Here is a 72,089-nt window from a genome sequence, read left to right as displayed (position 1 = left end):
ATTCATGATACTAATGCAACAATTATGATACAAAAAGAAGTGGATGAACTCATGCACATAGAAGAGGACATTTTCGAGACTTCTTCCCTCCTTACTGTTTCCCTTCCTGATGCTGAAGACATGGAGTGCTCCTAAAAAAGTTCATTTATGAATTTTCACGTTATAAGTATTCTGCAATTATACAAACATTATTAGCTCATGCTAAAAGGAGGGTCTGTTAGAATAGAAAAATATGCTTTAGCATTGTTTATGTAAAGTTAGCATTCGCTGCACCATTTTGTGTACGACCGCCATTTTGAATCGTAATTGAAACTAATCCTTTGCCATTTATGAGAAACGGCCTTCTCTTCATTATGTTTCTTCGGAGCTGATCTTCGTTACACTAATGAGTGCACTGTTCTTATTACCGCCTACCTTTCTTGTTAGATGTAGGCCTTCTCCCACTTGTCTAGCGGTGGGCACAGGCAGAATGACCTTGAATAGCAGATAATGTGTGCCCGGCCTCAGAATTGAAACTTACTCCTTTGTAATTTACTGTCCAGCTGCATCTGCTTGGAAAATTCCATGGTGGGTGTGTTTTCATTGGTTTCGAAGTGTACATAATGTATCGTTAAGCTTGCTGATGTCAGTCCATCTGCAGCACTCATAAGCAACTGGGCAGATTGGGCTCCACTCTGAGTGTATCTGAATAAGCAAGTATTGGTTTGTATTCTGTGCTGTCTGACCGACATTTAGTACGAAAGGCTGAGAGGTGGTCGTGAGTGACCAGAATGACCCTATTTGGGCCATTTCCTTCACTTGGCGCTCAAACAGGTACTCCTTCGGGTGAGTGACCCATCACCTTCCGCGGACGGGGGAAGGCACTTGGTGGTGTGAAGGATGAGGACATGTGAGCTACTGAACCATGTTTTATAGGTTTTTGGAACGATGGCTGTTCTGGTTAGCTCAGCTAGTCCCGTTATATTGCATGGATTTTTTTTTAATGTTCTTAAACTTTTGTTTTATGCGGTCTCCGTGTCTCTGGCAGGATTAAAATGTTTATTCTACTCACTAAGCAGCATAAGGTATGTAGCCTAGTAATTGGGACTTGGCAGTTTCTGTCAGAAGATGATCCAGGCTAATTTGCATTTGGTTGGTCCTTGTCAGTAGTAGCACAGCTAACAAAAACAGCACACTTGAACGCAGCCCACAGGATTTACCAATGGCTTAAATGAATTAAAACATTACACCCACCGCTTTTTTAGAATGTACGAATGAATATTTGTGTGGTGGAAGAAAACCATTACAAGTCTCATAAAACCATATCGATCAGATTTGACATATGCAAACCACAACCAATGGCCTTTTCGCTTTCTAGTAATAGCCATGGCAGGGCCGCAGCCACGGGGGCCGAGTGGGCCGGGCCAGTCTATAATTTTGTATGGAAAAGTGCAGTCTTTGCTCTTGTTTTACGTTTATTCCACTTAATTATTCAGTGTGTGAGGGCTCAATTCTAGAAAGGTCATAACAGCAGATTGCACTCAATGTCTAAAGCAAGGGGCCAAGCTGGTAACTAGTCTCATTCTCCAAGGAAAGTTAGTGCAGTCACACCCACACACACAGAGGCGGGGCTGTGGGATGTGCTTTCCCTGACCTTCGCTCGACCTTGCTAGCTTCTACAAATTAAATCATCTTCCTGCAGGTGCACCGCCTTGGAGACTGCGCATGCATGCTGCACAGCTCAGGGAACTGCTCCCGTTTGTTTGCCAAGCTGTGCAGGCTTTAAATGGACCTGCGGCCTGGCCCATGAGTGCAGAATGACATTTGCCACCTACCAGTGCCCAAGTTGCATCTCTTTGTAGTATGTGCTGTGATCACAGCAGTGCCTTCTGCTGGCAGTGTGGCACAGACAGAGCTGTGTAGCTGCCCATTTCACGGTCTGCAGCCCATCGGCGCTACAGCAGCTGGTATTGTAGTATTTGCAGCACTCTGCTCTACACCAACAAGGTACTGCTTGAAGCATCGGTGTCCAGGCAACGAGGGTACTCCAGCCGGACAAGGAATCAGCAGTCCTCATTACTGAACAACTGAGAGGCAAGTGCTATCTGCTACTCTGCAGGTAAGTCATAAACACATCCTAAACACACATATTTCAATGTCTTCACATATTTCGTAATGAAGAATAAGGCAGCACCGGGAAATAAAATGTTTGCTTAACATGACACAATTTTGTCAAGCAGGGAAGGTTGGATTAATTCCAAGGGGCAATGGCCGCTCTTAGCGTTAAAATGTTTAACGCCGGCTATCGCAGATAGTTATCGCCATGCTAGCGCTGTATTAACAATGCTCAGCGCAATGGCGATAATTATCCTAGCAATAGCGATGTTTTCCATGGAACATTGCTGGTTTTCCAGCGATGTTCCATGGAAAACGGCGATACCCTTGATAATAGGGGCCTGTGGTCTTAGCCACACAATCCACCCCCCATGTTAAGTATGACGTAGTCAGGAATTTAACAGACGTTAAATTCCTGCGTTAACCCCTTCAGTGCCACGCCCTTTCCCCCTCCTGTGCCGGGCGTTGCACTAGTGGGTGGGGTTCATGACGAGATAGTCTCGTCATGGGCACAGCGCAACCGTGCTCCATGACGAGACTATCTCGTCATGGGCACTGAATAGGTTAAGGCACACTTAACGCGATAAAAAAAATCGCTACCCTTCCTTGATAATATCGCGAAGCTGCCTTCACGATATTTTCCCTGGTTGGTTTCACAGCCACGCCTACTTTGCATCTCATTAGCGATGCAAAGTTAGGCGTGCTGGAAACGGGGGCTAAGTCAGCAATACACGCGCAAGCGTGTCCTTGCTGATTAGGCGATTAAGTTATCGCCGCTTTACGCCCGAAAACGGATGCTAAAGCGGCGATAAGTTTATCGCCTGGCCTTGATAATATGCCCCCAAGTTTGCAGTTTCACATTCTGTAATTTCGACACTGGACAGGAATGTTTTTCTCTCATATGTCTGTTTTAAGCCAATGGTTAATAATTTACCATTATTTCTTAGTTCTGGAAAGCGGGAGAGTTTCCCCTTAAAATATCAGATTATGCCACTGCATTAAGTAGCATTCATTAAAAAACACATTCCTGCCCTCTCCAAGACGTCAATGCGATTAGTGAACACTAAGAGGCCAGTCAGTTGTCATTTGTGCCCTGTAGGTGCCTTAGATTTATATTATAGGTCAAAAGCCATCACAGCCTACTTAATCAAACACAAGAGGTTTTGTACGTGCACGCCCCCACACTAACAAATTTGAAGGTGTTCTTGTATGTGATAATAAAGAATAAGGTGGAATGGGGAAGTTAAATATTTGCTTAGAATCACACAATTTGGTGGACCGAGGAAGCCGGGATTGATCCCTTGTTTCCCAGTTTTACATTCGGCAATTTAGCCACTGGATTGTAATCTCTTTCTCTCATATGTCTGTCTTAAGTCAAAGGTAGTCAAAGGTAACTGGTTTGGCTTTAATTCTAAATTCCGGAAAGCAGAAGAGTTTCCCCTTAAAATATCAAATAATTTCACCTCATTGAGAAGCATATATTAAAACTGATAGTGTATAAACTTGAGCTTAAAAACATTCCTTCTGCATGCCCAGATGACAATGCTATTAGTGAGCAGTAAGAGGCAAGTCAGTTGTCAAGTGAACCCTATGTTTTATTGTGTGTGGACCAATATTATAGCTTATTAAATCAAACACAATAGGGTTTCATACAGTGCACATCCTCATCTCACATATTTAAAGGTGTGCTCATATGCAATAATGAAGAAAAAGGAGGCACGGTGAAACAAATTCTTTCCATAGGATCACATAACTTGGTCAAGCAAGGAAGCCAGGGAAAACAACCATTAAAATGTGGCTTTGACCACACTGTGCTTTACAATGCGATCCGAAACACGAATGCACCTTTACAGCGCATTCTTTTACCATGCAAGTTGTCACAATAACTTGCCTTAGGGAAAGCGTTGTTGGACTTTAAGTGCAGCTCTTTCCCTACAGTTGCGCAGACTGGAGTTGGAAAAGTAAATTATACTATTCCATAGTCGAGAAATTTTCCTAAGGCTAGTCCTTGTAATGGCCTGCTTGGTAAAGGAATGTGTTTTAAAGATGCATTCGTGGTTCGGACCACAAAGTAAAGGTATGAGTGGTAAATGCATGCATGGTTTGAACTTACAACTGGAAACCAAGATTGGCCCCATATTTTGTTTGTAGTTTCACATTGTGCAATTTAGTCACTAGATAGGAATTCTTTATATGGTCTGCTTTACATCAAAGATTAATACTTTGACCTTAATTCTTGGCACCTGGACTGAGAGTGTGGGTGGCAGGCAGAAGCCAAATTAAGAGTCGTCTCATCGTAAGGTCAAGGGTCCAAAGGCACTAGATCTGAGCTAAAGCAGACATCTGGCTTGAATTTTCAGTGGCTCGTCCACATCTACTTTCTCACCACTACAACTAGCAGCAGCAGGTATTGTCTCTGACTTGATTAACCAAGTCCAGTCCCACCATGGCTTAGTCTGATTTTTTTTTAACTAGTGCCATCTTCAAAGTGCTCAGAAGCTATCATGTTGTGTGTAGTGCTATAGTAGCAGTAATTCAATTATATTCGCTGGATCTAGCTCTTACTTTGTAAAATAATAAGTGCAAGGGCCCAAGGTTTTGCTCTCAAGGCCATGGCGGCACTATCAAATGGTTGGGTGCCAAAAACCAAGGCTGTGTAGTCTTGTTTATACCCTGTGTCCAGACACTCCCTGTTTCTCTATCGCACTCTTGAAGGTTCTTTCTTCTATGCCATCTCCCTTTATGGCTGCTTTTCTGTCTTTGTTTTCATCCTTCTTTCCCCCTTTTGTTTTTTCTCTCTCTTGCCCTGGATCAAATTTTTTTGAGGAAAAATAGGTGCCAGTCCCCAGAAATGGGTGGCGATGAGCTCCACCTGCAACCTCTGGCTCACATTAAGGACTGTGTTGATCATGCCTGTGCAACAGGCGGAGAAGTAGCACAAGTATGGGAAGTTTGCCAATTGTTATCTTGTTTTAGCTCTCTCAGTGGGGCATAGTCCACATTTTATTTCTACTAATTGTATGGTGGTCAGGTTTTCAAAACAAAAAGCCAGGAGAGTCAATAAGTGTTAGCACAGGAATACAAAGACGAGTCACTGACAGAGCACTATGGTATCACACAGCTCCAGAGACATATTGTTTGTGTGGTAATCAATCAGTAAAAATGAAAAGTACATGTTAGGGTCCACTTTAAATTTCAGCATAGACTTATGGGGTAGTAAATGAACCTTAGCTATTGGGGTAATCTGAGCCTGGCATATGATGGTATCTGATCTGTGTGCTCACATTTAGCCATTTTCACTAGCAACCTCATCCTAGGTAAGCATAGCATTAAACAAAACATTCTTGCAATGGGATTACTTAAAAAGGCAAAGATACAAACGTTTGTCATGTTCAGCTTTTACCCCTTCTTTTGCAGCAATAGCAACAAAAGCAGCAGCTATGCTTGTAGCATAGTTTCCAGGTTTACTGGGTCCGTAAGTGACTGGGTGCCCCATACCAGTTTTGTTCTTTTCATGGTGGGATTTGTAGTCCTTATTTTTAATCAGGTAAGCAAGTCTAAAAGTACCAGAGAATACCTAAACTAGAGCAACTAGTCATGCATTGACCTGGGAACCTTGGGGTAAATGCATAATATGGTCCAATATTGGTATTAAAAGATTTTGGTGACATCATAAACTAGAAGACAGAAGGCCGAATGGCTTGTGAATGTCACCAAAACCTCAAAGTGGCAGTACAGACCCGTATTACACAAGTAACCCCTTATATATTTTTTATATTGAAATAAACATTACATGTTTATTTCAGTGGTTATTTTGAAAAATCTGTTTGATTAGAAGTGCATCTAACCCTGGGCCCTGGAAATATTTTTAGGTTTAGGGCTTCTGAATAAAGTGTTAATAATACAATGGGCAATGGGAAAGTGTGGAAGTGAGTCTCTCATAAATTGAAGTCCAGGCTTTTGAAGTTAAAGAGAGAGAACTTTATTCAAGTAAGCTGTAACTTAGAGACACCATCCAGCAGCTAGTCAGGAGCTACTGCCTTCTAAGTTCAAGCAGTGCTAGGCAACCTTCACCACATTCCAAAATCAGGAATCTGTGGTTAACAAAGGTGCAGAACACCACATCACCTCCCCCTTCATAAACAAACAGCAGAACAAAAAAAAATGAACAAAAGAAAAGAGAAAAAGAATGTCACAGAATGAGCACGTTACAAAAAACGAAAAAGCATTATGAAGCATAATCTTGAAAACTAAGAGGAACCAGCTACAACAAAGTGGTCTTAAACAGCTCTCAGGAACCACAGATTCATGTTGATCTGACACTGAAGAGGAACTTGCGGCAGGACATGCAGATGTAGAGCAACATTTTGTGACCCTGCCCAAATTCCAAATCCTGTGATCACTCGTTTTTATGGCATTTTTAAACACTTTAATGACCTGTATTAATAGGCTGACTGTATTTCGACACACCAGAAGTTTTCTTAGGCAACCTAATCTTGACCCAGTCACCAACTTCAATTATCGTACTCTTCACAGCTTTTCTCATATCATAACTAATCTTCCTTTTATCCATTCTACCTTTCTCTCTTTCCCTCCAACCATCTGTGCAAACCACTTTTGCATCAACCAACACTCTCTTTGCAGAAACCCAAGAGGGAGCCACCTCCGCATTTGCCATTCTACCTTTAAAGAGTCGAAAGGGAGCCATGCCTGTAGAGGATGGGGGTGTAACGATATTCTCTCACTTTCTTTTTAATAGCAACCTCCCAGCAATCACCACAAGATCTTGGCTGTTGCATAGCTTCTTTAAGCACCTTGATAAACCTCTCAACCACACCATTACGTTGTGGGTGATAAAGAGCAGACGTCTTGTGTTTAATACTCCTAGTAGACAGAAAATCCTCCACTATGCGAGAGGTGAATTGGACACCATTGTCAGACAAAATGGTTTGAGGGAAGCCTTCTAGCTCCAAAAGCTCATCCAAGAACTCTACCACAACAGAACCTCAACAGAGTTCACAATCTTGATTTCCGGCCACCGTGAAAAAAACATATCTATGCATACGATGACATAACTATCTTGCGATATAAACTTCACAGGACCCAAGATGTCTAAGGAAATATCAGACCAAGGAGAAGCAGCCTGCTCTCTAATCACCATAGGTTGTGTCCTACACTTGATCGGCTTGTCACAATTAGCACACTCTGCACACTCCCACACAACACCCTGGGTGTAGTTTGCGTAGTAGCACTACGGGTAGCTACGCGAAGTACACTTTGAACTACGCTCAGATACGCAAACTGCATAGTGTGCGTAGCTGTTGGCACTGTGTACTTGTCTGCTCTGTGCAATAATTACAAACAGCATCTTGCACAGTGCAAGTTATGATAAAATAAGTATCTCTGTCTTTATATTCTAAAATGCATATAGTCATTTCACAAAAGTGAAAATGATAATTTAGCAAGCAGGAGGAGACGTGATGATTTTGGGATCCTCACTACACTAGGGAGAGATCCAAGCAGATGCCTTGAAAACAAAAAGCACATCTTGTTGAACCATTCAGTGGTGGCCCCATCTTCTTAAGACCTCCCCAAGCACAGTTATTGGCAAAAATACAATCCAAACCAAAGGTCCTGCTAAGCATTATGGGACGAGATTAGCAGTGGGCAGTGAATATTATAGTATCCAATATCAAAATAATTCTACAAAGAGCTGCAGTTCAACTAGTCGTTACTAGATGTCACTCACGAGTCAAATGCAAAAGCATTGAAATTATTATTACATCAAGCCGCAGTTCCACTAGTCGTTACTAGATGTCCCTCACGAGTTAAATGTAAAAGCTTCATGAAAGGGTTTCAATCCATATTATCATGCAGGCATCTAGGAAAGGCTTGCGGTCTTTGCTGTTGGGGGCCTTAGCGGGCTCCCAGAGTGTTGGTGGGGTGGGGGGTGCACATGGGGGTACCTATGGTACCCCCCTACATTGGCATGGACAAGGTGGCAGGCACCGCACGGTGCCTGTCACATTGTGCATGCCAATGCATTGTGGCGGGCGGTGCTGTGAGCACCGCCCGCCACAATGTTGTGAATGGGGGATGCCACCACCATGGTGGTGGTGGCATCCTAATGGCCACAGCAGGACCGCCGCACCTCTGGCGGACAGTCCCGTTCACCATTACGGTGGCGGGCGGACATCGTAATGGGGCCCTTAATTATTTTAAATGTATTGAATACTTTTTATTTATTAATATTTGTTTAACTGAGATGTTATAGTGTTAAATGTGTAAAGTAATTTGTTAGTAATTAATTATTAATTGGTGGTTAATTAATTTTAATTAATTATTTGGTAATTAATTATGGTAATTGTGTTATTCATTTTAGGTGTGTGTTGTGGTGTTTATAGGTGTAAAGGGTGGGAAGTAATTTATTTTTAATTTATGAATTAATAATTGGTTGCTAATTAATTTTAATTAGTTAATTGGTTATTAATGTTGGTAATTTTGTAATTAATTTTGGGTGTGTGTTGTGGTGCTTATAGGTGTAAATGGTGGGAAGTAATTTATTTTTAATTTATGAATTAATAAATTGGTTGTTAATTAATTTTAAATAGTGAATTGGTCATTAATTATGGTAATTGTGTAATTCATTTTAGATGTGTGTTGTAGTGTCTATAGGAGTAAAGGGTGGGAAGTAATTTGTGTTTAATTAATAAATATGTAGGTCTTAATTATTTGATATTTATTTTGGGTCGTTGTTTATTTTTGTGTTGCTTTTACCTTCAAAGGGGTAAAGGGTGGGTAGTAAATACATTTTAATTATTTAATTATTAGTTGTTAATAGTAATAGTTTTTCATTTTAAAACAAGTTTTAATTGTGTTTTATTATTTTATAGTTTAATTCAGGTGCTTACTGTGGAAATTATAGTGTGTGTAGTCAATGATTGTTTATTATGTTTTTTATTAATAATATTTATTTAATTGATTGTTAATTATGTAAATAAATATAATTAAAAATGTTGAAGTGTTTTGTTATTGGTGTGGTGTTATTGGATAGGAAATAAAATAAATACATTTATAAGTTAATTATTTTTTTGTGTTGAAATATTTTCTAGTTTAAAAGAATTATTTTTTTGTAAATGTATGTATAATTTTATTAAATATAGTATTTGTAGTTATTTTTATATGTAATTAATACTATAATATGTGTTCTTTTTATATATTTAATTTCTTTTCATTTGTTCAATGTTGTTTGTAAATTTTTATTTTTTTTGTACATTTTTAATATTTATACATATATATATATATATATATATACATTTTTTTTTGAGTGTTGGAGTGTAAATAGTCATTTTTTTCCCTCCAGTGTCCAACCCTTTCCCTCCTGTTGCATTCAATGGATGGGGAATAGTAATTTTTACCCCTCCGCTTTCCAGCACTTTCCCTACTGTTGCACTCATTGGATTTACAATATTAATTTTTACCCCTCTGCTATCCAGCACTTTCCCTACGGTTGCACTCACTGGAGTAGGAATAGTAATTTTTACCTCTCTGATATCGTGCACTTTCCCTACTGTTGCACTCACTGGAGTTGGAATAGTAATTTCACTGAAGTTGAAATAGTAATTTCTACCTTTCTGCTATCCAACTCTTTCCCTACTGTTGCAATCTCTGGATTGGAAAAAAATTTTTTTACCACTCCGCTGTCCAACACTCATCCTACTGTTGAATTCAGTGGAGTGGGAATACTAATATTCACCTCTCCGCTATCCAACATTTTCCCTACTGTTGCACTCTTTGGAGTGGGAATAGTAATTTGTGCCCCTCCGCAATCCAACACCTTCCCGACTGTTGCTCTCACTAGAGTGGGAATATTAAATTTTACTCCTCCGCTATCCAACACTTTTCCTACTGTTGCACTCACTGGAGTTGAAATAGTAATTTTTACACCTCCGCTATCCAGCACTTTCCCAACTGTTGCACTCAGTGGAGTGGGAATAGTAATTTTTACCTCTCCGCTCTCCAACACTTATCCTACTGTTGCTCTTACTGGAGTGAGAATAGTAATTTTTACCCCTCTGCTATCCAACACTTTCCCTACTGCAGCACTCACTGGAGTGGGAATAGTAAATTTAATGATATTGCTATCCTACTGTTGCACTGATTGTATTGGGCAATTTAAGTTTAAATACTTTTCATAGTTTAGTGTTTTAATTTATCCTAGATTTTTTTAAAAATAATTTTAAATTATATATATATATATATATATATATATTCACAGAAAAAAACATAGGTTTCAGGCACGTTATAGTTAGGAATTAGCATTTAAAAAACCTCAGAAATTCACTGAAAAAACCATAGGTTTCAGGCGTGTTATAGTTAGCTGGACTTTTCACTTGTACAAAACCATTGAAATTCCCCCGTTATAGTTAGTTCAGCTAACTATAACTCGCGCGCCCGCAATGCAATGCTGATGACGTCACATATTACATCACCCATGACATGGTCAGTGACATCACTCATGACATCACTGATGACATCTCAAATGACATCACTGATGACATCATCCAGTGAATGTGTGTTTTTCTGAAAATTAAATATGTTTTATATATGTATATCTCAAGGTCGATGGAAGAATAAATGGGTATATAAGTGTCTAAATGGATGATTTGTTTTTGAAAAATTGATTGTGTAACTGACTGATTAAGTGTATCATAGTGAATACATGGCTTAGTGAGTAATGTTTAAATATGTAAATATCTGTATCAGTCTCTCACTTTGTGTATAAGTGGCTGCACGGGTTGGTGAGTAGCTACATGGGTGTCTCTATAGGTTATTAGTTGGGTTTTTGAGTATCAGTCTGAGTGTCTGCATGGTTCGGTGGGGGGTATTACGTAGTGCATAGGTGCATGAATGAGTGACTCACAGTTTGTATGTGCTGAAGACAGCATGTGTGCAGGACTGTATGGGTGGATGAGTGTGTGTAAGGGTGTGTTAGTGAGTGAATGACTGTCTCAATAGTGTCTTTATGAGTAACTACATATGTTTTAAACTAGTATATGTGACTATTGGTGTATATAAGTGAGTATATGTGAGAGTGAGAGATTGAAAGAGTTCCTGTATGAATAAGTATGTGTTTCTATAAGTGATTGTTTAAAAGACTAAGGCGCCGATCACGATCCTGTAAAAACCGGGTACGAACCGTCGGACGGAGCATATTCTCCGTCCGACGCGTACCCGGTCGTCAAAATATACAAACATGGAATTACGATTCGCACGGGAACACCATTTCCGTACGAATCGTAAAAAACCCCGACCGAACAAAATAAACCTACAAATGCGATCCGGGAAAGCGCCGACCTGACGTCGGGACGCTCGCAGCCTGCCATTCACGAACCAGGAATCACGATTCGCACCGACGTCATCCCGCACGGTGAATATTTTCCGGCTGCCAAAAACTGCCGGGAAATCAGGACGACGCGAACAAGGAGTACCAGTACGCGACGGACAGACAGGACGACGCGAACAAGGAGGACCAGTACGCGATGGACAGACAGGACGACGCGAACAAGGAGTACCAGTACGCGACGGACAGACAGGACGACGTGAACAAGGAGGACCAGTACGCGACGGACAGACAGGACGACGCGAACAAGGAGGAACCGTACGCGACGGACAGACATGGACCCGAACCTACGTGTCATCCCGGCCCTCATAGCAGTCGACCTCTTCTACAGGTTCGGACGCAGATGCCGCAGAAGGTCAGAACAACTAAGGGAGGGGGGAAAGTGGGGTGGGGTGGGGGTGGCAGGACCAGGGCAGGCCACAAACCCCCCACCAAAGTCACACAGCACACATGCCCTGGACATACCTGACTCCCATGCCCTGGTCACTACGAGGGGGTGGGGGCGTGTCCAGCTAAGCCAGCGACCGCCACAACGGAAGTCCGTCACGACGCGAACCGGCAACACAACCAGACAGGTAGGTCCCATACCCACGCCTGAAGAGCGTGGGTACGAGTCGTACCACGCCCACACCCACACCCACGTCACCCCAACAATGGCAGGACGGCTCGTACCCACGTGGCAAAGGCCTGGGTACGGGCCGCAAAAGCATCACATAGCGTGGGGACGGATATGTACGGACCCTACCCCCACCCGTATGCATGGAGCGTACCCCCACCCCAACAGTGTAAGTATGACACGTACCCCCACCCGCGTACGTATGGAGCGTACCCCCACCCCAACAGTGTAAGTACGACACGTACCCCCACCCGCGTACGTATGGAGCGTACCCCCACTCCAACAGTGTAAGTACGACCCGTATCCTCACCTTGAATGCATGGAGCGTACCCCCACCCCAACAGTGTAAGTACGACACGTACCCCCACTCGCGTACGGATGGAGCGTACCCCCACCCCAACAGTGTAAGTACGACCCGTACCCCCACCTGCGTACGTATGGAGCGTACCCCCACCCCAACAGTGTAAGTACGACACGTACCCCCACCCGCGTACGTATGGAGCGTACCCCCACCCCAACAGTGTAAGTACGACACGTACCCCCACCCGCGTATGGATGGAGCGTACCCCCACCCCAACAGTGTAAGTGCACCACGTACCCCCACCCGCGTACGTATGGAGCGTACCCCCACCCCAACAGTGTAAGTACGACACGTACCCCCACCCGCGTATGTATGGAGCGTACCCCCACCCCAACAGTGTAAGTACGACACGTACCCCCACCCGCGTACGTATGGAGCGTACCCCCACCCCAACAGTGTAAGTACGACACGTACCCCCACCCGCGTACGTATGGAGCGTACCCCCACCCCAACAGTGTAAGTACGACACGTACCCCCACCCGCGTACGGATGGAGCGTACCCCCACCCGCGTACGTATGGAGCGTACCCCCACCCCAACAGTGTAAGTACGACACGTACCCCCACCCGCGTACGTATGGAGCGTACCCCCACCCCAACAGTGTAAGTATGACACGTACCCCCACCCGCGTACGGATGGAGCGTACCCCCACCCCAACAGTGTAAGTACGACCCGTACCCTTACCTCGAATGCATGGAGCGTACCCCCACCCCAACAGTGTAAGTACGACACGTACCCCCACCTCGAATGCATGGAGCGTACCCACATCCGTGTATGCCATGAGCGTACATATTGTGAAATAGGAGGGGTGTGTGCAGAGTCCTCCCAGCAGTGCCCAGACACAGGAGGGGTGGGTGCCTATCACTCCCAGCAGTGCCCAGAGACAGGAGGGGTGTGTGCAGAGACCTTCCAACAGTGCCCTGAGACAGGAGGGGTGGGGGCCTATCACTCCCAGCAGTGCCCTGAGACAGGAGGGGTGTGTGCAGAGTCCTCCCAGCAGTGCCCTGAGACAGGAGGGGTGGGGGCCTATCACTCCCAGCAGTGCCCTGAGACAGGAGGGGTGTGTGCAGAGTCCTCCCAGCAGTGCCCTGAGACAGGAGGGGTGGGTGCAGAGTCCTCCCAGCAGTGCCCAGGGAACGCAAAGGGTGGAGTAGCCACAGATACCGTGCCCACAAAAGTCAGTCAGGTGCACAAAGACCCTGCAGTACATGTACCACATGTGTGCGAGGCTGGGAGTATACGCATGCATAGCGCAGAACAGAAAACATGTACACATGAAGTCATGTCAATAGGCCACATACACAAGTACAATGACTACCAAGGATGCCACGAATGATGCAGGTGGAGACATCGCTCAGCATGCATGTGCAAAGGTGAAGGACTACGTCACACACCCAGCTAATGGACACACAGCTCTGTGCTAAAGTCAGGGGACACCCTGCAGGGAAGAAGTCAGGGTACACAGAGGAAGGAATACACCTTTGGACAATTGCAACATGCAGCAACTGCTTACATGAATGGAGAAAGGTAGCTAACACCGTGTGATGGCACACAGATCCCAGGGTCCCCCCTATGAGCAGCACACTACTACATTTCCCACACACCCAACACATGACCAACACCCACAACCATGTAGCAGCCCCACCAACAGCAATGCCAGCAATGCAGGAGTGTTCCAAGGGCAAAAAATAAATAGCTTTATTCAGCATGAGCAAAAAACTAGTATGACGTAAGACCAATATTAACAAAGGCCATAGGGCAGTCCAGGAGTCCTAGCTGGATGGGGGACACAGTGGGATGCGTGTCCCCTAGCTAGCCTGCACAGTTACAATCCGTTGTCTTCCACAGGGGTGAGGGCATCATGTGGGGGGGGAAGAAACAGGCACCGCAGGGACAGGAGGGTTAAGGGTAGGCGTTGTCGGTGCAGGGATGGAGGACTCCACCACAGGGGGTGGGGCAGTGCCAAAGGCGGAGGCCAGGATCTCGCTGCACACCTTAGCAAGGTCCTCCAGGGACTCCCCTGCACCCGAAGGAACCACAGGCCCCAAGGAGGGGGGGGGTCAGAGGGATGGGTCGCAGCGCCACGGGGGAGGGTGTGGACAGGGGGGGGGGCTCAAGCACCCTGACCGGGGACCTCCTTGACCGCTTGCGGGGTGGTGTCACTGTGGGGCTCAGGGACAGAGCGGCCATGAAGGAGTCTTTGGGGGAGATGTGGCCAGGAGAGCTGAGGCGAGGGGATTTGGAGGGAGTGGATTGGGTGGAATGCGGACTCCCACTCTGGCTGCGTGTCACACATTTGCCCCCCGACCTAGTGGGTGTGCCTACTGCACCCTGTGTGTGCGTGTCAGGAGGTGTGCGGCGGACCTTCCCTGCTGGTGTGGTGCCTGTGTCTGTTGTGGTGGGTGCATGCTTACGTCTGGGTGTATGTGGGACAGGCATGGGAGTGGGAATTGTGGAAGGAGCAGGGGTAGGGGGTGGGACGTAGCGCTGCAGGAGACCCACTGCTGCAGTCAGTGTGGAGTCTATGGACCTCAGCAAGTTGCGTTGGTCAGCCTGCGATGAATGAATGCCCTCCAAGTATGCCTCCATGTTGTTGAGGACCTGGCTGTGGCCATGGAGGACATTAAGGATCGCAGTCTGACCAATCTGCAACTGCCGCTGGATGTCCACAGACTCAGCATTGGCGGCAGCAGTGGAGACAGGGGCAGGGGGTGCGGTGCCTGGCAAGAAGGAGACATGTGGTGACCGGGCACGTTGGGAAGGGACACGAGCACGTGGGAGGCGGCTGATGCCAATGGAGGGGGCGGTGCCAGATGTAGGGCTGCTGTCAGATGGTGGTGCAGCCACCGCCCACTCGGAGAGATCATCCTCGGACCCGTCAGCTTCATACTCTGTTGTGCCAGTCGACAGGTCCCTGGGTTCACTCTCCTCCGCCTCAATCCCACTCGAAGTGCCAGCCCCGATGTCACCGCTGACACTGGTGCTCGGTCCCTCCGCGCCTTCTGTGTCCATGTTTCCCTCCGTGTCCCCCGACGATGCTGTGGGCAGGGTGAAGAGACAGAAAGTAATCATACACCTGTATACATATGTCACATGAGTCAAATATACGTAGGTTACAGTGCATAGCCTGAAACAAAGGATGAGTTACAACTACAAAACAAGGTACATACGTAGGCCCTGCAAGACACAGTTGTGTGACCCACCATGCCATGGAAAAACTATGGAGAGCATGACACAATAGCAAATGAGATGACATGGTATTCTGACTGAGGAGCAAGGCCCTGGGGACAATCCAGCACTGCATCTGCACCACACAGCGTGGCAGGAAATTGGGATGAGCAGGGACCAAATCCAGGAACTAGAGGCACATGCAGCATAGGTAATACTGAGAACATGCCCACCCTGACTGGCACGCTGCACCTTGAGTGTATGTCCAGACAAACATCACACACTGGCCAGTCCGAGCAAGGAGATGACAGGTCTTGACATGTAGGCCATGGCCGCCCCACCCACCCCCTACATGAGACAAATCTGTGGAGACACAGGAAGCACTTACATCTCTTAGTCTGGGTGAAATACACATGGGATGCAATAATTCAAGATTGCACACCAAATACCCAAGGTGCGCCTGTCCAAAGAATCATGTACAAATGGGCATCATCAGATGATTGCTACAAGACACACAGGCAATGGCCACCGTGAGTATGTACTTGGAAAATCAGGTCAGGCTGGACAGTGGACACTTGTAATACATCTCACGGCAATAAACATGGTGCCAGGGGACAATGGCACAGAGCACAACCTATGCTGTAGACACAGAGATTGTCGACATTCTCGGATTACACACATGATACCTAGGAAAAGATGCCCCTGGGGACAGTAGTGGCCACACAACTCCATGCTCCTGAATGGAAATGACTGCAACACACGCTAACATCCCAGCACTATGCGTAACGCACACTCATGCACATCATGTCACAGGCCACCACATGGGACATGCCTGCTGGAAGGCCTCGCACTCAAGAGATTAACTCCCATGTCTGAAATCAGCATTAGTGCCAACTGACATGGAACCCACAAGTCCAGAACTGGACAGGGCACAGGCAAGGTCACTAAACCTGTTACACACCACCCCCACACATGATGCTGCAGGCATTGTACACTTGGAGAAGGTGTCAGGCTACATAACTTTGTGATGGAGTGACTACACAGAGACCAGGGAACACATTGCAAGGTGGGGAAGGGAGGCAGGAGAGGCCTGCAACACTGTGGGTAACAGGATCTGCACAGCACCATAAACCCTGGAAGTGTATCCATGGAACAGTGCACTTACAAATGCTGGTGAAACACAACAAACACACACATGTACCTACCCCCTTCCGGCTGCTGCATCTCCTGTAGGCGCCTGTCCAAGTCAGGAAAGACCACCGCCAGCACACGTTTCTGGATGTGGGAGAGACGGCGGCGCCCGCGGTTCTTATGGCTCTCAGGTGAGTCCCCCAGCAGGACCCGTGCGATCCTCCGCGTCCAGCACTGGATATCCTGCCAGCGTTTCCTCACCTGGGGCAGGCGCCGCTTCCGACCATCCGCACTCCTCACGGTGCTGACGGCGTCCAGCCATATCTTCTCCTTGGCAGAGGCGTCTACCTGTGAGGATGGACAAGTGACACTACCTCAATACACCTGGCACATGTCACAGGGACACAGATCATAACACATTTGCTGTTTCCAACAAGGCATAGTATGCATCCAACGCATTGCACCTTTGTCATAGGGACATGATCCTCTGGGGGAAGGCCAAAAGCAGTACGTGCCATTTAAAGGTGGAATGAGGGCAACTACACAAGCAATGCTCCAGGCTCACACTGTGCATCACACCCACCTCCTGTCTCTGGGCACTGCTGGGAGTGATAGGCCCCCACCCCTCCTGTCTCAGGGCACTGCTGGGAGGACTCTGCACACACCCCTCCTGTCTCAGGGCACTGCTGGGAGTGATAGGCCCCCACCCCTCCTGTCTCAGGGCACTGCTGGGAGTGATGGGCACCCACCCCTCCTGTCTCAGGGCACTGCTGGGAGACATCAGGCATTCCCCCCACTGGGACCCCCCCTACAGTACATAGCATGTGTGTCACACCTGGACACAATGGCAGAAGTCACAGTCACAAAAAAGGGACACAGTCTGTGCCAGTGGACACTGAACTCACCTGATAACCTGGTCGCCCATACAGCATGGGGTACCGTGGGAGGATCACATCCACCAAAGCCATGTTCTCCTCCAGGGTGAATGGCTGTGACCTCTCCACAGCCCTTGACATGGTTCCAGGGAATCAGTAGCAGCAGCTGGGTCGTGGAATACAGAGATGTGCAGGCAAGTGCTCTCTCATGGGACCTGGCTGCCTTATATCTGCCTTGCTGGCCCATCTCATGCACAGGAGTACAGAGTGATTGGTCACTCACATATGCATCCTATGTTTCCTCCAATCCCTTCAAACCTAGCAGTCTGTGGGTTCTCAATCAGTTTTTTTCTCTTGCATGATGTCAGCCCCACAAACACATTGCAACAATGTAGATTCATTCCAACTGACTTCTGCTGTGCACCTTCCTGAACAAAATCAAAATTTGAACTTGGTCTCCATGACAACCAGCATGCATGTAGGCCTTAATACTTGTCCCTCATGTGTCCCCTATGTAATTTGGAGCTTCACACATAGGTACGGTGCGTTCCGGGGCCCTAGGGCACCCCAAATGCATAGCAACGGCCCGTACACGCGTGCCTATGTTCACTATCACTATGGGTGTCCTCGCGTATGCGTACTCGTAGTGGTACGGGCCGTACACACGCCTGTACGCTCACTATCACTACTTGTACGCATACGCGAGGACACCCATAGTGATAGGGAGAGTACAGGTGTGTGTACGGCCCGTACCACTACGAGTACGCATACGCGAGGACACCCATAGTGATAGTGAGCGTACAGGCGTGTGTACGGGCCGTACCACTACGAGTACGCATACGCGAGGACACCCATAGTGATAGTGAGCGTACAGGCGTGTGCACGGCCCGTACCACTACGAGTACGCATACGCGAGGACACCCATAGTGATAGTGAGCGTCCAGGCGTGTGTACGGCCCGTACCACTATGGGTGTTCTTGCGTATGCGTACTCGTAGTGGTACGGACCGTACACATGCCTGTACGCTCGCCATCACGATGGGTACACATACGGCAGCACTCCCATAGTGATATGGGAACGTACACAGGCCCTCTTAGCAGCAGTAATGGTTTTCACACATCACAGTGGTGACAGGCAGCACACAGGAAGGAATAGGGCGGACATACTTGTCCATGGATGGACATACTTGTCCATGAATGGACATCAAGGCATTGTCTGTGCATTACTACATGTGTGGGGCACAGGTGTGACAGGCTGTGATGTGGCACATTACTCCTGAGTCGAGAAGGCACCAGATGTATGATGAGATGTGTACAGATGTAATGTGTGACGGTGCAATGTGTGCCAGGCATGCCCTTGACTCCTTGGACATGTGTGCATGTCGTACTGCACACTTGGGATGAGCGTCACTGGCATGGCACGGACACCAACACACGCAAGTGTCCCCTGATGGCCGGAACAGGGGTTACCACACCTGACTTGTCACTACCCACGGTGCACGATGTGACTATGTCATGTATGTGTGGGGGCTTCCCATTTGGTTGATGTTGGAGCACCCTCAAAAGCTCCAGCTGTTGCAGCAACCAACATGTGTCTGTGTGTAGATTGACATCGCACACTGTTCCGCACACCATGCCACATGTGGTTTCGGATGTGAGGTGCGCATGTATGCATGGGACACGGAGTAGCGTGACAAGGACATGTCTGCATCCTCTCAATGAATGTGTGGTGAGTCATGACATGTGCACCTTCATGGCAAGGTGTGTGGGCTGTCCTAGTGTAATGTCATGTGACCTGTGGCTCTAGTGTTCCGCTACCAGTCTCTGCAATCGGCCTCCTACTTCTGCTGATGTGTGGGTGTATGTCACTCCTGTCTTGCGTCTGGCTGTTCACTTGCACTGGGACACAGCTAATCCCATGGCATGGCATGGGGAGGTTCTCAATCTCCGTGTGTAGCTGGGTCTTGGTAGGAGTGTCACCTGGCAGGCATACATGTCCAGGGCATGTGGCACATACCTCACTCTGTATGTAGCATATGTGTATAGACAGAATAACATGTGCTCAGTACAAATGATTTGTTGTTGTGGTGCACTCACTCTTCCTTGTCACTTCCAAATTACTGCAGAGCGCCGCCTCTTCCCCGAGCAATGCCGGACTTGGCTGCCATGCGGGAGAATGATCGGATCCGGTGCTACTGCTTCCCACGACGGTTGATTCTGGAGTTGACGGCGAGACTGGCACCACACCTGCAACCGCTGCACAGGTATCCTACGGCACTGACACCCAAGCTGAAGGTAATGGCAGCCCTACATTTTCTAGCCACGGGTACCTTTCAAAATACCATAGCTCATGTTGGTGGCATGTCCCAGAGCATGTTCTGCCGTGTGCTGCATGATTTCTTAGAGGCCATGTTGATTCACCTGGATGACTTCATCAAGTTCCCAACCCCTGAACAGATGACTGGGGTCAAGCGTGGATTCTATGCCCTGGGAGGGATGCCCCATGTCATTGGGTCCATAGATGGGACACATGTAGCTTTGGTACCACCACACGCACGGGAGGTAGCGTACCGCAATCGGAAGCACTACCACTCCATCAATGCCCTTGTGGTGTGTCTGTCCAACATGGTGATTTCACATGTCTGTGCTCGTTTTCCAGGATCAGCACACAATGCCTACATCATGAGGCGTAGCAGGATGCCTGAAATGATGATGCAGCTGCGCAACGAACGAGCATGTGTTGTTGGTGGGTACAGTCTGTCTGTCCTGTATTTTGCATTGCCTACCAGCACGACCGCTTCACCACTTCTAACGATGTCCATGTGCTTCCCATGTAGGGGACGCTGGCTATCCCAACATGCCATGGCTGCTCACACCTCTCCGCAACCCCATCACGCCGGCCCAGCTCCGCTACAACACCGCCCATGGCCGGACAAGGCGAGTGATAAAGAGGACGTTTGGCCTGCTGAAGAGCCGCTTTCGGTGCCTCCACAAGACCGGCGGCGCCCTCCCATATGCCCCTGTGAAGGTCTGCAAAATCTTCATGGTCTGCTGTATGCTGCACAACATGGCAGTTGAGAAAGCTGTGCCACTCATCCTGGATCAACATGACGAGGACCATCCACCCGTGGAGGACGAAGGGCTTGGCAATGGGGCTAGTGATGTGGAGGATGTGGAGCCGCAAGAGGACATCCGGACTCGGCTCATACGCGACTTCTTTGCTTAGTGGTGAGTACCAGTGTCTGAGTGTGCACGCATTGGTCCCCGTGTGGCATGTGTTGTGATGTGTGTCTCCACCTGCATGAATGGCACGTGAGTCAGAGGTGTGTGTGGGTGTGTCACTGGAGTGATGGTGCCAGTGATGGTTGTATTTCCCCAGTCATAATTGTGACCTAGCATGTTGTCATCCATACATGTGTCGAGTACATGCACATGCAAGTGGCTGTGCTTTTTGTGGCTGACTTCTTGTGTGTCTCTCTTCCCCAGGTACTTGCGCATGCCGTCTGCTGCTTGCATTGTTGTGGCACTGCTATTCCTCATGGACACGTCATTGTGGGCTGACTCAGCGTTACAGGCACGGACACGTTTGGAAGTCTCCTTAGGGTAAGGGATGCATCAGGTGTGTATTGGGTGTGGCAGTTGTTCACGATGTATGCACACTGCCTCTGTCGATGTTTGGTTCCTCTGCAGCCATGTAGCATCACCATGGGACACGACATGCAGCTGTGTACACCTGAATAGATGGTCTGACTGGTTGACAGTCATCAGTGATGGGATAGTGGATTGTGATGATGGCATCAATGTGTGTGACACTGCCCTCGGACACATACGGTTAGCATTGGCTTGACATGGTGTGTGACTTCCACATCAGCGGATCAATGGTGTATTGCAGTCTATCCGTGAGCAGCTGTGGGTGTTTAGCTGTTAGCCGACAATTGTGTGCCAGTTCCATGGCTATCACGCATTTGTGCTGCAGAAGGGGGGTGCCAGTGTTGGACCCACATGTTACTCCACAAGAAGTGTTCATGTGTACTTAAAGTTGCCTCTGCAATCCCGAAAACATGACTAATAAAGGTGTCCCTATGCCTCCAAGGTGCCTCTTCTCAGTCAATGCTGGTGTGTTGCCACGGTGCATCCAGCATGTCTGGCATGGTTTTCCCGGATAGTGGCTATGTGTCGATGTGTCGAGTAGCAAGATGCAAGCTGTGTGTGTGGGCTGAGACTGTGTATTGGGCATGATGTCCATGACTGTGTGGGTATTGTGACATGTGCCGTCCCCATGCATCCAACGTTGGCCAGGCCCCCATTCTCTGCATCCACCGGACTCAAGCTTGCAGGACATGGTTCTGCCACCTGTCTACACATACCTGGGTGCCCCCCAGGACACTCCACATGATCCCTGACCTCTGCGCATGACTGTTTCTGTACTCAATGTGTCTGTCAGCACGGTTGTGCGGCCACCCCCTCAGCTGGTTGGGCCCATCACGGGTGTGTATGGTGCTCCATGTCTGTCTTGCCTAATACACTGTGACCCGTGTGTCCTGTGCCAGACTCAGGCCCCAGGGTGTGGATGGTTGAAGTCAAAAGAGAACTCAGGCATGTTTAGACTTTACAACACACATGTAAGGTAATAATGCAACCAGCAGGCATCTTCTCTTCATGGTGTGATATTTTATTTTGGGGGGGGGGGGGATAAAGTGAGGGGCTTTCCGGGAGTTTGGAATCCAAAGTTCAGTAGGGGAGTTGGTGTCCTTGCCATTTGAAATCCTCAGAGTCCATGCCACAGTCTTTGTCAACATTGGTCAGACAGTGACCAGCAGGGCCATGTGGCAGAGAATGTCTCTTGATACTGTGATGCTGTTGCTCCAGTGGGCCAGGTGCCAGGCCAGGTGTCCTGGGAGATGGTGATGTTGCGCCGACCCTCACGGTCTTTTCCGTGGACGACCCGCCCTCCTGTGGGGACCCTCAGAAGCAGGCCGTGACGACGTCTGGGATGCTCCATCGGATGTTTCCTCCTCCTCCTCCTTCTCCCTCCCTGTGGGTGGTGATGTTCTCCGCCTTCTGTCACAGGGAGGGTCGGCCATGTTGTCGGCCATCCGACGGAGTGTATCGTGAATTCCCGTGTACGCCGTCACGAGCTCAGCCTGTCCGTCCTCCATCCTCCGTTGGTGTTGCAGTAGACAGGCATGTAGCTCCGCATGTTGCTGGGCCTGCTGGGTCTTGATCCCCTCGAGGACGAACACAACCTGGGCCAGGCCCGTGGTGTCCTGCCGGTATGTGTCCAGGATGTTACGGACATGGGAAAATACCGGTTCCCCAGCCAACTGGTCAGGCTCACGCCTCCGCCGTCCTCCACTCCCACCACCCCTGCCCACTTGCACCTGGCCTGCCCTTGTGGGTACATCGGGTCTCCGGGACCCCTGAGGGGTGGCATTGGCGTTGTCGCCTGCCTCCTCCTGGGTGCCCGGGACACCGTGTCCCTCCTGGCCAGCCTGGCTGCATTGTGGTGGTGGGGCAGGGATCCTGGGTGTCTCCTGGGATGTGGCAGGAGTGGGGGTGGTGGTTGGCACAGTTGTACCTGACGCAGGTGCTGCAGGTGGTTGGACACCAGAGGGGCCAGGTCGGTCGGGCTCGTCCAGAGAGTGGTGAGAGTGGTCGCTGCCGGTGGGATCGGGCTCCTGCAGATCCGGGTCCTGTGAGTCTTCCCCCCCAGTGTTGGGGGGTTAACCACGACGTTGACCTGTGTGTGAGAGAGACAATGTTAATTTTGGTCCATGCAACATCCATGTTTCATCAGTTTCAAAGTTGGCACATTTCCTCTTGGAATTAGGATCTGTCTTGCATTCCACTCACAGTGCACTTGTGCATGGGTGTGTCCCTTGGGCACCACTTTGGCCCCTTTAACTATGTGTGGCACAGTCTTACTTGCTGCGTCAAGTGTGACTGCAGTCAGCAGTGGAGGGGGCAGGTGTGGCGAGCCATGCATTGGCGCCTTCCATGTAGCACTGTACATGTGCACATGGAGTGGATCCACACACTTATATAATGCAGGTAGCTGTCGTTGTGCTCGTGAACAGGTTGTGACATGGCCCTGTGTTTTGCCATGGGGAAGAGGGGGGGTTCTGGCACTGGCCACCCTTGGCTACATGCACGCGTTTTACCTGCTGACGAGCAGACATTCCCACACACCACACGGCTGATTTGCTCTCCCTGTGTCTCCCTCCCTCTCTGTCCCCCTCTCCCTCCCTCTCTGTCCCCCTCTCCCTCCCTCCGTGTGTCAGCCTCCTCCCTCTGTCCGTGTCCCCTGTGTCTCCCTCCCTCTCTGTCCCCCTTTCCCTCCCTCTGTGTGTCAGCTTCTGTCACCTCAGCCCAGCTTCCTGGCCACACACTGTTAGCAGATCTTTGAATGGCCCTTGGCTTGTTGATGTGCGTTTGTTTCTGATCTCCAGGCACCCATTGGGTGTAGTGTGTGTCTGTGCGCTGCTGCTGTGGTGGTGTGTGCTGCCACTCTTTCACAATGTTGGCTGTTCATTAGCTGCTGTCATGTGCAAAACAGTGCCTTCACCCCCATGTGTTGATGCAAGGCGTCCGCCATTTGCTGGAATGTCTTTCCTGTGTGGGTACACACTGTTTGTCTGGCTGTGACCTAGGCCATATGGGCAGAGGGCATTGTTGTCTGCTTCTGAGTTGCACTATGTGATTTTTGGGGCCCACCCTCCCGCCATCCGGGTTACCGTGTCATGTGTTGGTGTCTTCTGTGGCCTGTGACTTGACATTGTCCAGCTGGGTGCATGGGGCATGGTGGCGGCAGTGGCATGTGCGTGTTCATGGAGTGTGGTTGAGTCATGCGATAGGTTGGGGTGGTTGCGTGCCTGTTAGTGATTTTGGTTGTGGATGACGTTCCCCCCATGTGAGGTGCGTTGTTTGTGTACTCACCTGGGTCTCGGAGTCCTCCTAATCCTTCGACTGCCTCCACCGGCTGTATGGCCATCACCCTCTCCTCCCAGGGCTGGTAGTGTACGGGTCTGCGGGAGGGCCCTCCTCCAGTGGCGTTGGCCTGGTTGTGTTCCTCCAGCATCTTGGCTCGGACCCTCCTCCGCAGATCGTACCACCTGGACTGGCATTCCTGCCTGGTCCTTCTGGTGTCCGCAACAGCATTCACAGCATCGATGATGGTCTGCCACATGGCTGTTTTTGCTGCCATGCTGGTGTTTCTGACCAATGTTCCAAAGAGCTGTGGCTCGACTCTGAGGATTTCATCGACAAGAACCTCCAACTCTTGGTTACTGAACTTTGGATTCTTGGTAGTGGGCATGGTGAGGGGTGTGGATGGTGGGGGGGTGTGGATGGTTGTGGGTGTGTGGGTGTGGTTGTGCGGGTGTGTGTGTGTGTGAATGTGATGAGAGTGTGTTTGTGAAGGTGGTTGTGTGAAGGTGTGCAAGTGAAAGGTGTGGTGTAGCTTGTAGTATGGTGCTGTAGGTCTGTGGTGTCTGGCAGCAGTGAGTCTGTTGCAAAGGCTCATGGTTTGTGTGTGTGGGCCCTTTTTATTGGTCCATTGGTGGGTGTGGCTGTGTTTGAAGTTTGGGTGGGTGTGTTATAAGGAGTGGTGGTGTATTGGGCCTCTGTTTGTTTTTGGCAGTTGCAGGTCAGTGAATGTGTTATTTTAGTGGTTGTTGGACATGTTTAGTGGCTTTGTGCCATTCGAATGGTGTATTATTGTGTTGTTTTGTTTTGTCCTGGGTGTGTATGTGCGTTTTTAGCGTGTGTACGGTGTGTACATGGGCCATTTGGTTGTACGGTGCTGTCCTTGTGTGTGGCTTGGTACGACTCGTACATGCGGTCGTGATGTTGGGGCATGGGGTGCGCTCCGTACTTAGGAGGTTGTGGTGGGGGTGCGACTCTGACGTACAGGGGTGTACATACAGGGGGGTACGACACGTACAGGGGTGGGGGTTCGACTCAAACGTACTGGGGTGTCCATACAGGGGGTACGACACGTACACGGGGGGGGTTCGACTCTGACGTACTGGGGTGTCCATTCAGGGGGGTACGACACGTACAGGGGTGGGGGTTCGACTCGAACGTACTGGGGTGTCCATACAGGGGGGTACGACACGTACAGGGGTGGGGGTTCGACTCGAACGTACTGGGGTGTCCATACACGGTGGTACGACTCGTACAGGGGTGGGGGTTCGACTCAAACGTACTGGGGTGTCCATTCAGGGGGGTACGACACGTACACGGGTGGGGGTTCGACTCTGACGTACTGGGGTGTCCATACAGGGGGGTATGACACGTACAGGGGTGGGGGTTCGACTCGAACGTACTGGGGTGTCCATACATGGTGGTACGACACGTACACGGGTGGGGGTTCGACTCTGACGTACTGGGGTGTCCATTCAGAGGGGTACAACACGTACAGGGGTGGGGGTGGGACTCAAACGTCCAGGGGTGTGGGTACACGGGGGTAGCACACGTACAGGTGTGGGGGTACACGGGGGTAGGACACGTACAGGGGTGGGGGTTCGACTCAAACGTACTGGGGTGTCCATTCAGGGGGGTACAACACGTACACGGGGGGTTCGACTCTGACGTACTGGGGTGTCCATTCAGGGGGGTACGACACGTACACGGGGGGTTCGACTCTGACGTACTGGGGTGTCCATTCAGGGGGGTACGACACGTACAGGGGTGGGGGTGGGACTCGAACGTACAGGGGTGTGGGTACACGGGTGGGGGTTCGACACATACACGGGTGTACATTCAGGGGGGGTGTACATTTACGGGGAGTACGACTCGAACGTATGGGTGCTGGGGGAGTGTTGGGCGCGTATGCGGGCACATGTCTCCATGGTTGCAATGGGAGTTCGGTGCGGACGGTGTTTTTACCATACGGTTGTGTGATCGGACGCACGGGTGGGATCGTGATTCCTCGGTTGGACTTCACTTTTCACATTTGTACGGTGAATCGTCCGAGGACGTGTCGGACACATTTTCCGACCCGAGGACGTGTGGGGAATTATTCCCAATGCGGTTCGTATGGACCTTTTCCCATGCGAATCGTAATTGGCAGTTTGTACGGCACTTGTACGATTCGTACGGGAAAAAGACCGGATACGAGTCGTACGGGCTTTTTTTTACCGGATCGTAATTGGCACCTAAGTATGTGTAAGTTTCCATAGAAGTAAGTGTGGTGGTGTGTGTATAACTGTATATGCAAGTAAATGTATGTTTGATTCTTTATTAGCATGAGTGACTATGTGTGTGAGTAACTCTATGGATGAGTGGCATTGTGTAACAGGATGTATAGGTGTATGAGTACATATGATGAGTGAGTACATGTATGAGTGACTGTATAGGACTGTTGGTGAATGAGTGGATGTGTATGTGGATCTTAGAATTACTGAAGAGGTTGTTGTAACTGGTATTGGTATGTCCATTGTTTTGAAAATTTTAGTCTCTATTTTTGAATGTGTGTATCAAAGGTTATATTAGGGTGAGAGGAGGTCTGCCACTCTATCACAAGGATGATGTCATCAGTGATGTCATTTGAGATGTCATCAGTGATGTCATGAGTGATGTCACTGACCATGTCATGAGTGATGTAATATGTGACGTTATCAGCAGTGCATTGCGGGCGCGCGAGTTATAGTTAGCTGAACTAACTATAACGGGGGAATTTCAATGGTTTTGTACAAGTGAAAAGTCCAGCTAACTATAACACGCCTGAAACCTATGGTTTTTTCAGTGAATTTCTGAGGTTTTTTAAATGCTAATTCCTAACCATAATGTGCCTGAAACCTATGGTTTTTTCTGTGAATTTCAAAGGTTTTTTAAATGCTAATTTCTAACTATGCCTACAGAGATAGGACATGTGAAGAAAGAAGAAAAAATGCACAGAAAGAAAAAAAAGAAGTGCAGAAACAAGCAACAGAAGTCCTCAAAGACGAAGAAAAGTGCAGGAAGAAGGCTAACGTGCAGAAAGAACAAAAAGAAGAGCAGAAAGAAGCCTTGTTGCAAAATCATCCTGTACCCTCAACTTTTTCAGACGGATACTGGTGGTAACTGAGTCTGACTAACCAGTCCTAGAGCCAGTGCTATGTTAAAAGACACTTAGAATACAGTGAAAACACCTACATACACTAGGGAACATTATGCGTTGGGGTCCCCCTGTGATTAGCATGACCTCCTCTGTAAGCCCCTAGTATATAATAGGGCAGGGGGATTAAAACTACCCCTTAAAACAGGCCACAGGGCGTTTTTGCACACGTTAACTCAGGCCCCGTCCCCTCCCTTCACCACTGTGTAAACATGCCCTGTGTCCGTTTTTAGTTGGGAGATTAAGTTCATTTGAATCCTGAGGGTCCCTAGGGTCCAACTAGCCCACTAGGTACCTCCAGTAAGTGCCACAGAGCTGCGTTGCAGAGAGGTGTAAAAAGTGGCACGGCCTGGACCACCTCTCTGCAATGCAGCTCAGTGGCGCTTACTGGAAGCACTTGGTGGGCTAGTTAGCCCCCAGGGGCCCTCAGTATTGAAGGGAAATTATATCCCCAATTTAAAACGTGCCATAGTGCGTGTTTGCACACGTCACCTCAGGCCCCGTCCCATCCCTTCACCACTGTGTAAACGCACCCTGTGGCTGTTCTAAGTTGAGAGATTAAGTCCCCTTGAATCCTAAGGGTCCCTAGGGTCAAACTAGAACACTAGGTCCCTCCAGTAAGCACCACAGAGCTGCGTTGCAGAGAGGTGTAAAAAGGGGCTTGGCCTCAGAACACCTCTCTGCAGCGCAGCTCCCTGGCGCATACTGGAGATGCCTGTTGGGCTAGTTGGCCCTCAGGGACCCTCAGTATTGAAGAGGAATTAATTCCCCAACTTACAACTCGCCAGGGGGCACGTTTGCAGAGTGCTGCAAGGAGGGGGCGTGGCCTCCGGCGCGATGCCAGTCTTTTATTTATTTTAATTTTTTAAGAAGGGGGGCTGTGTGGTTCCCCTTCTTATTCTAATTTATTGGCCCTGATGACCCCATCCCCAGGGCCTGTCTCCTAATTATATTTTTTTGACCCCAATCCCCAGGGCCGGCCACTGTTTTTTATTATTTTAAAAAAATATATATTTATAGACACACCTAGGACATACTGGACAAACCATACGTACCTATCACCATGACGATTTGCGTGATATTCATTAAAAGGCGACTATGCATACAATGAATCCACGTGGAATGTATTTACACCACTAGTGAAGCTCTGACATGTCTGATGCCCTACCGTGCCTAATCCCGGTAGACACCCTTGTCGTTTATTTATACAAACATGGGTAGCTATTGACGGGCACATTTAATACACATGCACACCAAGCCATTCAAAGGGGATTCGACAAAAATTCGACCAAAACTATGCAAGAAACCCCCCTCACGGTTAATAAAACACACATCCACTGCCGGATGTGTAATACTTTTTATTTTACTCTCTGGAAAGGGGACGAACATCACTTGAGAGTCACAGCGCGCTACTGGCAGAGCCCAATGCTCTGTTACACCCACCATTGCCTGCTGAGTGCCACACACCTCTGTGTTGTATTCCACTAGCTAGTGCATATGCTATGACACTCTCTAGCCCATGTGCACTGTAACACTACCCCATGAATATGTCATGCCACACTTGTCTTCGCACGGGTTATATTGCCCCATCTAACGTGCCTTCCTCGATGCCTATGTTATAACGCACAGTGCTATGCCATACATATTACAATCTGGGATCCATATCTTTGTCACAGTGCATATGCAACGTTACACTCTCCAGCGCATATTTTATATTACAACTTTAGAGACTAGTTAGGTTAAACAACACTGCCCTGTGCATATTACACTCCAAGGCGCATTTCGCATAGCACGCGCTAGTGCCTGTGCTATCTCGCGCTCTCCAATGAATCTGTCACTGCGCACAATGTATTGCATATTATATTTCACGCCCGGTTCATCTTATATCACACTTTTTGGTGCATAGTTTATATCATACACTATGGTGCCGATCACAATCCGGTAAAAAATTCCCCCGTGCGACTCGTATCGGGTCTTTTTACCGTACGAATCGTACAAGTGCCGTACGAACTGGCAATCACGATTCGCATGGTAAAAAGTCCATACGAACCGCACTGGGAATCATTCCCCACACGTCCTCGGGTCGGAAAATGTGTCCGACACGTCCTCGGACGATTTACCTTACAAATGTGAAAAGCCAAGTCCGACCGAGGAATCACGATCCATCCCGTGCGTCCGAGCGTACAACCGTATGGAAAAAACACCGTCCGCACCGAACACCCATAGCAACCATGGAGACATGTGCCCGCATACGCGCCCAACACTCCCCCCAGCCCCCGTACGTCCGACACGTACCCCCCGTGTATGTATACCCCCACCCGTCTAGGTACACCCCAGTACGTTCCAGTCGAACGCCCACCCCAGTACGTGTCATACCCCCGTCAATGTACACCCCCCCACCCCTGTACGTGTCGTACCCCCGTGTACCCCCACCCCAGTACGTTCCAGTCGTACCCCCACCCCTGGACGTGTCGTACCCCCGTGTACCTACACCCCAGTACGTTCCAGTCGTACCCCCACCCCAGTACGTGTCGTACCACCGTCAATGTACACCCCCCACCCCTGTACGTGTCGTACCCCCCGTGTACCTACACCCAAGTACGTTCGAGTCGTACCCCCACCCCAGGACGTGTCGTACCCCCCCGTGTACCTACACCCAAGTACGTTCCAGTCGTACCCCCACCCCTGGACGTGTCGTACCACCGTGAACCTACACCCCAGTACGTTCCAGTCGTACCCCCACCCCTGGACGTGTCGTACCACCGTGAACCTACACCCCAGTACGTTCGAGTCGTACCCCCACCCCAGGACGTGTCGTACCCCCCGTGTACCTACACCCAAGTACGTTCCAGTCGTACCCCCACCCCTGGACGTGTCGTACCACCGTGAACCTACACCCCAGTACGTTCCAGTCGTACCCCCACCCCTGGACGTGTCGTACCACCGTGAACCTACACCCCAGTACGTTCGAGTCGTACCCCCACCCCAGGACGTGTCGTACCACCGTCAATGTACACCCCCCACCCCTGTACGTGTCGTACCCCCCGTGTACCTACACCCCAGTACGTTCCAGTCGTACCCCCACCCCAGTACGTGTCGTACCACCGTCAATGTACACCCCCCACCCCTGTACGTGTCGTACCCCCCGTGTACCTACACCCCAGTACGTTCCAGTCGTACCCCCACCCCTGGACGTGTCGTACCACCGTCAATGTACACCCCCCACCCCTGTACGTGTCGTACCCCCCGTGTACCTACACCCCAGTACGTTCCAGTCGTACCCCCACCCCTGGACGTGTCGTACCCCCCGTGTACCTACACCCAAGTACGTTCCAGTCGTACCCCCACCCCAGGACGTGTCGTACCACCGTCAATGTACACCCCCCCACCCCAGTACGTGTCGTACCACCGTCAATGTACACCCCCCCACCCCAGTACGTGTCGTACCCCCCGTGTACCTACACCCAAGTACGTTCGAGTCGTACCCCCACCCCAGGACGTGTCGTACCCCCCCGTGTACCTACACCCAAGTACGTTCCAGTCGTACCCCCACCCCTGGACGTGTCCTACCACCGTGAACCTACACCCCAGTACGTTCCAGTCGTACCCCCACCCCTGGACGTGTCGTACCCCCCGTGTACCTACACCCCAGTACGTTCCAGTCGTACCCCCACCCCAGTACGTGTCGTACCACCGTCAATGTACACCCCCCACCCCTGTACGTGTCGTACCACCGTCAATGTACACCCCCCCACCCCAGTACGTGTCGTACCCCCCGTGTACCTACACCCAAGTACGTTCCAGTCGTACCCCCACCCCTGGACGTGTCGTACCCCCCGTGTACCGACACCCCAGTACGTTCCAGTCGTACCCCCACCCCAGTACGTGTCGTACCACCGTCAATGTACACCCCCCACCCCTGTACGTGTCGTACCACCGTCAATGTACACCCCCCCACCCCAGTACGTGTCGTACCCCCCGTGTACCTACACCCAAGTACGTTCCAGTCGTACCCCCACCCCTGGACGTGTCGTACCCCCCGTGTACCGACACCCCAGTACGTTCCAGTCGTACCCCCACCCCAGGACGTGTCGTACCACCGTCAATGTACACCCCCCACCCCTGTACGTGTCGTACCCCCGTGTACCTACACCCCAGTACGTTCCAGTCGTACCCCCACCCCAGTACGTGTCGTACCACCGTCAATGTACACCCCCCACCCCTGTACGTGTCGTACCCCCCGTGTACCTACACCCCAGTACGTTCCAGTCGTACCCCCACCCCAGTACGTGTCGTACCACCGTCAATGTACACCCCCCACCCCTGTACGTGTCGTACCCCCCGTGTACCTACACCCAAGTACGTTCCAGTCGTACCCCCACCCCAGTACGTTCCTGGCGCACCCCCAACACAACCTCCTAAGTACGGAGCGCACCCCATGCCCCAACATCACAACCGCATGTACGAGTCTTACAAAGCCACACACAAGGACAAAATCGTACAACCAAATGGCCCATGTACACACCGTACACACGCTCAAAACGCACGTACACAACCAGGACAAAATAAAACAACACAAGAATACACCAGTCGAAAGGCACACAGCCACTAAACATGGCCAACAACCACTTAAATAACACAATCACTGACCTGCAACTGCCAAAAACAAACAGAGGCCCAATACACCACCACTCCTTATAACACACCCACCCAAAATTCAAAAACTGCCACACCCACCCATGGACCAATAAAAAGGGCCCACACACACAAACCATGAGCCTTTCCAACAGACTCACTGCTGCCAGACACCACAGAACCAGACTACAAGCTACACCACACCTTACACTTGCACACCTTCAAACGACCACCCTCACAAACACCCTCTCATCACATTCACACACACACACAACCATCCACACCCCCCCCCCAACATCCACACCCCCCCCCACACCCACACCATCCCCACCCACACCCCTCACCATGCCCACTACCAAGAATCCAAAGTTCAGTCACCGAGAGTTGGAGGTCCTTGTTGATCAAATCCTCAGAGTCGAGCCACAGATCTTTGGAACATTGGTCAGAAGCACCAGCCAGGCAGCCAAAACAGCCATGTGGCAGACCATCGTCGATGCTGTGAATGCTGTTGCGGACACCAGGAGGACCAAGCAGGATTGCCAGAACAGGTGGTACGATCTGCGGAGGAGGGTCAGAGCCAAGAGGCAGGAGGAACACGACCAGGCCAACGCCACCGGAGGAGGGCCCTCCCGCAGAGCCGTACAGTACCATCCCTGGGAGGAGAGGGTGATGGCCATACTGCCGGTGGAGGCAGTTGAAGGAGTAGAAGGACTCCGAGACCCGGGTGAGTACACAAACAACGCACCTCACATGGGGGGAACTGCAACCACAACCAAAATTAATAACAGGCACGCAACCACCACAAGCCATCGCATTACTCAACCACACTCCATGAGCAGGCACATGCCACTGCTGCCACCATGCCCCATGCACCCAGCTGGACAATGTCAAGTCACAGGCCACAGAAGACAACAACACATGACACGGTAACCCGGATGGCGGGAGGCTGGGCACCAAGAATCACATAGTGCGACTCCAAAGCAGACAACAATGCCCTCTGCCCATATGGCCTAGGTCACAGCCAGACAAACACTGTGTCCCAACACAGGAATGACTTGCCAGCAAATGGCGGACGCCTTGCATCAACACATGGGGGTGAAGGCACTGTTTTGCACATGCCAGCAGCTAATGAACAGCCAACAGTGTGAAAGAGTGGCAGCACACACCACCACAGCAGCAGCGCACAGACACACAGCAGACAAAATGGGTGCCTGGAGATCAGAAACAAACTCACATCAACAGGCCAAGGGCCACTCAAAGATCTGCTAACAGTGTGTGCCCAGGAAGCTGGGCCAAGGTGACAGAGGGTGACACACGGAGGGAGGGAGAGGGGGACACAGAGGGAGGGAGAGGGGGACAGAGAGGGAGGGAGAGGGGGACTGAGAGGGAGGGAGACGGACAGAGGGAGGAGGCTGACACACGGAGGGAGGGAGAGGGGGACACAGAGGGAGGGAGAGGGGGACAGAGAGGGAGGGAGAGGGGGACTGAGAGGGAGGGAGATGGACAGAGGGAGGAGGCTGACACACGGAGGGAGGGAGAGGGGGACACAGAGGGTGGGAGAGGGGGACAGAGAGGGAGGGAGAGGGGGACTGAGAGGGAGGGAGACGGACAGAGGGAGGAGGCTGACACACAGAGGGAGGGAGAGGGGGACAGAGAGGGAGGGAGAGGGGGACACAGAGGGAGGGAGAGGGGGACAGAGAGGGAGGGAGAGGGGACAGAGAGGGAGGGAGAGGGGGACTGAGAGGGAGGGAGACGGACAGAGGGAGGAGGCTGACACACGGAGGGAGGGAGAGGGGGACAGAGAGGGAGGGAGAGGGGGACAGAGAGGGAGGGAGAGGGGGACAGAGAGGGAGGGAGAGGGGGACAGAGAGGGAGGGAGAGGGGGACACAGAGGGAGGGAGAGGGGGACAGAGAGGGAGGGAGAGGGGGACAGAGAGGGAGGGAGAGGGGGACTGAGAGGGAGGGAGACGGACAGAGGGAGGAGGCTGACACACGGAGGGAGGGAGAGGGGGACAGAGAGGGAGGGAGAGGGGGACAGAGAAGGAGGGAGACACAGGGAGAGCAAATCAGTCCTTTGGTGTGTGGGAATGTCTGCTCGTCAGCAGGTGGACTGCGTGCATGTAGACAAGGGTGGCCAGTGCCAGAACCCCCCCTCTTCATCATGGCAAAACGCAGGGCCATGTTACAACCTGTACACGAGCACAAGGACAGCCACCTGCATCATATGAGTGTGTGGATCCACTCCATGTGCACATGTACAGTGCTACAAGGAAGGCGCAAACGCATAGCTCGGCACACATGCACACTCCACTGCTGACTGCAGTCACACTTGACGCAGCAAGTAAGACTGTGCCACACATAGTTAAAGGGGCCAAATTGGTGCCCAAGGGACACACACATGCACAAGTGCACTGTGAGTGGAATGCAAGACAGATCCTAATTCCAAGAGGAAATGTGCCAACTTTGTAACGGATGAAACATGGATGTTGCATGGATCAAAATTAACATTGTCTCTCTCACACACAGGTCAACGTAGTGCTGCACCCCCCAACACTGGGGGGGAACACTCACAGGACCCGGATCTGCAGGAGACCGATCCCACCGGCAGCGACCACTCTCACCACTCTGCGGACGACCCCGACCGACCTGGCCCCTCTGGTGTCCAACCACCTGCAGCACCTGCGTCAGGTACAACCGTGCCAACCACCACCCCCACTCCTGCCACATCCCAGGAGACACCCAGGATCCCTGCCCCAACACCACAATGCAGCCAGGCTCGCCAGGAGGGACACGGTGTCCCGGGCACCCAGGAGGAGGCAGGCGACAACGCCAATGCCACCCCTCAGGGGTCCCGGAGACCCCATGTGCCCACAAGTGCAGGCCAGACGCAAGTGGGCAGGGGTGGTGGGAGTGGAGAACGGCGGAGGCGCGAGCCTGACCAGTTGGCTGGGGATCCGGTATTTTCCCATGTCCGTAACATCCTGGACTCATACCGGCAGGACACCACGGGCATGGCCCAGGTTGTGTCCGTCCTCGAGGGGATCAAGGTCCAGCAGGCCCAGCAACATGCGGAGCTAATAGCCTGTCTACAGCTACACCAACGGAGGATGGAGGACAGACAGGCTCAGCAAGTGACGGCGTCCCAGGGGATTCACGCTGAACTCCGTCGGATGGCCGACACCATGGCCGACCCTCCCTGTGCCAGAAGGCGGAGAACATCACCACCCACAGGGAGGGATCATGAGGAGGAGGAGGAAACATCCGACGGAGCATCCCAGACGTCGTCACGGCCTGCTGCTGAGGTTCCCCGCAGGAAGCCGGGTCGTCCACGGAAAGGACCGTGAGGGTGGCTGCTACATCACCATCTCCCAGGACACCTGGCCTGGCACCTGGCCCACTGGAGCAACAGCATCACAGCATCAAGAGACATTCTCTGCCACATGGCCCTGCTGGTCACTGGCTGACCAATGTTGACAAAGACTGTGGCATGGACTCTGAGGATTTCCAATGGCAAGGACACCAACTCCCCTACTGAACTTTGGATTCCCTAATCCCGGAAAGGCCCTCACTTGGCCCCCCCCCCCAATAATAAATCACACTATTAAGAGTAGATGCCTGCTGGTAGCATTATTACCTAACATGTGTCTTGTACAGTCTAAACATGCCTGAGTCATCTGTTCACTTCAACCATCCACACCCTGGGGCCTGAGTCTGGCACAGGACACATGGGTCACAGTTTTCTAGGCAAGACAGACATGGAGCACCATACACACCCGTGATGGTCAGAACCAGCTGAGGGGGTGGCCGAACAACCGTGCTGACAGACACATTGAGTACAGCAACAGTCATGCGCAGAGGTCAGGGATCCTGGCCCGTGTCCTGGGGGGCACCCAGGTACGTGTAGACAGGTGGCAGAACCATGTCCTGCAAGCTTGAGTCCGGTGGATGCAGAGAATGGGGTCATGGACAACGTTGGATGCATGGGGATGGCACATGTCACAATACCCACACAGTCATGGACATCATGCCCATTACACAGTCTCAGCACACACACACAGCTTGCATCTTGCCACTCGACACATTGACACATAGCCACAATCAGGGAATACCATGCCAGACATGCAGGATGCACCGTGCCAACACACCAGCATTGACTGAGAAGAGGCACCTTGGAGGCATAGGGACACCTTTAATAGTCATGTGTTTGTGATTGCAGAGGCAACTTGAAGTACACATGAACACATCATGTGGAGTAACATGTGGCTCCAACACTGGCACCCCCCTTCTGCAGCACAAATGCGTGATAGCCATGGAACTGGCACACAAGTGTCGGCTAACAGCTAAATACCCACAGCTGCTCACGGAGAGACTGCCATACACCATACATCCGCTGATGTGGAAGTCCCACGCCATGTCAAGACAATGTTAACCGTATGTGTCCGAGGGCAGTGTCACACACATTGATGCCTTCATCACAATCCACCATCCCATCACTGATGACTGACAACCAGGCAGCCCATCTATTCAGGTGTACACAGCTGCATGTCGTGTCCCATGGGGATGCCACATGTCTGCAGAGGACCCAAACCCCGACCGGGGCAGTGTGCACACATCGTGAACAACTGCCACACCCAATACACCCCAGATGCATCCCTTACCCCATGGAGACTTCCAAACGTGTCCGTGCCTGTAACGCTGAGTCAGCCCACGATGCCATGTCCATGAGGAATAGCAGTGCCACAACAATGCAACCAGCAAACGGCATGCGCAGGTACCTGGGGAAGAGAGACACACAAGAAGTCAGCCACAAGAAGCACAGCCACTTGCATGTGCATTTACTCGACACATGTATGTATGACAACATGCTAGGTCACAATTATGCCTGGGGAAATACTACCATCACTGCCACCATCACTCCAGTGACACACCCACACACACCTCTGACCCACGTGCCATACATGCAGGTGGAGACACACATCACAACGCATGCCACACGGGGACCAATGCGTGCACACTCAGACCCTGGTACTCACCACTAAGCAAAGAAGTCGCGTATGAGCCGAGTCCGGATGTCCTCTTGCGGCTCCACATCCTCCACATCACTAGCCCCATTGCCAAGCCCTTCGTCCTCCACGGGTGGATGGTCCTCGTCATCTTGATTCAGGATGAGGGGCACAGCTCTTTCAACTGCCATGTTGTGCAGCATGCAGCAGACCATGAAGATCTTGCAGACCTTCGCCGGGGCATATGGGAGTGCGCCGCCGGTCTTGTGGAGGCACCGGAATCGGCTCTTCAGCATGCCAAACGTCCTCTCTATCACTCGCCTTGTCCGGCCATGGGCGGTGTTGTAGCGGAGCTGGGCCGGCGTGATGGGGTTGCGGAGAGGTGTCAGCAGCCAAGGCATGTTGGGATAGCCAGCGTCCCCTAAATGGAAAGCACATGGATATCGTTAGAACTGGCGAAGCGGTAGTGCTGCTCGGCCAAACAGAATACAGGACAGACAGACTGTACCCACCAACAACACATGCACGTTCGTTGCGCAGCTGCATCATCATATCAGGCATCCCGCTACGCCTCATGATGTAGGCATCGTGTGCTGATCCTGGAAAACGAGCACAGACATGTGAAATCACCATGTTGGACAGACACACCACAAGGGCATTGATGGAGTGGTAGTGCTTCCGATTGCGGTACGCCACCTCCCGTGCGTGTGGTGGTACCAAACCTACATGTGTCCCATCTATGGACCCAATGACATGGGGCATCCCTCCCAGGGCATAGAAACCACGCTTGACCTCAGTCATCTGTTCAGGGGTTGGGAACTTGATGAAGTCATCCAGGTGAATCAACATGGCCTCCAAGAAATCATGCAGCACACCGCTGAACATGCTCTGGGACATGCCACCAACATGAGCTATGGTATATTGGAAGGTACCCGTGGCAAGGAAATGTAGGGCAGCCATTACCTTCAGCTGGGGTGTCAGTGCCGTAGGATACCTGTGCTGCGGTTGCAGGTGTGGTGCCAGTCTCGCCGTCAGCTCCAGAATCAACGGTTGGGTGAAGCGGTAGAGCCGGATCCTGTCATTCTCCTGCATGGTGGCCAAGTCTGGAATTCTTCGGGCAACAGGAGGCGCTCTGCAGTAATTTGGAAGTGACAAGGAAGAGTGAGTGCACTACGAGAACAACTCATGTCTACTGAGCACATGTAAATCTGCCAATACACACATGCCACATAGGGAGTCAGGCATGTGCTACATGCCCAGGACACGTATGGATGCAAGGTGACACTCCTTCCAAGACCCAGCTACACACGGTGATTGAGAACCTCCCCATGCCACGCCATGGGAATAGCTGTGTCCCAGTGCAAGTGCACTGCCCGACGCAAGACAGGAGTGACATACACCCACACATCAGCAGAAGTGTGATGCTGATTGCAGAGACTGGCAGCGGAACACTTGAGCCACAGGTCACATGACATTACACTAGTCCAGCCCACACACCTTGCCATGAAGGTGCACATGTCATGACTCCCCACACATTCCTTGTGAGTTTGCTGACATGGCCTTGTCACGCTACTCCGTGTCCCTTGCATACATGTGCACCTCACATCCGGTAACACATGTGGCATGGTGTTGGGAACAGTGTGCAATGACAATCTACACACAGCCACATGTTGGTTGCTGCAACGGCTGCAGCTTTTGAGGGTGCTACAACATCAACCCGATGTAAATCCCGGACACATATATGGCATAGTCACATTGTGCACTGTGGGTAGTGATGAGTCATGTGTCATGACCCCTGTACCGGGCATCATGGGACACTTCCGTGTGTTGGTGTCCGTGCCATGCCAGTGACGCTCACCCCAAGTGCGCAGTCCCACATGCACACATGTCAAAGGAGTCAAGGGCATGCCTGGCACACATTGCACCCTCACACAGTACACATGTACACATCTCATCATACATCTGGTGCCTTCTCCACTCAGGAGGCATGTTCCACATCACAGCCTGTGACACCTGTGCCCCACACATGTGGTAATGCACAGACGATGCCTTGGTGTCCATTCCTGGACAAGTATGTCCATCCATGGACAAGTATGTCCGCCCTATTCCGACATGTGTGTCGCCTATCACCACAGTGATGTGTAAAATCCGCCGTACTGCTGCTGAGAGGGCCTGTGCATGTTCCCAAATCACTGTGGGAGTGCTGCCGTATGTGTACCCATCGTGATGGCGAGCGTAGATGCGAGTGTACGGTCCGTACCACTACGGGTACGCATACGCGTGCAGACCCATAGTGATAGTGAGCGTAGATGCGAGTGTACGGTCCGTACCACTACGGGTACGCATACGCGTGCAGACCCATAGTGATAGTGAGCGTAGATGCAAGTGTACGGTCCGTACCACTACGGGTACGCATACGCGTGCAGACCCATAGTGGTACGGACCGTACACTCGCATCTACGCTCACTATCACTATGGGTCTGCACGCGTATGCGTACCCGTAGTGGTACGGACCGTACACTCGCATCTACGCTCACTATCACTATGGGTCTGCACGCGTATGCGTACCCGTAGTGGTACGGACCGTACACTCGCATCTACGCTCACTATCACTATGGGTCTGCACGCGTATGCGTACCCGTAGTGGTACGGACCGTACACTCGCATCTACGCTCACTATCACTATGGGTCTGCACGCGTATGCGTACCCGTAGTGGTACGGACCGTACACTCGCATCTACGCTCACTATCACTATGGGTCTGCACGCGTATGCGTACCCGTAGTGGTACGGACCGTACACTCGCATCTACGCTCACTATCACTATGGGTCTGCACGCGTATGCGTACCCGTAGTGGTACGGACCGTACACTCGCATCTACGCTCACTATCACTATGGGTCTGCACGCGTATGCGTACCCGTAGTGGTACGGACCGTACACTCGCATCTACGCTCACTATCACTATGGGTCTGCACGCGTATGCGTACCCGTAGTGGTACGGACCGTACACTCGCATCTACGCTCACTATCACTATGGGTCTGCACGCGTATGCGTACCCGTAGTGGTACGGACCGTACACTCGCATCTACGCTCACTATCACTATGGGTCTGCACGCGTATGCGTACCCGTAGTGGTACGGACCGTACACTCGCATCTACGCTCACTATCACTATGGGTCTGCACGCGTATGCGTACCCATAGTGGTACGGACCGTACACTCGCATCTACGCTCACTATCACTATGGGTCTGCACGCGTATGCGTACCCGTAGTGGTACGGACCGTACACTCGCATCTACGCTCACTATCACTATGGGTCTGCACGCGTATGCGTACCCGTAGTGATAGTGAGCGTAGATGCGAGTGTTCGGTCCGTACCACTACGAGTACGCATACGCGTGCAGACCAAAAGTGATGGAGAGCGTAGGCATGCATGTACGGGCCGTTGCCATGCATTTGGGGTGCCCTAGGGCCCCCACACGCACCGTACCTGTGTGTGATGCTCCAAATTACATGGGGGACAAGTATTAAGGCCTACATGCATGCTGGTTGTCATGGAGACCAAGTTCAAAATTGGAAATTGTTCTGGAAGGTGCACAGCAGAAGTCAGTTGGGATTTGTCTACTTTGTTGCAATGTGTTTGTGGGGCTGACATCATGCAGGAGAATGAAACCGATAGAGAACCCACAGACTGCTAGGTTTGAAGGGATTGGTGGAAACATAGGATGCAAATGTGAGTGACCAATCTCTCTGTACTCCTGTGCATGAGACTGGGCAGAAGGGCACATATAAGGCAGCCAGGTCCCATGAGGGAGCACTTGCCTGCACATCTTTGCATTCGTCGACCCAGCTGCTGCTACTGATTCCCTGGAACCATGTCAAGGGCTGTGGAGAGGACACAGCCATTCACCCTGGAGGAGAACATGGCTCTGCTGGATGTGATCCTCCCACAGTACTCCATGCTGTATGGGCGACCAGGTTATCAGGTGAGTGCATAGGCCACTGCCACAGACTGTCCCTATGTGGTGACTGTGACTTCTGCCATTGCGTCCAGGTGTAACACACATGCCATGTACTGTCGGGGGGGTCCCAGGGGGGGGGTGCCTGATGTCTCCCAGCAGTGCCCTGAGACAGGAGGGGTGGGGGCCTATCACTCACAGCAGTGCCCTGAGACAGGAGGGGTGTGTGCAGAGTCCTCCCAGCAGTGCCCTGAGACAGGAGGGGTGGGTGCAGAGTCCTCCCAGCAGTGCCCTGAGACAGGAGGGGTGCGTGCAGAGTCCTCCCAGCAGTGCCCAGAGACAGGAGGGGTGTGTGCAGAGTCCTCCCAGCAGTGCCCTGAGACAGGAGGGGTGGGTGCAGAGTCCTCCCAGCAGTGCCCTGAGACAGGAGGGGTGGGTGTGGAGTCCTCACAGCAGTGCCCTGACACAGGAGGGGTGGGTGCAGAGTCCTCCCAGCAGTGCCCTGAGACAGGAGGGGTGTGTGCAGAGTCCTCCCAGCAGTGCCCAGAGACAGGAGGGGTGTGTGCAGAGTCCTCCCAGCAGTGCCCTGAGACAGGAGGGGTGGGTGTGGAGTCCTCACAGCAGTGCCCTGAGACAGGAGGGGTGGGTGTGGAGTCCTCCCAGCAGTGCCCTGAGACAGGAGGGGTGTGTGCAGAGTCCTCCCAGCAGTGCCCAGAGACAGGAGGGGTGTGTGCAGAGTCCTCCCAGCAGTGCCCTGAGACAGGAGGGGTGGGTGCAGAGTCCTCCCAGCAGTGCCCTGAGACAGGAGGGGTGGGTGTGGAGTCCTCACAGCAGTGCCTTGACACAGGAGGGGTGGGTGCAGAGTCCTCCCAGCAGTGCCCTGAGACAGGAGGGGTGTGTGCAGAGTCCTCCCAGCAGTGCCCAGAGACAGGAGGGGTGTGTGCAGAGTCCTCCCAGCAGTGCCCTGAGAAAGGAGGGGTGGATGTGGAGTCCACACAGCAGTGCCCTGAGACAGGAGGGGTGGGTGTGGAGTCCTCACAGCAGTGCCCTGAGACAGGAGGGGTGGGGGCCTATCACTCACAGCAGTGCCCTGAGACAGGAGGGGTGTGTGCAGAGTCCTCCCAGCAGTGCCCTGAGACAGGAGGGGTGGGTGCAGAGTCCTCCCAGCAGTGCCCTGAGACAGGAGGGGTGGGTGTGGAGTCCTCACAGCAGTGCCCTGAGCCAGGAGGGGTGGGTGTGATGCACAGTGTGAGCCTAGATCATTGATTGTGACATTGCCATCATTCCACCTGTGTACCCACTGTGGCACGTACTGCTTTTTCCCTCACCAGGGGATGATGTCCCTATGACAAAGGTGCAATGCGTTGGCTGCATGACATGCCTTGTTGTTACCAGCTAATTTGTACCCATATGTCTCTCTGTGACATGTGGCTGGTGTATTGATGTGGTGTCACTTGTTCCTCCTCACAGGTAGGCGCCACTGCCAAGGAGCAGATCTGGCTGACCGCCGTCAGTGCCGTGAGGGGTGTGGATGGTCGGAGGCGGCGCCTGGCCCAGGTGAGGAAACGCTGGCAGGATATCCGGTGCTGGACGCGGAGGATTGCACGGCTCCTGCTGGGGGACTCACCTGAGAGCCACAAGAACCGCGGCTGCCGCCGTCTGAGCCACCTCCACAGGCGTGTGCTGCCGGTGGTCTTTCCAGACCTGGAGAGGCGCTTACAGGCGATGCAGCAGCCGGAAGGGGGTAGGTACATGTGTGTTTGTTGTGTGTCACCGGCATTTGTAAGGGCACAGTAGCATGAATCCACTGGCAGGGTTTAAAGGTGCTGTGCAGATCCTGTTTGCCCCAGTATAGCGCTGTGCCCCTGCCACCCTTCCCCTCCTTGCAATGTGTTCCCTGGTCTGTGTGTAGTCACTCCTTCCCAGGGTAATGTAGGCTGGCGCTTTGTCCACGGGAACAATGTCTGTAGCATCATGTGTGGGGGTGGTGTGTAACAGGTTGTGGGACCTTGCCTGTGCACTGTCAAGTTCACTGCATGTGGGTTCCATGTCAGTTGGCACTGATGCTGACTCCAGACATGGGAGTTGGTCTCTCATGTGTCATGCCTTACAGCGCGCATGTCCTATGTAGTGGCCTGTGACATGATGTGCATGACTGTGCGATACACATAGTGCAGGGATGGTGACGTGTGTTGCTGTCATTACCATTCAGTAGCATGTAGTTGCGTGCCCACTACTGTCCCCTGGGGCACCTTTTCCTCAGTGGTGTATGTGTCATCATGAACGTGGCCACTGTCAGTGTCTACAGCGTAAGTTGTGCTCTGTGCCATTGTCCCCTGTCACCATGTATATAGACGTGCTAATTTGTACAGGTGTCCACTGTGCAGCCTGACCTGATTGTCCTTCTTCATACTCACAGTTGCCAGTGCCTGTGTGTCTTGTTATACTCATCTGAGGATGGGCACTGGTACCTCATTATTTGTACAGGCGCACCTTGGCTGTTTGGCGTCCAATCTTGCTTTTTGCCTGCCCCTGTGTGTATCACCCAGACCATGAGATGTTGGTGCCACCTGTGTCTCCACAATTTGCCTCGTGTAGGGTCTTGTTGGGGCGGGCAATGCCTATGTGTTAAATCCTGATTACCACTTGCTGGGTCTGGGCAGTGTGTGATGTGCCTGGACACACACGCAATGTGCAGTGACCGAGTCATGTTGTGCATGTATTCAGCATTACCTATGCAGCATGTGTCTCAAGTTCATGGATATGGTCCCTGGTCATCGGTATTTTCGCAAACGCTGTGTGGTGCAGATGCAGTGCTGGATTGTCCCCAGGACCTGGGTGCTATGTCAGACTCCTTTTCCTGTGTTTAGCTATTGTCTCATGCTCTCCATGGTATTTCAGTGGCATGGTGGCTCAACCAACTATGTGTTGCATGCCCTACATCGGTACCCTGTTCAGTAGATGTTAGGGATCTTCCTTTTCAGGCCATGCAATGTTACCTATGTAGATTGGACTCATGTGACAGATGTGTACAGGTGTCTGAATAATTTCTGTCTCTCCACCCTGCCCACAGCATCGTCGGGGGACACAGAGGGAGACATGGACACAGACCAGGCGGAGGGACCGAGCACCAGTGCCAGCCGTGACATCGGGTCTGGCACATCGAGTGGGACAGAGGCGGAGGAGAGTGTGGCCGAGGACCTGTCGACTGGCACATCAGACTACGAAGCTGACAGGTCCGGGGACGATGTCGCCGAGTGGGCGGAGGCTGCACCAGCAGCTGACAGCGGAACAACACCTCGCACCGCCCCCTCAGTTTCCACCAGCCGCCTCCCACTTGCTCGTGTCCCTTCCCAGCGTGCCCGGTCACAGCATGTCTCCTTCCTGCCAGGCACCGCGCCCCCTGCCCCTGTCTCCACTGCTGCCGCCAATGCAGAGTCTGTGGACATCCAGCGGCAACTGCAGGTTGGTCAGGCTGCGATCCTTAATGTCCTCCATGCCCACGGCAAAACCCTCACCAACATCGAGGCTTTCTTGGAGGGCATTCATTCATCGCAGGCTGACCAACGCAACTTGCTGAGGTCCATCGACTCCACACTGACTGCAGCAGTGGGTCTCCTGCAGCGCGACCTCCCCCCACCTACCCCTGCCCCATCCACACTTCCCACTCCCATGCCTGTCACACGTACACCCAGACGTCGGCATGCACCCACATCAACGGACACGGGCACCACACCAGCAGGGAAGGTCCACCGCACTCCTCCTGACACGCACACACAGGGTGAGGTAGGCACACCCACTGGGTCGGGGGGCAAACGTGTGACACGCAGCCATAGTGGGAGTCCGCATTCCACCCAGTCCACTCCCTCCAAATCCCCTCCCCTCAGCTCTCCTGGCCACATCTCCCCCAAGGACTCCTTCATGGCCGCTCTGTCCCTGAGCCCCACAGTTACACCACCACGCAAGCGGTCACGGAGGTCCCCGGTCAGGGTGGTTGAGTCTCCCCCCCTGTCTCCACCCTCCCCCGGTGGCGCTGCGACCCATCCCTCTGACCCCCCCCCCTCCTTGGGGCCTGAGGTCCCTTCGGGTGCAGGGGACTCCCTGGATGACCTTGCAAAGGTGTGTAGTGCCATCCTGGCCTCCGCCTTTGGCACTGACCCACCCCCTGTGGTGGACTCCTCCATCCCTGCACCCACAACGCCGCCCCTTTGCCCTGATGTCCCTGCGGTGCCTGTTGCTCCCCCCCCCCTGATGCCCTCACCAGTGTGGAAGACGATGCCATTTGACTGTGCAGGCAAGGTAGGGGACACGCATCCCACTGTGTCCCCCATCCAGCTGAGAATCATTGACTGCCCTATGGGCTTTGTGAAGATTGAACTGCCTGCGATCCACGGACATTGTGCTCCTGCTGAATAAAGCTTAATTTTGTTTTCATTATCACACTACTGCTATGCTGGTATTGGTGTTGGTGGGGCTGCTACATGGTTTTGGGTGGTGTGTAAGGGTTTGGGTGTGTGGGATATGTAGTAGTGTACTGCTCATTGGTGGGACCCTGTGATCTGTGTGCCATCACAAGGTGTTGGCTAACTTTCTTTGTTCATGTAGGCAGTTACTGCATGGTGCACTTGTCCAAGGGTGTATTCCTTCCTCTGTGTACCCAGCTTTCTTCCCTGCAGGGTGTTCCCAATGTTTAGCGCAGAGCTGTGTCTACATGAGCTGTGTGTGTGACGGAGCCCTTCTACTTTGGCCATGCATGCAGGGCCATGTCTCCACCTGCGACAATCGTGGCATCCTTGGTGATCACTGTACTTGTGTGTGGAGTCTGTTGACATGAGTTCATGGGGACATGTTCCCTTGTAGCCAGTATGCATGTGGATAATTCTGGCCTCACACACATGTGTTACACCCCTCCAGTCTCAGGGCACTGCTGGGAGGACTCTGCACCCACCCCTCCTGTCTCAGGGCACTGCTGGGAGGACTCTGCACCCACCCCTCCTGTCTCAGGGCACTGCTGGGAGGACTCTGCACCCACCCCTCCTGTGTCAGGGCACTGCTGGGAGGACTCTGCACACACCCCTCCTGTCTCTGGGCACTGCTGGGAGGACTCTGCACCCACCCCTCCTGTCTCAGGGCACTGCTGGGAGGACTCTGCACACACCCCTCCTGTCTCTGGGCACTGCTGGGAGTGATGGGCACCCACCCCTCCTGTCTCAGGGCACTGCTGGGAGGACTCTGCACCCACCCCTCCTGTCTCAGGGCACTGCTGGGAGGACTCTGCACCCACCCCTCCTGTGTCAGGGCACTGCTGGGAGGACTCTGCACACACCCCTCCTGTCTCTGGGCACTGCTGGGAGGACTCTGCACCCACCCCTCCTGTCTCAGGGCACTGCTGGGAGGACTCTGCACACACCCCTCCTGTCTCTGGGCACTGCTGGGAGTGATGGGCACCCACCCCTCCAGTCTCAGGGCACTGCTGGGAGGACTCTGCACCCACCCCTCCTGTCTCAGGGCACTGCTGGGAGGACTCTGCACCCACCCCTCCTGTCTCAGGGCACTGCTGGGAGGACTCTGCACCCACCCCTCCTGTGTCAGGGCACTGCTGGGAGGACTCTGCACACACCCCTCCTGTCTCTGGGCACTGCTGGGAGGACTCTGCACCCACCCCTCCTGTCTCAGGGCACTGCTGGGAGGACTCTGCACACACCCCTCCTGTCTCTGGGCACTGCTGGGAGTGATGGGCACCCACCCCTCCTGTCTCAGGGCACTGCTGGGAGGACTCTGCACCCACCCCTCCTGTCTCAGGGCACTGCTGGGAGGACTCTGCACCCACCCCTCCTGTGTCAGGGCACTGCTGGGAGGACTCTGCACACACCCCTCCTGTCTCTGGGCACTGCTGGGAGGACTCTGCACCCACCCCTCCTGTCTCAGGGCACTGCTGGGAGGACTCTGCACACACCCCTCCTGTCTCTGGGCACTGCTGGGAGTGATGGGCACCCACCCCTCCTGTCTCAGGGCACTGCTGGGAGGACTCTGCACCCACCCCTCCTGTGTCAGGGCACTGCTGGGAGGACTCTGCACCCACCCCTCCTGTGTCAGGGCACTGCTGGGAGGACTCCACACCCACACCTCCTGTCTCAGGGCACTGCTGGGAGGACTCCACACCCACCCCTCCTGTGTCAGGGCACTGCTGGGAGGACTCCACACCCACCCCTCCTGTGTCAGGGCACTGCTGGGAGGACTCTGCACCCACCCCTCCTGTCTCAGGGCACTGCTGGGTGGACTCTGCACCCACCCCTCCTGTCTCAGGGCACTGCTGGGAGGACTCTGCACCCACCCCTCCTGTCTCAGGGCACTGCTGGGAGGACTCTGCACACACCCCTCCTGTCTCTGGGCACTGCTGGGAGTGATGGGCACCCACCCCTCCTGTCTCAGGGCACTGCTGGGAGGACTCCACACCCACCACTCCTGTCTCAGGGCACTGCTGGGTGGACTCTGCACACACACCTCCGATTTCTGGATATGTGCGCTTGGCACATACACGGTGGGGTTACGCACACTGCATTAGAGGTGAGGGTACGAGTCTACTGACACTGGTGTGGTGGGGGTACGCTCCGTACGTCCGCGGGTGTGGGTACGGGTCGTACTTACACTGTTGGGCAGGGGGGTACGCTCCTTGCATTCGTGGGTGGGGGTTCGAGTCGTACTTACACTGTTGGCATGGGGGGTACGCTCCATGCATACGCGGGTGGGGGTACGGGTCGTACTTACACTGTTGGGCAGGGGGGTACGCTCCTTGCATTCGCGGGTGGGGGTACGGGTCGTACTTACACTGTTGGGCTGGGGGTACGCTCCGTACGTCCGCGGGTGGGGGTACGGGTCGTACTTACACTGTTGGGCTGGGGGTACGCTCCGTACGTCCGCGGGTGTGGGTACGGGTCGTACTTACACTGTTGGGGTGGGGGGTACGCTCCTTGCATTCGTGGGTGGGGGTTCGAGTCGTACTTACACTGTTGGCATGGGGGGTACGCTCCATGCATTCGTGGGTGGGGGTACGGGTCGTACTTACACTGTTGGGCAGGGGGGTACGCTCCTTGCATACGCGGGTGGGGGTACGGGTCGTACTTTCACTGTTGGGGTGGGGGGTACGCTCCTTGCATACGGGGTGGGGGTAGGGTCCGTACATATCCGTCCCCACGCTATGTGATGTTTGTGCGGCCCGTACCCAGGCCTTTGCCACGTGGGTGCGATCCGTCCCGCCATTGTTGGGGTGACGTGTGTGGGCGTGGTCCGACTCGTACCCACGCTCTTCAGGCGTGGGTACGGGACGTACCTGTCTGGTTGTGTTGCCGGTTCGCGTGGTGACGGACTTCCGTTGTGGCGGTCGCTGGATTATCAGGACACGCCCCCACCCCTCGTGGTGACCAGGGCATGGGAGTCAGGTATGTCCAGGCCATGTGTAGTGTGTCACTCATGTGGTTGTTTTGTGGCCTGCCCTGGTAGTGCCACCCCCACCCCACCCCACTTTCCCCCCTCCCTTAGTTATTCTGACCTTCTGCGGCGTCTGCGTCGTAACCTGTAGAGGAGGTGGACTGCTATGAGGGCAGGGATGACTCGTAGGTTCGGGTCCATGTCTGTCCGTCACGTACTGGTCCTCCTTGTTCGCGTCGTCGTCTGTCCGTCGCGTACTGGTGGTCCTTGTTCGCGTCGTCCTGATTTCCCGGCAGTTTTTGGCTGCCGCAAAATATTCACCGTGCGGGGTGACGTCGGTGTGAATCGTGATTCCTGGGTCGTGAATGGCTGGCTGCGTGCGTCCCGACGTCAGGTCGGCGCTTTCCCGGATCGCATTGGTAGGTGTTTTTTGTTCGGTCGGGCTTTTTTACGATTCGTACGGTAATGGTGTACCCGTGCGAATCGTAATTCCATGTTTGTATATTTTGACGACCGGGTACGCGTCGGACGGAGAATATGCTCCGTCCGACGGTTCGTACCCGGTTTTTACCGGATCGTGATCGGCACCTATATCTAGTTTTCATTTTCAATCGTGCTCTCAGGACTATGTTCTATATAACACTGTGTTCACCTACCCTTTTCACGGGCATTACATTTTGCGATAGGGGGTGGAGGGTCAGGGGGTGTTTCTGCCAAGTGAGCCCGGAGTCACAGTCACAAACGTCCTCTTCTTCCTGAATAAAAGTGAGATTATGCTGCATACTTGTTCATATTTTAAGTAGTTCGCACAGACACACGTTTTAAAAACAATAAAGTTCCTAATACCCGCCTTCTCTGAACAGTTAGCTTGCTGCCCCATCCCCCTCCTCTCTATCCTCTGTTGTGTGAATCCATGGACTAGCCTCCTCCCTCCTGCCATGCATGGTCTGATGTGCTGCTACTGCCCTCAATTTAGTATGATGTACCAGTCCACTCCTCCTTCCCTCCATTGCCTAATTCTATGCCCCATCATTGACCTCCTGCTTAAACTCTGTGCTTAGCTTGCTGCCCCTATTCTCCTTCCCCCTGCCCTCCGATGTCTTTGTGCATGTCCCTGCTCCATCCTTTTTGCCCACCATGTTCCATGGACCTGCCACTCCTATCTACTCTGAGTGTTCTGTTGAGCTGCCACTCCCCTCCCACCTGCCTAGCATTGTCAGATGACTGTAACCTGTCCCTGCCACCTACACCCTGCCTGTCCACATGCCATGCCCCTATCCTCTTCCTCCTGTCCTACATGGTCCATTGTACTGCCACACCCTTGTGCCCTCCCTGGTCTGTTATGCTGCAACTGCTCCTCCTGCCTGTCCCGTGCGGTCTGTTGTGAGGCCCCTTCCCCTGAACTTTCTTGTCTGTGCACAGGTCCTGACCCTCCCTTCTATCCTCCATCGTCCTTTGTGCATGCCCCTGCACCCTCCTTCTTGCCCATCATAGCCATTGTGCTGCCACTAACCCTCCCACTTGCCATGCATGGTCTTCTGTGCTGCCATGGCCCCTCCCACCTTCCCTGTGTGGTCAGTTAGCTGCCCCTGACCCCCTCCCACCTTCCCTCCATGGTCTGTGTGTATGCCATCACAGTCTCACTGTTGCTCTTCATGGTGTGTCTTTCTTCTAGTGCCCATCCTGCCTGACCTCCATGGCTATCTTGCTGCTCCTGCCCTGCCCCCTTGCCCCCAGCCCTCTGTTTACATGTGCAGACCCCTACTCCCTCCCTCCTGGCTTGTCTGTTCCATTGTAATGCCCCTGATCCGTCCCTCCTGCCCTTTATGGTCTGTTATGCTGCAGCTTTCTCTCCTGTCTGTCCATTATGGTCAACTAGCTACCATTGTCTCTTGCTCCTCTGTTCTCTGTTGTCCATGTGCATGGTCCTGTCCCCTCCCTCTTGCTTTCTAGGGATTGTTGTGCTGCACTCCCATCCCGCATGCCCTGTGTGGTGTATTGTGCTGCTGCAAACCCTGATGCCTGCCCTGCAGGGTCAGTTTGGTGCACCTCTCCATGTCCCTCCTGTCCTCTGTTATCCAAGTCCATGTCCCTACCCCATTTCCTTCCATGATCCAATGTACCATACTTGCGAACATTTTGAACTTGGTAAGAGGGAGATTTTGAAAAAAAACTGGGGTATTGATTTTCCCCTTTGAGTTACATTGAAAAAGAGGAGATTGTAGACAGGAGACAGATCAAATAAAGCCCATTTGAGCTTAGAAACATTGGACGTTTCCTGGCTGAATCGGGTCTGTTGGCATGTATGGTTGTACTACCATTGCCTCTTCCTTCTGCCCACAATGGTCTATTACATTGCCACAGCCTCTCTTGCAAGTCCTGTATTGTTGGTTTGTTGCCCCTGCCCCCCTTTCCACTGCCCTCTATAGTCTGTTGTGCTGCCACAGCCCTTCCTGCCTGCTCAGTGTGGTTAAATTGTTGCCTTTGCACCCTCCTACCTGCCTTCAATTTTCAGAGTCCGTGCCCCTGGCCTCTGCCTCTCAACAGTATCCTAATGAACAACTAGATTGCTAACAATCTATATTTATTACAAAAGTGTGGAATGCCTGATGTCATCTTGATGTAATCACAACTGTAATACCTAGAGCATTTCCTTTAGAAATTACATATATGAGAGGGTCTTATTGGCATCAAAATTATGGTTAGTGCTCTAAAAGACTAAAATAAGGACATATTTTCTGAGTTTTCAAATAGCGACAAAGCACTTTTAAATTATTTGTTATCTTTATGTTTTTTTATCCAGTTGACCACTTGATTATTAGGGGAGAGGATGTGGTGTTAATTCCAGAACTGCAGACTTTGCAACTGGGGAACCAGGTTGGAGTTTCGGCTTCAGCTCGACATTCTGTGATTCTGGTCAAATCACTTAGTCTCCCCATGTCCACAACCAAAATGAATTTGTTCTTGTGTGATGTCACCAATGCTCATGTAAAGCACTCCAATACCTGACAAGTCTGCACTATATAACACTGCAAAAACACAAAATAATAAGTGTTTTGCACACTTCTGTCATTGGGCTATATTTGGGCTACATCTGGGTGATTTTGGGCTACATTTGGGCTCTTTTGTCTCCGGTGGCCATCTTGGGAGATTTATTTGTTATGAAGTTTCCTAATTTCCTCATGTACTGCAGTCTCCTCAGTAGGAAATGCTTTCAGTTTTTTACTTTGATTCCATCATGAAGGAATTCAGATATGTCACACATTTGCCATGAATTCTGAATGTTAGCACTCTAGTTGCTCATTAGATCACTGTAGTAAAACTACTGTTCACCATGGAAGTCTGCTCCTGGTATTAAAAGTGCATGTTTCAGTCTGCATGTCAGAATTTTTTAATGAAATAGAAGAGGATTTGAGAAGTCACTCAAAATGTGCCCTCATTTTCTTTCTTCAGCATTAATCATAATTTCTATGGCAAAATGAACCCCCTCATTGTATTCCTTTTTAAATTAAATGTTTTAAGTGTTACCAGTTTATTCCATTCAAGATGGCTTCAGGTGTGCCATACGTTTATCATAAGTAGGACTGTTAGCGCTCTAGTTGTTCTTTGGAACACTCTGGGAAGCTGCAGTAGAACACAAAGGAATCAACTGACAGTCTCTGCCCTTGTTGGATGTACATGTTTTACTGAGAATGTCAGACTTCATTCTCACATGACTGAGAAAGATAATGTGAATTTCCAGAAAATAAGCTCTCAGTTTAGCTTATAGATCACCTTCCAAGCCTCTGTGAGAAAAGCATGAGAAAATATTTTTCTCTCAATCATGATATCCCAACAGAAGACTTTTTCACATGGTGAAATCACCTTAGAACATACCACAATTCCTAAAATGAGTATGGTACCATCAAAAAATGATTTATAATGTAACTAAAGTCTTAAAACCTTCTTTTAACTGCAATGCTTTTTAATGAGGTGCTATCATGTATATTGGTCCCAAGATGGCTGCCAACACTTCTTGGATGAAGTGCTGACAGCCAATCAGATCTCAGGATGAGATGTGTGGTTAGGCTCCGCCCACATATATATATGATTTTACTTTTGATTTTCTCAGGAACTACTGAACAGATTGACTCCATATATGCAAAAGGCACATCCCTGAGCTGAGGACTACCTCTCTGCCAAATTTCAAGTCATTCTGTTCAGCCGTTCGGGCTGTACCTTGGACTAAAGGTCCCTATGGAAAATTGCATGGGGAAAACACGTTTTGGGACCCCCCTTTTTTCTCAGCCCCCGCTTGACGAATCCCCCCGAGACTTTCAGGGTAGGAGCGGAGCGGAGCGCCCCACCTATTTTGAAAATTTCGCGAGGATTTGTCAACCGGCGCCAAAGTTATTCCAAATAGAATGTTGCGGATTTCCTATGGAAACACGGTCCTAACTATAACTATCTACTGGCGACCGCCAGTAGATAATATATATATATATATATATATATATATATATATATATATATATATATATATATATATATATATATATATATATATTTTTATCCACAGCAACTCGCCTTCACTTTTCTTTCTTGAAATACAAACGAGCACAGACCCAAAGATTCGGTGATTATTTTATTTCAAGCCGTTGTCCGCCATTACACGTTTCGGGCGATCCCGCCCTTGATCACATGACAACTGTAGTATTGATGACCACTTCTATTTAAAGTGCTAGTGCAGTGTCGACAGTAAATGGACATGAAAGACACACTCTGATGTACCTCGTAAGAGTACTGCATTTGATACAATATTATACATAAATGTAAACATAATAATATACCATTTTTTGCATATTTTGCATGTGTCACAATAATACACTGATTGTATGTGTATCACGGTCTTCTAATCTCTGCTTTAATGCAGAAAATAAAATAATGTACCATAATGTCCAAATAAGTAAGTATTTGAGTGAAGGTGCTGATCCTATGGTAAAAATACCGAAAGTGCATATATCTTAGTCCCAATTTGTTAAAAGTTCATAGGATTTTGCAAGGCGACCAAACGAGTCCTTTTTAGCCATAGATACATAATGTAAATTGTGTTTCTTTTTCTCACATAGGTTAGAATAATGTGCAAATAGCAAGATTGTTTTTCTCAAGTGCAAGACAGCTTAGGATGGCAATAAATACATAAATATATTGTTTCTAGGTAGACCCAAGGGAATTGTACATATTAAAATAGAACTATCAAATATACTTTCTATTCACAATTCCTAAAATCAATCCTAAAATTCATAAATATACATATAAATATATAAATAAACATCATCCTAAAATTTCCTTGCATAAATAATTTATACACTAAAACCTATTCAATGGTGCAGATCTTGAATGTGCCCCCTATTTGGCAGGGTCAAGCAGCATAAGTTGTAAATTATGAATAAGAAATCTAAAATTTATATACATTGCTATATCTGATATGCCGGACATCTATAGATGGATTTTTGTGAATGATTTCATCTACTCAGCTGTTGCAGGAATGTGTACAGATCCTCACTGTTGTTTAAGCCTGAGGGGTGTTTGGAATCCAGCTCGAGGATGTATGTTGTTTCTAACCTCCTCAACTTAGATTCCCTATCTCCTCCTCTCTTTTGTCGGATGACTGTATCTATAACAAAGTACTTCAAGTGCTGAGTGTCGCTATTGTGAGAATTCTTGAAGTGTCTTGCAACCGGGTAATTCTCGTCATTATTTCGAATGGCTCTTAAGTGCTGTAGGATTCTTTTATGGACTGGCAGCCTTGTACTCCCTATGTATCTCAGATTGCAGCTGCAGGTAAGTACATATACAGCGTACTCAGTCTTGCATGTGAGAAAATGTTTAATATCACATGATTTCGCACTGAAGGCAGTAGTATAAGTTTTAGTGTTGATTGCATGTTTACAGGCCAGGAGCCTTGCTTACCCATCTCTAGGTTGCTTCTGACCAAGGCCATGCCCATACTGTTGGTTTTCCTGAAAGATACCGAGGGACTGTTGGATAACAGTTCCCCTACAATAGGATCATCCTTTACTATGGGCCAGCTTTTTCTCACTATATTTCTGATTTGTTTTTCCTGACGTGAAAATCCTAAGATCAATCTGATGGGTTCAGTCACTTTCTCTTGTCTTGCTGAGATATCTTTTTGTCTCAACAAGTCATGTCTAGCCTGTGATTTAGATTTGATGATTGCAGACTGGATAACTTCAGAGCTGTAACCTCTATTAAGGAACCTAGTCCGGCTTTCTCTTTGCTTGGTGTTGCACTCCTCCTCCTCACTGCAAATGCGTCTGATACGGAGCATCTCCCCATAGGGGATGCTCTTAATCAGGTGAGGAGGGTGTGCACTAGAGGCATGTAGTAATGTGTTTCCTGCCGTAGGCTTCCTATAGAGTGTAGTGGATAGCCTATTACTGATTATCTTGATCTCCACGTCCAGGAATGTAACATTTTCATTGCTAATGCTTGAAGTAAACTTTAAATTGAGTGAATTATCATTTATCATTGAAATGAAACTTGTGGCGCTATCAACATCTCCATCCCATACTATGAACAGATCATCTATATACCGGAGCCAGGAGACAACTTTCTTATTGTAGATATGATCATACTGTTGCATGAGGACCAGCTCCTCCCACCATCCCATAAATAAACAGGCATAGCTGGGAGAGAAGCTGGCCCCCATCGCAACTCCCTGTATTTGCTGGTACATAATGCCATTAAACAGAAACAGGTTGTTCTCTAAGCAAAATAGGATCATTTTGAGAAGCATTTTGTTGTGTTGAAGGAATATATATATATCTATATTTTATATTTATTTATTTTTATATCATTTTAAAGTTTTAAAATAAATTAAAGATAATAATTTATTAATGACCTTAGCCCCTTCGACGCTCATGACGGAACGGTTCCGTCATGAGCGTCGGTTGAGCTGTGCTCATGACGGAACCGTTCCGTCATGACCACGCCCGCGCAAGCAGCAGTCAGCACCGCGGGGGAATCCGCCCCGCATGGAAGGGGTTAAAGTAAATATATATATGTATAAATTATTATGTTTGTGTGTTTATTTTTTCAATTAAGTTTATTTGTAATATTTTGTAAAAATATGTATTACAGTTCATTAATTTCAGTGAACCTTCCATTCCATGTCTCTCTTGATGCATCTTTCCACCATCTTCTTCCTTCCCTTCCATGCTTTCTCCCCCTTTCCCTACCTCTTAATCTTTGCGTCTCTCCCTGTCTTTATATCATTGCTTCTCTCTCTCTCTCTCTCTCTCTCTCTCTCTCTCTCTCTCTCCCTCTCTCTCTCTCACTCTCTCTCTCTTGCTCTCTCTCTCTCTCGCTCTTTCTATTGTTTCTTTTCTGCCTATCTCCCTATCCTCCTCTGACTTTTCCATTCCTATCTTTCTGTTTCTTCTCTTGCTTTTGTCCATGCAGTACTCCTTCACTCTTTTCCTCGCTATCTCTCCCTTTCTTTCCATGTCTTTCTCTGTCTCCTTGTCCTTGACAATTAATAATATCATGGGATTGGATGTATTCTACAGTCTGATAACTGGTTGGACCATGTGAGAAGGAACGTCTATTTGGTCTCCAAGACCGTCTTTGCAGATGTGTGCATACCTACCAAAGCTATGACTTGCACAACAGAAATACAATATTTATTGATGTACAGCATTGTCAAGGTTTTGTTTTTTAAAATTTTCTGTGGAATTGGTGCATCAATATACATTATTGAAGAAAGACTAAAAAGAGAGCACTGTTTACATGATTGCCCTCTATCCTGTAAGTTCTTCATATGTTGAGCAAATTCATACCTTCCTCATAATCCTAGAATTTTGGATGCCCTATATTTGTAGGCACTCGTTGGTATTCAGCAGCTTTTGAGACATTTTATTTGGACCTAACTGAATTCTCTTAACTTTGTGTACTTGTCATTTCCATGTGCCTGCCATGAATCAGTTGATATATACACTCATTGTCTTTTTCAGTCCTTTCTAATTATTAAAGCTAGACTTTAATCTCTGGGTGATCTTTCAGGCTTTCACTCAGTATTGCTCACCTTGAAGGCCGAGCCATGGATGTAGAGCCTCAGTCACGAGAGGCAGTGTGTGGCGCTAAAGCTTGAACATGAATGGGTACCATGACTCCAGATATGGCATTCATCCTCAGCTACCCTAATTTCCTTGATGCGAGTCTAGGAATGCAATATAAGGATCCATCTTTGTTGTATGGTACAGGTTCACTGCCATCACTGAGGACATATGCAAGAGTAGACAGTCTGTACCGGGACGTTTTAATCATTCACAATAGATGGTAGTGGCACATCCCTCTATTGCAGCCAGTCTCATGCCTTTATTCTTTCTGTGAACAAGTAATTATTGGGACCTCTTGAGAATGCTGCATCATATATTGAGTCCATGACAAAGCCAACTCAGTCTTTCACCCTTCCAAGGATGATAACTTCAGTGTGGTCAAACAGGGTAATAGTAATACCAGATATTTACAACACTTTGAATTTGAAACTGCAAAATGGGTGCATACCTACAAAATATTGAAACATAAAACATCTAAAGATGTCCAGGCACACTAAAACCAAAATGCCTACTAACACACATGCACAAAGACCAGGCACACATGCACCCATGTCAACAGACCACCAGACATTCAGTCACTGATACACACAGACCAAGAGACGTGGTGCATTGTATTGGTTGCTTATATAGCACTTCGGGAAGGGTGCACAAAAGCAGTAGATCTAACAGAAGGGTGGAAAGGGAATAAGAGAGAGAGAGGGATTGAGGGATCTGCCTTTAAACTAAATGGTTTTTACTCAAAACAGAGCAATAAGTGGTAGGCCTTTGCTTGTCAAAGAAGGCAGAAGAGTAAAATAGGTTGCATCATGAGGAAAAGTAGAGCAAAGAGTACAGGAGGTATACATCAAGGCAGAGAACCCAACAGTGTGAGGGACAGGGGCCCTAACAGATGCTTATATATGGTAAACTTTTAGAGAGATGTGTACAATGACCACTAACTAGAACACACAAGCTAACACATATGCAACAAACACAATTCTCACCTACAGCCCCCATACAACAAACAGAGTCAGATAACAACATCCACAATTTGCTATTAATTTATATATATTTTCAGGAGTATCCCAAAATCTACTGTGCAATTGTATTTTAATTATAAATAGCGTAGATACTTCAGTAAGCTTTGGGGTGCAACATCTTCCACAACCGTAGGCAAAACTTCAATGGTGGAATCCTCGAAGTTGCCTTAAAACATTTTGACCAGAGTTACTAACCTCACATGCTGTATGTGCACCACTACACATTAATGTTCCCAAAAACTCCTTGTGGGTAACCAGACCATCCTGCCTCACCCCATGAAACTGTCATTTGAAACTATATTATTTTTTTACTTAACATGCTTTAAAAGACATAATTTGACACACATTTTCACCAAACATCATCAGGGAACTGTATACCATAACCAAAAAATGCGAATGAAAATGTGTTGTCTGTTTTTAAATAACAACAGAATTTGTTTCAAACATTTTAAGCCAATACAACCTGTTCTGAAACGTCTTTTGACATTGTCATTCACGGGGACATGCCCGCCAACAAAATGTTCCTGGCTATGGGCCTGATCCACAGGTAGCATGAACTGCTGTGTGTAGAGGATGCCACCAGGTAAAAAAGGGGGTGGTGATGGACGGAGCATCAGAACCAATCAAGCACTCACCCCCAGTCAACAGATCTGGGTTTGATCCATCACCGTTCTTTAGCCCACTCTGCCACCCCAGTTCAGACATGGCCATATGCAAATCAGTCTGACCCTGTGCCTCATGAGAACAGTCCAGCCCGAACTGCCAAGCCATGCCTTCCCTGGACCGGAAACACGCTTCCTAGACCGGTTTCTGGCATTTCAGACGTCTTCAGCCAGGCTTGCTTGAATCCAGTGGCAAAGTGAGCACCAGGGGCATGATACAGGCCCCCGCAGCCCCCGCAGTGCCCCAAGCTCCAGGGGGCCCCCTCAGCACAGCACTCTTGCCGGAGAGCTCTTGATTGAGCTCAGAGGGGGCCCCTTCACGTTCCTTGCAGGGAGGCCCCCCCTCAATTTTCGTTACGCTAGTGGATGCCACACCATACATTCAGATGGCTCGCAGGATGTCCTCAACACGTACTATTGACAGAAGAATGAACTTGAATTTGCCCTTCATCCAAATGCAGCGAACATCCTGTACACTGTTCCACTGACAAGAGGACGCATGTGCTATTGACAGAAGATCCGCACGTGGAATGCAGGAGGAATTGCAATTACTTATTAATTTATTCTCAAGATTAATGCACGCTCACATACAAACTGGAAATTGATAACTCCTATGACAGTGGCCACATTTAATTAAAAAACTTGAACAAAGTCAACACTCCCTTACCTCCTTTGTCCCACAAGACCTTGACCAATTTTTAAAGGATGCACCAGAAACACTTGATCTGCTTCCATGGTCCATTTTAGGTCTACTTGTGCTAACCAAGGCCATTTGATTTCACAAATATGATATGTCTATTATACTGACCTTGGGGCTCGAAGCCTCCTCTCTTCATCCATTGGTCTGTTATTGTGTCATTCATATATTTTTTCTGCTTAGGGCAATAGGTCAGTTCGCTTCAGTCATTGGCTAATTTCACTGTGAGTGACAGCATTCTGCCCTTTCACACAGAGAACATCCACACACAATTTAGTTCCCTAAGATGCCAACGACTACTATGACAATGAGTGCTTTTTGAGACCCCAAAAATATTTTTGTTTTTAACCATTTTTTTTAATTAACCTCTTCGATGCCGATGACGGAACGGTTCCGTCATGCACGCCGGTTGGGCTGTGCTTATGACGGAACCGTTCCGTCATGGCCCCGCCCGCGCTCAGATCTTTCAGCACTGCGCGGGAATCCGCACAGCGCTGAAGAGGTTAACGACAAAACTATACAAGCACTGACAATGCCAAAAGGCACAGTGGCCGAGGACAGAGGATGTATGACGTAACAACGCGTGTGTTTACAACGCGTGCAGTTATATCGCGGTTTTTACAACGAACCGATGTAACCACGCGATGTCATTACAACGCAAGTCTTTACATCGACTTGCGCTATATGGCGTGCTAACATTAGAAAAGCGTAATTTACTATTCCAACTCCAGTCCACTTAACAGTAGGGAAGGTGTTGGGATAGTAAACTACACTATTTGTAATGTTAGCACGCCATCTACGCAAGTCGATGTAAAGACTTGCGTTGTAATGGCATCGCGTGGTTACATCGCGTTCGTTGTAAAATCCGCGATGTAACTGCACGCGTTGTCAAAGTTTCGTTGTAAAGGTTGTTCCCCGAGGACAGACATATTGACTTTGCAAATGCTTGTTTCATTTATAATCCAGGGTATCTAAAGTGAAAGATGATAGTCGATAGTGAGGTTGCGTGTCCTTTCAGCTGTGTGACCAGTTGTTAAACACTCAAAAAAGTTGCAGGTGCTTATTTGAAACAGACTCCACTGCAGTTCTGTTTCGAAGGGAAGGGACTGACAGAAGGGCCCAGTGGCGTAGCTGGGGGAAGGGGCTGGGCCGCCCCGGTCGGCACAGTTTTTAGGGGCGGGGTGGTCAGCAATCCCATCACCATCGCCCCCTGAAAGCAAGTCGCCATACTCACCACCCCCGTTTTTACCTGCACCCCGGGTGGCAGTCGGTCTAGCTACGCTCCTAAATGGCCCAGTTCCATGTTAATATTATCTATAGAATCTAATCAACACCGGATCTCTAGTCAGGGTGTCAAAGTGCCATGGAGGGCAAAAATAAATACAACTGCTTCCTGTGCTTCCCCCTCCCCCTCTGTGGTCACCAATGACCTATCTCTGACACACTTGGAGCCTCTCTTCCTCTCTCTGCCTTGCTTCTTCATGCGCCTGTCCCCATTCCGAGACCACAGGAGCATGGTTAGCTCACTGGTACCCTGCCGCCAAACTCACTTTCCTCTCCTGCTAAAAGCTTGTTGGCTCCTTCACCGCCTTGCGTTCCATGCACAGGTGACTCATTCTTCACCCTCGTTGCACTTTTCTCTTATCTTGTCACAATTACTCTTGGAGTCCTTACAGCATCAGCAAGGCCTTTCTTTCACTCTCGTCTTGAGTCCCTCCACTTCCTGCTCTTTCACTTCTCTACATTTCTGTCACCCAGCTTCCTCTGTCTTACGTGTCATGTGGTTTGCGTCTTTCCTCCCTCTGGCTTAGTCCTATAATCACCTATAGGATTCTTCGAAGCTCGCGCCTAACTCGCCTACCGCTAAACTGCCTTCAAAAACTGATGACTTCCTCATCGCTCATGTGAATGTCCCAGGAGCCTTTCGTTGGCTTCACTCATCGACGCCAGGGTCTTCTCTTGTTGATCTTGCATTCCGAGAATGAGGGTGCTGGAGGCTGTGGCTTAATTTGTGAAAGCGTGTGTGCCGGTGCCCGAAGTTCGGCTCAGAAGAAGGTGGCGGCAGGGCCGTCTTAATACCATTATAGGCCCCCGGGCGAAGTAGTGCACTGGGCCCAGCCTACACAGCCACTCACAGGAATAAAAATGTTTAGCGGAAAATTTGTGTTAAATTCTGGTCTGGATGGGGCCCCAATGCTCGTGGGGCCCCCCAGGCACCTGCCCAGCTTGCCCATGCGTCAAGACGGCACGGGCTGGCGGCGGGTGCAATTAAATGTTTGCGAAACAAATACCAAGGCTGGTAGTCTTTAGTCGACTACCCGCCACTTGCTGCAGTTTTTCTGGCTCTTGCAGGTCCCTGCTTTCTCCAGGTGTTGCAATCTTGCTCTTCCTCGGTCGTTGCAATCTGTGTATCTAATGTGGAAAAATAGTGCCAGTCCCCACACATAAGTGCCAGTGGCCTTCACCTACAACCACCGGCTCAAATTAAGCACTGGCACTGGCGTCCCTCCCCCGTCTCACTGCTGCATCCCTCTTTCTGATCGCTGATGGATTACAGCTGGAGACTCCATCTCCCCCTCTCTGCATCCCCGGGTACATGGTGAAGGCCTCTACTCCCAGAGGGCCCCCATTGTTTCCCTATCCCGCACTTCATCCTCTACCCCCATCTACAGTGCTTTTTTCTGAACCTGGAATTACAATTAGAAACCTTCCTCTTGAGACTAAATTCATTGAAAGTTAGCTGTTCTGAATCTGTTTAATATGTCTCGTGATAGCTATTCTCATTACTGCACGTGCAGTCTCTCACTTCTGCCTCCTGTTCAACGCCAGGATGCTCTCAGGAGCCTGATCCACGCTATGCAATCAATACAAAATAAAACAAAATTAGCGAAATAAATAAAGACAGCTGGAAGAGGCTGAGTGCAGGGAAATTTGAGGGAAAGAAGCTTCCCTATGGAGCCATAAGAAAGTGGGCCGGGGGAGGGGAGTAGAGGGGGGAGTACGTTAAAGACAATTAGTTTAATAAGAGCTTCAGATATTATTCCTGTGACCTAGCAACGTGCACTGTGCTGACCACTGGAGTCGAGATACTACCTGGCTGCAGGTAAGAGACTAAAAAACATATAGTGCACTACACCTATGACAGTCACTCACAGAACAGTCCCTGGCCTCTTCTATACTTTGATGGTCTTCCTTCGGCCCTTTTGTGTTCTTTGCAAAGGGCTTCTTGTATGGCCTCCTTTGTACAAAATGTCTGTTATCTGGCTTCCTGCGCTTATTGCAGAGGGTCTGCTGTTTGGCCTCCTGTGTTTATTGCAGAGTGTCTGCTGTCTTGCCTCCTGTGTTTATTACAGAGTGTCTGCTGTCTGGCCTCCTGTCTTTATTACAGAGGGTCTGTTGCCTGGCCTCCAGTGTTCTGTTTTCTGCTGTCTGGCCTTCTGTGTTTATTATAGAGGGTGCACTGTCTGGCCATTAGTGTTCTGTACAGAGTGTCTGTTATCTGGCCTCCTGTGATTATTACCGAGGGTCTGCTGTCTGGCCTGCTGTGTTCTGTACAGAGTGTCTGCTGTCTGGCCTCCTGTGTTTATTGCCGAGGGTCTGCTGTCTAGCCTCCTGTGTTTATTACCAAGGGTCTGCTGTCTGGCCTCCTGGATTCTGTACAGAGTGTCTGCTCTGGCCTCCTGGATTCTGTACAGAGTGTCTGCTGTCTGGCCTCCGGTGTTTATTACCGTTGGTCCGTTGTCTGGCCTCCTGTGTTCTGTACAGAGTGTCAGCTGTCTGGCCTCCTGTGTTTATTATCGAGTGTCTGCTGTCTGGCCTCCTGTGTTTATTACCTCTGGTCCACTGTCTGCGCCCTGTGTTCTGTACAGAGTGTCTGCTGTCTAGCCTCCTGTGTTTATTACCGAGGGTCTGCTGCCTGGCCTGCTGTGTTCTGTACAGAGTGTCTGCTGTCTGGCCTCCTGTGTTTATTACCTCTGGTCCACTGTCTGCCCCCCTGTGTTCTGTACAGAGTGTCTGCTGTCTAGCCTCCTGTGTTTATTACCGAGGGTCTGCTGCCTGGCATCCTGTGTTTATTACAGAGTGTCTGCTGTCTGGCCTCCTGCCAGGCCTCCAGTGTTCTGTTTTCTGCTGTCTGGCCTTCTGTGTTTATTATAGAGGGTGCACTGTCTGGCCATTAGTGTTCTGTACAGAGTGTCTGTTATCTGGCCTCCTGTGTTTATTACAGAGGGTCTGCTGTCTGGACTGCTATGTTCTGTATAGAGTGTCTGCTGTCTGGCCTCCTGTGTTTATTACCTCTGGTCCACTGTCTGCCCCCTTGTGTTCTGTACAGAGTGTCTGTTGTCTGGCTTCCTGTGCTTATTGCAAAGGGTCTGCTGCCTGGCCTGCTATGTTCTGTATAGAGTGTCTGCTGTCTGACCTCTGTGTTTATTACAGAGGGTCTACTGTCTGGCCAACAGTGTTCTGTTTTCTGCTGTCTGGCCATCTGTGTTTACTATAGAGGGTGCACTGTCTAGCCTCTAGTGTTCCGTACAGAGTGTCTGCTGTCTGGCCTCCTGTGTTTATTACCGAGGGTCTGCTGCCTGGCCTGCTGTGTTCTGTACAGAGTGTCTGCTGTCTGGCCTCCTGTGTTTATTACCTCTGGTCCACTGTCTGCCCCCCTGTGTTCTGTACAGAGTGTCTGCTGTCTGGCCTCCTGTGTTTATTACAGAGTGTCTGCTGTCTGGCCTCCTGCCTGGCCTCCAGTGTTCTGTTTTCTGCTGTCTGGCCTCCTGTGTTTATTATAGAGGGTGCACTGTCTGGCCTCTAGTGTTCCGTACAGAGTGTCTGCTGTCTGGCCTCCTGTGTTTATTACCTCTGGTCCACTGTCTGCTCCCCTGTTTTCTGTACAGAGTGTCTGCTGTCTAACTTCCTGTGCTTATTGCAAAGGGTCTGCTTTCTGGCCTCATATGTCCTGTACAGAGTGTCTGCTATCTGACCTCTGTGTTTATTACAGAGGGTCTACTGTCTGGCCTCCAGTGTTCTTTACAGTGTCTGCTGTCTGGCCTCCTGTGTTTATTGCAGAGGGTCTGCTGTCTGGCCTCCAGTGTTTATTACTGAGGTTCTGCTGTCTGGCCTCCTGGGTTCTGGACAGAGGGTCTGCTGTATGGCTTCCTGGTTTCTGGACAGAGTGTCTGCTGTCTGGCCTCTGGTGTTTATTACCGAGGGTCTGCTGTCTAGCCTCCTGTGTTTATTACCAAGTGTCTGCTGTCTGGCCTCCTGGATTCTGTACAGAGTGTCTGCTCTGGCCTCCTGGATTCTGTACAGAGTGTCTGCTGTCTGGCCTCTGGTGTTTATTACCGCTGGTCCGTTGTCTGGCCTCCTGTGTTCTGTATAGAGTTTCTGCTGTCTTTCTTCCTGTGTTTATTACCGAGGGTCTGCTGTCTGGCCTGCTGTGTTCTGTACCGAGGGTCTGCTGTCTGGCCTGCTGTGTTCTGTACAGAGTGTCAGCTGTCTGGCCTCCTGTGTTTATTACCGAGTGTCTGCTGTCTGACCTCCTGTGTTTATTGCCGAGGGTCTGCTGTCTAGCCTCCTGTGTATATTACCAATGGTCTGCTGTCTGGCCTCCTGGATTCTGTACAGAGTGCCTGCTCTGGCCTCCTGGATTCTGTACAGAGTGTCTGCTGTCTGGCCTCCGGTGTTTATTACCGTTGGTCCGTTGTCTGGCCTCCTGTGTTCTGTACAGAGTGTCAGCTGTCTGGCCTCCTGTGTTTATTATCGAGTGTCTGCTGTCTGACCTCCTGTGTTTATTACAGAGGGTACGGTGTCAGGCCTCCTGCGCTCTTTGCTGAGAGGCTGCTATCTGACCTCCTGTCTTTACTAAGGAGAGTTTGCTGTTGGACCTCCTGCATTCTTTAAAGGGCGTCTGCCATCTCTCCCATCTTGTTCTCTTCAGGGGGTCCACTGCTTGACATCCTGTGATATGCATAGAAGTATGTTTCTTGGCCTACTGTGCTCTACGCAGATGGCCTGTTGCCTGACCTCCTGTGATCTTTGCAGATCGGTTGCTACCTGGCGTCCTCTGCTCTTTACAGGGAATCTGCTTTCTGGCAATCCTTGTTCTTTACCAAGGGTCCACCATCAGACCACCATTGTTTATGACTGAGTCACTGCTGACTGGGATACTTTGTTCTTTACAGATGGTTTGTTGCCTGACCTTGTGTGTTCTTTACAAAGCTTACTGTCTGTCTGTGTTCTTTATAGAGGGTCTGCTATTTAAACTCTTGTATTCTTTACTGAGGGCTGCTATATGGTCTCATGTTTTCTTTACAGAGAGTTTGGTCCACTGTCTTTCCATTTGCTCTTCAGAGAGGGCAGCCTGACCTACCGTGCTCTTTTCGGAGGGTCCACTGTCCGTCTTCCTTTAGAGAGGGTCTGCTATTTGACCTGATGTATTCGTTTTGCAAGATCTTTTACCTGTCAGCCTGTGCTCTGACCTCCACTGTACTCTATACAGGGTTCACTGGTTGTTCTCCTGTGTACTTTATAGTGGCGTCACTGTGTGCCCTTCTGTGTACTTTACAGAGAGGCTCACTGTTTGTCCTCCTGTGTATTTTAGAGAGGGTTCACTGTTTGACCTCTTGTGTACTTTACAGAGGGTTCACTGTTTGTCCTCGTGTGTACTTTACAGAGAGTTCACTGTTTGTCCTCGTGTGTACTTTACAGAGAGTTCACTGTTTGTCCTCGTGTGTACTATACAGAGGGTTACCTGTTACTTCACTGTTTGACCTCTTGTGTACTGTACGGAGGGTTCACTGTTTGACCTCCTGTGTACTTTACAGAGGGTTCACTGTTTGACAACCTGTGTACTTTAGAGAGGGTTCACTATTTGACAACCTGTGTACTTTACAGAGGGTTCACTGTTTGATCTCCTCTGTACTTTACAGAGGGTTCAATGTTTGACCTCCTCTGTTCTTTACAGAGGGTTCACTGTTTGACCTCCTCTGTACTTTACAGAGGGTTCAATGTTTGACCTCCTCTGTACTTTACAGAGGGTTCACTGTTTGACCTCCTGTGTGCTTTACAGAGGGTTCACTGTTTGACCTCCTGTGTACTTTACAGAGGGTTCACTGTTTGACCTCCTCTGTACTTTACAGAGGGTTCACTGTTTGACCTCCTGTGTACTTTACAGAGGCTTCACTGTTTGATCTCCTCTGTACTTTACAGAGGGTTCACTGTTTGACCTCCTGTGTACTTTACAGAGGGTTCACTGTTTGACCTCCTCTGTACTTTACAGAGGGTTCACTGTTTGACCTCCTGTGTACTTTACAGAGGCTTCACTGTTTGATCTCCTCTGTACTTTACAGAGGGTTCACTGTTTGACCTCCTGTGTACGTTACTTCACTGTTTGACCTCCTGTGTACGTTACTTCTCTGTTTGATCTCCTGTGTACTGTACGGAGGGTTCACTGTTTGACCTCCTGTGTACTGAAGATTCACTGTTTGATCTCCTGTGTACTTTACAGAGGGTTCACTGTTTGACCTCCTGTGTACTTTACAGAGGGTTCACTGTTTGACCTCCTCTGTACTTTACAGAGGGTTCACTGTTTGACCTCCTGTGTACTTTACAGAGGGTTCACTGTTTGACCTCCTGTGTACTTTACAGAGGGTTCTCACTGTTTGACCTTTACAGAGACTAATGTAACATGGCCATACCCCAGTGGCGCAGGTGGCCCTCAAGGGTGCTTGAGCAAGCCATGGCTTGTTCTGACCTCGGGCTTCCCTAGCCCTATTTCAAGTCCTACAGCTGTATAAACGTTAGTGTCAGTCAAAAATAAAAAAATTCCCTTGGAACCAAATCAGTGACCAAATCAGTATATCCTACTAATCAATCAACTCAACTCACCAACATCCACACAGTTTCACTTGTTAAAATACATGACACAAGACAGAAATTCCACATAAAGTATCACATCATAATATTTTATGTATTAAAAAGATTTTTTAGAACAAATGTAATCAGTTGTTACAATTTATATCTAAAAACCCAGACCTAATGTCGGTCCCCCCGCATAAAACAATATGTCACATAAACCAATACTTTAAACAAAAATGCAAAAAGGTACACAATGAACCCTTAACATAAGAGAAGAAAGCACCCTCATGTACAATATGGGCAAATCTGTTACATCTACTGATCCAAGAGAAAAAACTTCAAGCCTAGGTACTGATGAATTTGATATAATTCATCGCAGTATCTTCTCGTAGTTGGATTCAGTTAAACCAAGCATCGACGCGTTTCAGTGGACTATAGTCAATTTACCCCACCTTCTTCAGGACAGTACTATTTGGGTACAATTCTCCCGTGACACAAAAACAACTTATAGGGCAAACTCATAAGAAATCACACATTAGTATTGCACAAATGAGATTGAGAAGCTCACACTTCCTTTCCTCTCTCAGGGTTTCTCTACCCTCCGAGTTAGGATATATCTTTAATACAAATGGGAGCTTGGCCTCCTGGAGACTCTAAAAAAAATTCAATAGGGCAGCAAACATCGACCCATAGGGTTCCCCAACGTGTATGTATGTTCTCTCTCTTTCTCTCGTGGGGGCGTTTTATCCCACCACTCTGTCCACCACAACCTCTCCTTAATCGTACCTCTAAATTATGATGATTTATCTTTGTCTATTTTTTATGGTTTTCTTCAGTGGTATTAAAAAAAAAACGCAATTCGTTTTGATGGGGGGTCAGCATCATCCTCCCCTGTAAGTCAGGGAACTTAAGCAAATAAACAGAAGAGGGAGACATAGTGGAGGGAGCCATGAGAAACAAGCATTGGCAAAGACAATAGTTCTCAGCTTTATATAGCACCGCTGAGCAGTAAGAACAAGGGGCCGCTGTCCACCGGTAATTAAAAAATAAAGAAAAATAAAAGTCAAGTGGGAAAAGCCTCACAGAGAGCGAGGGGAAGGGAAAGGGGAAACAGCAGAACACGGAGAGAGTAGGAAATCAAATGCTCTTCCATGATGTGCTTAGATGTAAATGAAAAGTAGTTCTCTCAATACAAGCAGCATCAGTGGCGGACGAGAACAAGTGAACCAATGGGAACACTGTGATACCAAAGCACTCCTGTTCGAAACAAACACAAGAATAGGGAGGCAAGCCACTGAAACAAGAGGCGACAACTGACATAGACAACAAAGCTATCCAATCATGAGCAGGGGGCTCACCCAAAGCCCACGCTCACTATATTGGAAACAATACATCTGGGTAACAGAAACGGAAGATATCTAAGAGGATGGCGGCAAGAGTTTTTCCTGATATTTAAATCTTACAAAAGTAAGAAAAGGCATTATATAAACTCTGAATTCCAAAATTCCAGAATGCAAAACGAATATGAAATTAGGTAGGGCGCGTTGCAGGACGAACAGCAATCTTGGGGGTTAAGCTTCAAATGTGAAGCTCCCAGCTCCGTTTGACACTCTGTCTCATCTTGGGCAACTCATTTGGCTTATCTATGTTGGGTGTAATCGGCCCTGTAGTTGGAGCAGTGTAACAGAGGGTTCGCCGTCTGTCTGAGACTTCAACCTGTGAGATAGCTCTGCTGTCCGAGGGCTGAACTTGAAGTATGTTCTGTGTAATTTGAGGAATAGCTCTGCTGTCTCTTGCTGTACATTCTATTTCACCTGAAGGATTCCTCTGTAGTCTAAAGCAAGTCCCTTCAAGCGCTGTGTGGCCTGGGTTTCAGGTCTGCTTTATGTTTACAATTGGTTGTAGGTCTGCTGTATCAGTCTGGTCTGGGCATTTAAGTTTCTTGAAATGTGAAACTTCTGCTGCCAGTAATGTGTGTGCAATGTAAGGGATAGAAAAGTTCTTCTGTCCAAAGATAACATTTGTAAGATCTTTTTGATACGAATGTAAGTGTGTATCCCACTAAGGGCAGCTCTATTGTCTATAGCCAGATTCTGACTTTCTAAGGAACCTGACAAATCATTCTGCGGTGAGAGAACTGAGCCTACACGTTCTTAATTGTCACAGTATTCCATCTACAATTTGAAAAGGACGTGGAGAGTAGGGTCCCCGCTTTAAAGTTTGATCTTTTAAGTCCAATATTTATTTGGCTTGCAAGATTCCAGATCTTTCGTATTCCTACTGTTTTTCCTCACTTTCTTGCCTTTCTCCACCCACCTCCTTCTCTTTTGTTCTCCTCTGTCTCTTCTTCTCTTTTGTCTTCCACCCTCTCCTGTCTCTTCAAATTCCTTCTCCCTGTCTTCCTCTCCTACTCTACCATGTATCCTTCCCTCCTGCATGTCTCTTGCCTCGTTATCTCTCTCCTCTCTATATTTCTGTCCCTCTAATCTGATCCTCGCCATCTTCTATACCTTTCTATGAAATCTTGCTCTCATCTCTGTCTTCCCCTCAACACCTCCCTCTCCTCCTCAAGCAGCTCCCTGAAGCCATTTAAGTGCACTTCAAAAACAAATGAGGGGCACTGCAGCAGAACAGACTGTGCATGGGAAAGGTCTCGCGAGAGTTTTAAATCTGCATTGCTCTTCTGTCTGTCACAAAGGCCAAACACATCACGAGAGACGCAGGGATGATTATCAAGTTTAAAACTTGTCGCAGCAAGGACAGTGCCCTTCAGGACAGCAACAGGTGATTGGAAGTACAAACTAACTAAGCAGAACACTTGAAGCTCCACTATCCCTCCGGTACATCTCAAGTAACAGTGCAGGGTTCACTGCATGACTGAACTCCACGGTAAGGAAGAAGCAGGGTACGCTCTCCTGGGCCCTCACACAGAATTTGTAAAATAAAATCTGGGACAAAACAAGCTTCCTCTACATATAGCACGTGCACAGCCCGGGCAGTCGCACCGGATTTTAACCATCCCAAGGTACATCACAAGTAATAGGTCAAGCTTCCCTCGAAAGCAGTACATCTAGACAGAAGAGGCAGTGTAGACTCTCCTGAGCCCTCAGAAGGGAAAACAAGCGTCCTCCCCATATAGAAGGTGCACAGCCTCGGCAGCTGCAGAGGAGTTTAACCATCCCAAGGTACATCAAAAGTAATAGGTCAAGCTTCACTCGAAAGCAGTACACCTAGACACAGAAGAGGCAGTGTAGGTTCTCCTGGGCCCTGAGGAGGGAAAACAAGCTTCTTCCACATAGGAACGTGAATAGTACGGGCAGCTGAACTGGTTTTTATCCATCCCAAGGAACATCACAAGTAATAGGGCAAGCTTCACTCAAAAGCAGTACACCTAGACACAGAAGGGGTAGTGTAGGCTCTCCTGGGCCCTCGCGAAGGAAAACAAGCTTCCTCCACATATAGAAGGTGCAGAGGTCGGGCAGCCGCACCAGATTTTAACCATCCCAAGGTACATCGCAAGTAATAGGTCAAGCTTCACTCGAAAGCAGTACACCTAGACACAGAAGAGGCAGTGTAGGTTCTCCTGGGCCCTGAGGAGGGAAAACAAGCTTCTTCCACATAGGAACGTGAAAAGTACGGGCAGCTGCACCAGTTTTAATCCATCCCAAGGTACATTACAAGTAATAGGGCAAGCTTCACTCGAAAGCTGTACGTCTAGACACAGAAGGGGTAGTTTAGGCTCTCCTGAATCCTCACGAGGGAAAACAAGCTTCCTCCACATATAGCACATGCACAACCCAGGCAGCCGCACCTGATTTTAACAATCCCAAGGTACATCGCAAGTAATAGGGCAAGCTTCACTCGAAAGCAGTACACCTAGACACAGAAGAGGCAGTGTAGGTTCTCCTGGGCCCTGAGGAGGGAAAAGAAGCTTCTTCCACATATAGAAGGTGCACAGCTCGGGCAGCTGCAGAGGATTTTAACCATCCCAAGGTACATCATACGTAATAGGTCAAGCTTCACTCGAAAGCAGTACACCTAGACACAGAAGAGGCAGTGTAGGCTCTCCTGAACCCTCAGAAGGGAAAAACAAGTGTCCTCCACATATAGAAGGTGCACAGCCTGGGCAGGTGCAGAGGAGTTTAACCATCCCAAGGTACATCACAAGTAATAGGTCAAGCTTCACTGAAAAGCAGTACATCTAGACACAGAAGAGGCCGTGTAGGTTCTCCTGGGCCCTGAGGAGGGAAAACAAGCTTCTTCCACATAGGAACGTGAAAAGTACGGGCAGCTGCACCAGTTTTTATCCATCCCAAGGTACATCACAAGTAATAGGGCAAGCTTCACTCGAAAGCTGTACACCTAGACGCAGAAGGGGTAGTTTAGGCTCTCCTGGACCCTCACGAGGGAAAACAAGCTTCCTCTACATATAGCAATGTACAACCCGGGCAGCCGCACCTGATTTTAACCATCCCAAGGTACATCGCAAGTAATAGGGCAAGTTTCACTCAACAGCAGTACACCTAGACACAGAAGGGGTAGTGTAGGCACTCCTGGGCCCTCAGGAGGGAAAACAAGCTTCCTCCACATATAGAAGGTGCACAGGTTGTGCACAATGAAACCAGCAGAAGGTGCACAGTCCATTCAGAACAAAATAGCAAAACAATAGTTATTGTAGAGAAATACAAGAGATCCTGCAAATAGTTGGGACAACCCCTCACAGGAGGTAGGAGTCCATCAGCCCACCCTTATTGGCGGAGCATCGTCATCTGGTACTCCTGGGAATCACTGTCTAGGCCCGGAGTCGCAGATCCCCAAGGACTCTGCCTGGTGCGCAGACCAGTGATACCCAGAAAGAAAATAAACTCCTGCCAGGGTGTGTACCCAAGTAGTCGAGGGCTCCAGTGATGTGCAGTGCAAGAAAGTGATGTGGAGTTAAAAATGAATACTTGGTCAAAAAATGTGTTT

The sequence above is a fragment of the Triturus cristatus genome, chromosome 7, assembly GCF_964204655.1.
Source record: "Triturus cristatus chromosome 7, aTriCri1.1, whole genome shotgun sequence".
Taxonomy (NCBI): Eukaryota; Metazoa; Chordata; class Amphibia; order Caudata; family Salamandridae; genus Triturus; species Triturus cristatus.
Note: the sequence above shows the minus strand (reverse complement) of the source record.